The sequence below is a fragment of the Medicago truncatula genome, chromosome 2, assembly GCF_003473485.1.
Source record: "Medicago truncatula cultivar Jemalong A17 chromosome 2, MtrunA17r5.0-ANR, whole genome shotgun sequence".
Lineage (NCBI taxonomy): Eukaryota > Viridiplantae > Streptophyta > Magnoliopsida > Fabales > Fabaceae > Medicago > Medicago truncatula.
Window position 1 is genome coordinate 5,422,103 of NC_053043.1, and position 69,880 is coordinate 5,491,982.

At 32.6% G+C, this 69,880-nt stretch overlaps 10 protein-coding genes and 1 long non-coding RNA gene across 13 annotated transcripts in view; 8 read left to right on the plus strand and 3 right to left on the minus strand.

Annotated features, from left to right (window-relative positions):
- The first annotated feature begins 8,620 nt into the window (after positions 1 to 8,620).
- LOC11441300 (nodulin-26) lies at positions 8,621 to 12,070 on the plus strand. Its single transcript, XM_003593738.4, has 5 exons — positions 8,621 to 9,008; positions 9,332 to 9,556; positions 10,601 to 10,798; positions 11,212 to 11,273; positions 11,632 to 12,070. Exons 1-5 carry the CDS (start codon positions 8,892 to 8,894, stop codon positions 11,849 to 11,851), a joined length of 822 nt encoding a protein of 273 aa, XP_003593786.1. The 5' UTR covers positions 8,621 to 8,891; the 3' UTR covers positions 11,852 to 12,070.
- Positions 12,071 to 17,076: 5,006 nt separating this feature from the next.
- LOC11446090 (aquaporin NIP1-2) lies at positions 17,077 to 19,596 on the plus strand. Its single transcript, XM_003593739.4, has 5 exons — positions 17,077 to 17,335; positions 17,440 to 17,664; positions 18,327 to 18,524; positions 19,027 to 19,088; positions 19,235 to 19,596. The coding sequence occupies exons 1-5, from the start codon at positions 17,225 to 17,227 to the stop codon at positions 19,449 to 19,451; spliced, it is 813 nt and encodes a 270-aa protein (XP_003593787.2). The 5' UTR covers positions 17,077 to 17,224; the 3' UTR covers positions 19,452 to 19,596.
- A 3,061-nt stretch (positions 19,597 to 22,657) lies between these two features.
- On the plus strand, positions 22,658 to 25,354 carry LOC11446091 (aquaporin NIP1-2). Its single transcript, XM_003593740.3, has 5 exons — positions 22,658 to 22,817; positions 23,140 to 23,364; positions 23,946 to 24,143; positions 24,758 to 24,819; positions 24,933 to 25,354. Exons 1-5 carry the CDS (start codon positions 22,701 to 22,703, stop codon positions 25,150 to 25,152), a joined length of 822 nt encoding a protein of 273 aa, XP_003593788.1. The 5' UTR covers positions 22,658 to 22,700; the 3' UTR covers positions 25,153 to 25,354.
- A 1,718-nt stretch (positions 25,355 to 27,072) lies between these two features.
- On the minus strand, positions 27,073 to 29,802 carry LOC11446092 (aquaporin NIP1-2). Of its 3 annotated transcripts, none has more exons than XM_024776705.2 (6): positions 29,348 to 29,802; positions 28,982 to 29,078; positions 28,654 to 28,878; positions 27,905 to 28,102; positions 27,571 to 27,632; positions 27,073 to 27,429 (listed from the first exon to the last, which is right to left on the minus strand). In XM_024776705.2, exons 1-6 carry the CDS (start codon positions 29,440 to 29,442, stop codon positions 27,219 to 27,221), a joined length of 888 nt encoding a protein of 295 aa, XP_024632473.1. In that variant the 5' UTR covers positions 29,443 to 29,802; the 3' UTR covers positions 27,073 to 27,218. The 3 variants fall into 3 exon arrangements, with proteins under 3 accessions (XP_024632473.1, XP_013462615.1, XP_024632474.1); XM_013607161.3 differs by having other exon boundaries at positions 29,599 to 29,800; XM_024776706.2 differs by having other exon boundaries at positions 29,174 to 29,800.
- LOC120578123 (uncharacterized) lies at positions 28,098 to 28,687 on the plus strand. The gene is made up of 2 exons (XR_005644057.1): positions 28,098 to 28,447; positions 28,522 to 28,687. It is a non-coding gene; the product is annotated as an uncharacterized lncRNA (long non-coding RNA).
- Positions 29,803 to 30,138: 336 nt separating the features above from the next.
- LOC11446093 (protein HIGH ARSENIC CONTENT 1, mitochondrial) lies at positions 30,139 to 31,417 on the plus strand. Its single transcript, XM_003593742.4, has 6 exons — positions 30,139 to 30,270; positions 30,364 to 30,444; positions 30,547 to 30,620; positions 30,768 to 30,838; positions 30,929 to 30,982; positions 31,129 to 31,417. Exons 1-6 carry the CDS (start codon positions 30,254 to 30,256, stop codon positions 31,243 to 31,245), a joined length of 414 nt encoding a protein of 137 aa, XP_003593790.1. The 5' UTR covers positions 30,139 to 30,253; the 3' UTR covers positions 31,246 to 31,417.
- A 4,009-nt stretch (positions 31,418 to 35,426) lies between these two features.
- LOC11445855 (nodulin-26) lies at positions 35,427 to 37,641 on the plus strand. The gene is made up of 5 exons (XM_003593744.4): positions 35,427 to 35,732; positions 35,873 to 36,097; positions 36,286 to 36,483; positions 37,018 to 37,079; positions 37,209 to 37,641. The coding sequence occupies exons 1-5, from the start codon at positions 35,457 to 35,459 to the stop codon at positions 37,432 to 37,434; spliced, it is 987 nt and encodes a 328-aa protein (XP_003593792.2). The 5' UTR covers positions 35,427 to 35,456; the 3' UTR covers positions 37,435 to 37,641.
- Positions 37,642 to 38,216: 575 nt separating this feature from the next.
- Positions 38,217 to 40,881, minus strand: LOC11438306 (seipin-2). Its single transcript, XM_003593745.4, has 2 exons — positions 39,800 to 40,881; positions 38,217 to 38,920 (listed from the first exon to the last, which is right to left on the minus strand). Exons 1-2 carry the CDS (start codon positions 40,838 to 40,840, stop codon positions 38,435 to 38,437), a joined length of 1,527 nt encoding a protein of 508 aa, XP_003593793.2. The 5' UTR covers positions 40,841 to 40,881; the 3' UTR covers positions 38,217 to 38,434.
- Positions 40,882 to 43,731: 2,850 nt separating this feature from the next.
- Positions 43,732 to 47,645, minus strand: LOC11440331 (26S proteasome non-ATPase regulatory subunit 14 homolog). Its single transcript, XM_003593746.4, has 6 exons — positions 47,361 to 47,645; positions 46,997 to 47,174; positions 46,342 to 46,423; positions 44,764 to 44,940; positions 44,487 to 44,654; positions 43,732 to 44,194 (listed from the first exon to the last, which is right to left on the minus strand). Exons 1-6 carry the CDS (start codon positions 47,491 to 47,493, stop codon positions 44,003 to 44,005), a joined length of 930 nt encoding a protein of 309 aa, XP_003593794.1. The 5' UTR covers positions 47,494 to 47,645; the 3' UTR covers positions 43,732 to 44,002.
- Positions 47,646 to 65,847: 18,202 nt separating this feature from the next.
- Positions 65,848 to 67,797, plus strand: LOC11442919 (heat shock 70 kDa protein). Its single transcript, XM_003593751.3, has one exon. The coding sequence runs from the start codon at positions 65,879 to 65,881 to the stop codon at positions 67,688 to 67,690; it is 1,812 nt and encodes a 603-aa protein (XP_003593799.2). The 5' UTR covers positions 65,848 to 65,878; the 3' UTR covers positions 67,691 to 67,797.
- A 1,429-nt stretch (positions 67,798 to 69,226) lies between these two features.
- The window catches only part of LOC11438307 (MACPF domain-containing protein CAD1), a 6,480-nt gene continuing 5,826 nt past the window's right edge, over positions 69,227 to 69,880 (plus strand). The window contains exon 1 of the mRNA XM_003593752.4: positions 69,227 to 69,690. Within this exon, the coding sequence (XP_003593800.1) occupies positions 69,409 to 69,690 (282 nt within the window). The 5' untranslated portion in view covers positions 69,227 to 69,408. The remainder of the gene's footprint in view (positions 69,691 to 69,880) is intronic.

Consider the following 69,880-nt stretch of genomic DNA (forward strand, 5'->3'; position numbering starts at 1 on the left):
TGGAACATTACAATCAAACCTAAACATACAATTCCTATAACAAGTTTGTTGTTCGAATTCTGCAGTAAATCGTTTTTCTTCAGCAGAGCATTGATAAGCTTCTTCTCTCTCTCAGAACATGCTTCATCGTACCATTTGAAGAAGTTACAGACCTTGCCCATACTTTTTGTATACAGCCCGCAACCAAAAAACCTTCTACCTGGGTTCTCTACAGTCCATGCTGTACAAAGAGGAGAATCAACACCGCATCTACACTTGAATTGTGGCCTCTTCCAACTTGATGCAGATGAAGAACTGGATTTGGAACCAAAGGAGAACGACGAACTGGGTTTTCTATGTTCCATGATTTTGCGATGCCAACCAAAAACGATGAAATCAAACGGTTTAAATTCAGGAGAAACCGGTTCAAAAGGAAGAAGAAAGCAGATAAGAGGAATAAGGAAGAAGGAAGCGGAAAAGAGGAAGAAGGAAGAAGATTGATGGAAAAAGATCGAAGGAATGAGGAATGAGGATGGAAATTAGGGATTTTAGATTTTTATCCCTTTTTGCAACGGTCACGTGCCAACTTTTCTAAAAATGTGAAAATTCTTTTTTTTTTTTTTTTTTTAAATTGACTTACACAAGTGGCAAACACGTGGCACATTAAAACAGACACATCAGCGCCAGATGTCAGGGGGACCATCAAATCAGAAAGGGGGTAAAATATAGGGGGCAAAATCGCACGTTTTAAACTACGGGGTGCAAAATCGCACAATTGGTAAACTATAGGGGGGAAAAGTGCAATTAAGCCTATTTTTTATTGCACACCCTCAGGTTAACGCAGATCCACCTTTGCCATATAATAAAAAGATATCATAAAGATGACCATTATAAGCAAATTTTCTTTGAATGTTCTTTTGCTATACATGTTTGGATCTCAGCTGGGATATGGTACGAAGTTCAGAATGCAACTGTTCATAGTAATTTTTTCGTCGAATCTATCTTTTATCTACTGCAACATTTGTCAATGAGTTATCAACAACGTTTTGTTGCACTTTGTTGGAGTTTATGGAAGCACCGTAATCTGAAAGTATGGGAAGATACTGATGAGGTTAGCGCTACTGTTGTGGATAGAGCTTGCACACTGATTGCAGACTGGGAGGACGCAGATTCCCCCCCTTCAAGCATACTACTGCACGCGCATGGACAACAGGTGCAATCTTCCACACACCGGAAGCAATCCTTGCACCAGCACCATCCTCACACATGTGCTGTCACGCATCAGTGGATGCCACCAAGTCTTGGGAGATACAAATGCAATATTGATGCGGCCTTTTCGAATCAATTTCAGTGGACAAGTATTGGCGTCTGCCTTCGGGATGATTCTGGAACCTTCGTGTTGGCTAAGACGTTACAGTTCCATCATCTTTATCTCGTAGTCGTTGGTGAAGCTTTGGGTCTGTTTCATGCTCTCCGGTGGCCGCAAGACATACACTTTGATTATATTCAGCGGCAAAGCTAGCAATAATTCTATGAGGTGACCACATATAAAGATTTTTTTTTAAACTAAACTAACCGAGTAGGCAACAAAAATTCACATTAACTATTACTTATATAAAATGTTCTTCATAAAATATACACTTGATTCAACAAGTACGGATTATACCAAAAAATGCGGCAATAAACTATTTTGTACCAAAAAAGCCACAGTAGAATAGCGGATTGTACCAAAAAAGCTACAACAAAAGAAATAAAAACTAATAGTGGCTATTTATGAAAATTGAACTCGTCGGCCCTTCAAAGACTCAAATTCATCCATAATTGCATCTGAGCTAAATTGACTTGCAATGTTCTTTTCAATGTAGATAACCAAGTTGTTTGAAAGAAAATCATCACTCATTTTGTTTCTTTGTTTTGTCTTGAGATTTTTCATTGATGAGAAAGCTCTCTCTGTCGTTGCTGTCGAGACTGGGTTATAAGAATAGGTTGGCATGGCCCACGTCTAAGATAGGCACGACGAATTTCATCTCTTTGATTTAGAGGAAAGTCCCAAATCATCGATCGCAATCCTGGATCTACTTCAATTTGAGAACAACTCAATTCTTCATGATAAAGTCTTTGGTGTTTTGACTCAGATTGTTTTTGTTCTTGTTCTTGAGGTGAAACATCGAGGTTGGATGCTTCAATTGGAGAGGAACTACTTGCAGCATTTGTATCCACTCTTTTAAAGAATGTGTCAATGGTTTTCATTTTACTCATACCTAAAATAATAAATCAAATAAACATAAGAATTTTTGTTGTTTAAGTCAAATGTTACAAAAAAAAAAAAAAAAGGCTTAAATGCTCTTTTGGTCCCTTAAGTATTTAATTGGTATCGCTTTGGTCCCTTAACTAAAAAAAAGATTGTTTGAGTACTTTAAATTTTTTTTAGTCTCGTTTTGGTCCCTTCTGTTAGGTTTCCGTTAGTTTTAATAAAAAACGTTAAGTGTGGACACGTGTCACCTTGTCATTGGCTCTGAGATTTTTTTTTTACAAAAAAAAATATATTAATTTTTTTTAATATATATATTTTATTTTTTTGTAAAAAATTCCCAGAACCAATGACAAGGTGACACTTGTCACTTTGTCATTGGCTTTGGGATTTTTTTTTAAAAATAATAATATTTTTTTTGTAAAAAAAAAACTCAGAGCCAATGACAAGGTGACACGTGTCCAGGAGTTAACCTTTTTTTAAAACCCTAACGGAAACCTAACAGAAGAGACCAAAACGAGACTAAAAAAAAACTTAAAATAATCAAACAATCTTTTTTTTAGTTAAGGGACCAAAACGATACCAATTAAATAGTTAAGAGACCAAAAAAATATTTAAGCCAAAAAAAAAAGAACTAGAACTATACGGTATTATTGTTAACCTAATTTGTTTTTCCTAACCCAAAACTAATTTTTTATGAAATTGCTTAACTAAAACATAAAAAGGTATAAAAACCTAACTATAAAAATATAGTAACCATAAAAACTAACCAAAATTTTAACAGCTTGTAGTGCTATCTCATATCATATATGCTAAATTCTAAAGCAAAACATTAAAAATTGGTTTCAAATTAAATGAGATTACTGTGAATTGAGATCAATCGAATCTAATTATGTTGTTTGATGTTAGTTGTTGCTGTTTAGGTCACCATGTCGTTTGTGACTCTTCTCTTCTATTCCATCGTATTGTGTAATTGTATTGTGATTGTGAAAAATGAAAAGTTAAAAAGTCATCCTTGTTTTATTAATTGTGTGATGCTGGTGGGCTGAGAGTGTGTGAGCCTACAATTGTATTACTTTATTTGTTAAATAAACCAAATATTGTTATTATTTATTATTTATCTCTTTTGGGTGTTAATCTTTCGGTTCTTATACGACATTATCAAATAATTTGAAGTTCGACCGGAAGTTAAATAAAGATAGAAAAAATTATTTCACTTAAAATTAAATTTGGGGTAGCTAAATATATATATTATTAGGGGTAGCTAAATATAAAAATATACCTACTTGCTCAGAAAAATATTTTTTTTTTGGGGTAGCAAGGGCTACCTCTCCCTTGTACTACCATCCGCCCCTGATTATATTGATTTTGAGCTTGATTCAAAGGTTACACGGGATGCTTTCCATTTTCGCCATAGCGATGCTACAACATTTGGAAGTATCAGTACTGCTTGTAGAGAGATGTTCTCTCTTTCTTTTCCTAACTCTCGGATAGAGTTTATTGGACGATAAGCGAATTCGGGTGCTCATACTCTCGCAAGAGAAGCCGTTTTCCTAGCTAGTCCTGCTACTTATTATGTTATCCTAAACTGTATTGAAACACTATAATTCATTACAATAAAAAAATATCTACATGAAAATTCGTTGCAATAAAAAATAGAATAAAACGATATAGTTCTAGCTCGTGTACGATACACACAGCTAGATTATCTTAATTTAAAGTTTAAGTTAACTTCATCACTCTATAGTTAGTGGACGATGTTTTTAACCCTTTATTTATTAGGTGATTATGCTAGTTATCGTTGTAGGCGGTTATTTTCCATGATTTTCTTTAAAGTTGTAATCTCCATTTCGGTAATAAAAAAGTTGAATTCTCCAATTTTTTAAAGAAAAAAAAGTTATAATGAGAGAGGAAAACAGATTCAATTTCTGTATAAAGAAATAAACGCAGGGGTCTTTGTCTGCCACTTAAATATTAGGATATACAAATATAAGAAATTGCTTAATACCTAACTTAGTAAGTTTTCTCTCCACAATGCATGGCAAGACTGAAGTCTTTCCGAAACTTTCCACTCTGAAATGACCAACTTACTGGACCAGGTTTTCCTGCTCTAAGGTTTTCGTGCCGTTTCACGCCGGAAGAGATAATGACCATTGATTTATGATTGGAGGATTCAGATTTTAAACTGAGTTTACACGGTAAAACAATTTCGACTGTTCATTCCAATCAGACTAAATTATTGTAATTTTTTAACATTAACACCTTTTTTAGCAAAGCATTGACATCTTAATAATATGTACTTTGTGTAAAAATATAAGTATGGACTAAATTGACTGATTCATATATTTTAGATCCCACTTATTATATATATTGTCATAATCTAGAGAAATAATTGAAGAAGAAATAAAAATTTAGGAACTAAATTGATCGAAGTATATAACTTATTCAGCTAATTAAGAAGTCTAGCTCCTTCCATTAAATCTTTCTTGACATTTTTATATAGAAAGTGATGTAATTATGATATTTTTAAGACAATTTTTTATTTTATGCATTTCTTAAACAATGCATTCAAGACATTTGTCATCAACAAGACCCTGTTTATTTTAATTACAAAAACCATATTTTTGTTGTTGACATAAATCAGATATCAACCATGCGCAATTAAATAGACTAATTGCTCGATCGATCATTATGAAACCCAAACATGTAGCAAACTCTTGTAAATGTTTTAACATATTACATCTTAAAGGCTGGTGTAACACAAAAACAAATGTTTGAGTCATATTAGTTCGGAAACCATCCCTGACCGTTACCAATAAAAAGACACATGATGATGAGAGAATTGAATTGAAGGGAGTAATTAACTGCGAATATAATTGCGGGTCCATCCCATCCCATCAACCTGATATGGAGTTGGTGAAAGTAAGTCAATGCACAATTAAAAGCTAAATGAAGAAAAATAGTAAAAAACAGTTAAATTCCTACTCAATACTATATTAAGCCTGGTGTTGAAATGGTCGTGCGTGCGTACAGTGGGAGGTTGGAAAAAAATGTATGCGCATTGTGAATGCTAATAGTCATCGGTATTTCTTCAACACTCGGACTTGTTCTTCTAGATTAGTTGAAAAATTACATAATGCACCGATGATTGATGCTAACTTTTCTTCAGTGTTGTGTAAATTGTATTTCCTCTATTCCTTTTTAAGTGTTTCTTTTAGAGAAAATTTTCGTTCCTTTTTAACAGTATTAACTGCGCAAGTTTTCCCTAAAAAATAAAAACTGTAAGTTTAAAATTTTAATCATACTATGGCTGAGTCAAACTTGCTGACTTCATGAGATCACGCATTCCTCTAATTTAAGACTTTGGAGTCAACTGTGATATCATATTTCGGTCATGGCAACGTAGGTGGACATTCTTGATCATTGACATGATGATGTGAGAAAGAATTAGGGTTCATATGTCAAGAAAGAAGATGAACTTGTAGTTGTTAAAAATGAATGATTTAAGGTTTTTATTTTGTTGTTTAAAACAATCTTGTCAAAATTATATATTGTAAATTAACCAGATAAAATATAATTTAGAGGTCATGTCATAACTGCCAAGTAGATAATCTAACAACAACATTTCCTTTCTTTACAACGAAAGTGAAACAAACTTATAAAGATAATGATGTTTGCATTTTTATTTTTAAATGCTCAAATGGAATCTATAGATCAAACCAAAAAGTTGACAAATTTGGTAACACAAGTTTGTGACATAAGTAGAGAAATTATGATGTTGGAAGGTCCTCTGCTGTGTGCAAAAAAAAGGAAAAACAAAGAGGTAAACAAATTTAGGTAATAACAGAAAAGAAATGAAAATGATTAAACCTCCAAAAATAGTAATCAAAGTCGAATGTAACATATTTCGATTAGAACTACAAAAAGATTGATGCTTAATTTTCTCACATAAGTTTTGCAATTGCTCATCCTTTTGCTGAAAAATTCGCCCCTTTCTTTCTTTCCGAATTATCCGAACTGTCAAAATCCAAATAATGCTCAAAGCCAATCGAATATGTTTCGAAAAACTACCTATATCACCAAAATGTACGAGAAAGATAACCACAAGACAGTTTCAAAGTCTAACCAATTTGTAACCAATGACCATAATCTTCCATAAAAATAAAATTTGACAAATAAATTATGATTTGTCTTCATTCATACTGCACCCTCCTACACAAGTTTGATCGTCATAATTAATCCCCCCATTACCACTTCCACGCTTAACCATTAACCCCCAAACCTAAAAAATGCATCTCCACTACCGTTGCCAGTTTATTCTCACTCAAACAACATACTGAACCTAACGCGAAACGGAACCCCACCTCCCCTCAACCAAGAATCCTTCTAGAACAAAGTATTGGACACCATCACCCACCACCCTCACAAATCCTAATAAGATTTTGCTACCAAACGAATCTTGTTCCTCCTCCATAACAAAGGCGCCTCCTTCCTTCCTATAACAAGCAATTTAAACTCTATACCATGAGTCCATGACTGTCCCTTCCATCTAACTCCAGAAAAAAGAATGTGTTGATTTATATTTCTCATGGATAATAATTAAATTTTGCTGCTGCATCCCTAAATATAAGACTCTCATGAGATTTTTTTTATCCCATTTTATAATATTCCCTTCAAGTTTTCGACAGTAAGTATTTTTAAGGGAAATTTTCAACTACATGAGTTCTATATTTACAATAGGTTTAATTATTTTGTTGGTCCCTAAACTATTTAGAAGTTTTTAAATAAATCTCAAAACTAAAAAATAATATAGTATAATCAAGTTCCTGACCTCGTGAGCTTAATTTAGTACATAATATAGTACATAATATATTTAATATCAAGGGTTCAAACCCTAGGCACCACAAAAGAAAAGTTCCTGAAATAATATATTTTAATTCTAAAAATTGATTTTTTGTGGTACATTTTATAAAATATGATCATTTTACATTTATTATATAAATACGAAGAAGAACATTTTACATTTAAAATAATAGAAAACACATTCTTCTTGATACTAATTATACATTGACATCACCACCAAAAAAACTCATTTAGAGCACCACCAAAAAAATTATACATTGACATGTATATCTTTATTTAAGTTTAAACATTTTACAAGGAATTAAAAAATCATAATTTAATTTATTTTATTAAAATATTCAATAACTTCTACTTATGTATAAATAAAATTTTCAAAAGAAAAATATTAATTTTTGTCAAAATATTACAAAAACTAAAATAGTATATTAAATCTATTTAGAATTAAATTTTAATAATAATTCAATATATGTTTTCCCTAAAAAATAATCAATATTTGTTTGAATTTTTTTCATCAAAATTATCAAATAAATGCTAAGAAAGTTTTACCAAATAAAACCGCGAACATTGAAAAATAATTGTGTACTTATCACGTAGTTTAACGATGTTTCTACTCTGAACATTCTTATTAGTTAAAAAAATCCCGTGGGATTTGATCTATCAAAGGAAACTATCGCAACCAATAAATGAGAGTTAATAATCTTTATCCATAGATCAATGTATTAAAAGTTGATTTCAATGTCATTCAATGTACTAAAATTTGAGTTCTTATCTATTCACGTCATCTCATTCTCATCCAATTTTTACCTTGAATATAACTATTCAAAGTTTAATCTTTCACCAATCTAAAAATCCATAATACTGTGTCAACCTCACATCATAAAAGTTCAAACGTTTGACTGAGAGAGACAAATGGACAAAGAAGGAGGCTATATTATGGTAAGTGCCATTTATGTTCCATTCTGCATTTCCGGTGGGTAGTTGGACAAGCTTTCAATATCCTCCAGGATCACAACTCACAAGCTACAAATATAATACTACTTTAATGATTTTAAAGGTTTGTTTAATCAGTTTTTTTTTTTTTTTTTTTTTTTTTTTTTTTTTTTTTTTTTAAGATGAATCGTTTAAAAGAACATAAGTTTAATTTTTAGGTAAAATAATTATCGATAAATTTTACCTATCACGATTCAATTAATTGAATTTATTTTTATGAGACTATTCAAAGTTGTTTATGGAAATAATTTATGTACATTATTAACAAACAAACTTTTATAGAAAAAGTTATATATGACAAGAAATTCGTCTAAAATTGTTATTATTATTAATTTTTGTATTAAGTCTAAAATCATTATTAATTATTATTATTTTAGTTTTTTGATCGATTTAATTGTTTGTAGTTATCATTTTTGACACATGAGACACTAAATATGATTAGTCAAGTTTCCAACTTTTGTTTGTCACGTAAGAGTTTGTTTGATCCAACACCGTTGTTTTTTCTTTGTAAAGTTATTTTATTTTATCAAGCAAATCATGTGATTAAAAGTGGCATGTCCACAAAATACGTTGACACAAAAAATCGGTAATTTAATCCAATTTATTTTCCATCTGTGGAAATTGTGAAGAAGTCAAATTCTGAATCTCTCTATTCTCCTATCCCATCCTTCTTCTTTATAAGACTTTTGAGTGCCCATAAATTGGGGCAGGTCTCTTAACTAAATACTTCATTTCTTAGTTTCTTTGACAAAGTTTAGCATTCATTTCACTTCATTTCTTTGCTTCATCCTAATTATTTGTCGGTGATATGGCTGATCATTCATCAAGCAATGGAAACCATGAAACGGTTTTGAATGTAAATGGTGATGCCTCCCAAAATTGTGATGAGTCATGCATCCAAGACTATGTGCCCCTTTTGCAGAAGGTATGTATCTCCTAAACCACTCTACATAGAACTTATTTTGTTGATAATAACTATGAATATGAATTTACTCTCTAAAATATCAGTCATTAATTTTATTTTTAAAGCATTAATCTCTAAAGTTTATTATATTAATTCCTATTATTTTAATAACAAAGATTAAAGTGACGAATTTCATATACTTTAAAAATGTTTATTACTTTTATATGCTTTAAAGATTTAATTAGAGAGAAAAAATACTTTAGAGATTAAATTAATTATTGTGAATTTAAATATGGAATCAATGTTAAAATAAATTGGTTTGATTTGTATTATGTTGAATGTAGTTGGTAGCAGAGGTGGTAGGGACGTACTTCTTGATATTTGCAGGGTGTGCTGCTGTTGTGGTGAATCTTGACAATGACAAAGTAGTAACACATCCTGGGATCTCAATTGTTTGGGGCCTCACTGTTATGGTTTTGGTTTACTCTGTTGGTCACATCTCTGGTGCTCATTTCAACCCTGCTGTCACCATTGCTCATGCTTCCACCAAAAGGTTCCCGGTTAAGCAGGTGATCCGAGTTCTAAAGTTATATTCCGTCATGTTCTTTATATGAGAAAAAGCTGGGTCAACAAAAATTAATGTATTTGATTCAAAATTTGGATCAAGTACATAAATTTTGACTGACCAAACTTTAAAGCATACAAATTATTTTATTTTGAAAACGATGTTATGTTTGACTATGGTGGTAAACATTTATTCAATAATTTCTTAGATGATTTGGTAAATGAAAATATAATTATTACACTTGAATTTTCTTGAAAATTACTCGTGTTAACTCCTTAAAACAACAATATTTTCTTTAAAAAAATGCTAACAAATGCCCTAAAAAGCATTTGATAAGAAGTTTAAAGTAGAATTTTTAATTTTTAGTTTTTGTAAATTTTTGAGATAACATTGATTTTACATATGAAAAAGTAAAGTTTAGGGAACTTCTACGGTACACCCGCAAATTAAGGTGTACCGGCACTCTCGCTTACATTTTTATAAATTAACTATCATTTTTTATGAAAGAAATATGTGTTTGTTGACATATATATTTTAGAAAATATCATTTTATAAGAAAAAACATCATTTCATTTTTTAGAAAAATCATACTAAATTTTTCTACATTTTATTGTAAAAAATAATCAAACTTCTCTATTATGAGTAATAGGAATTCAGAAAAATCAAATTTTATTGTGTTGACGTTTTTGGTAAATAAGATTTAGTTATTATAATTATAGGTGATAGAAAATATTTTTTTCCTACAAAAAATAACTCATTTAACTATTAATTTAAGTATTTGGTGTACCAATACACTCAAATTGGTGGATGTACCATAGAATTTGTCAAAATGGGTTTAACCATGTGCTCTATATTGTGTCATTTTCCGTATGTGTATGCAACCGTTTTTGCATTCATAATATGGTTGAATTGACCTTCAATTGAAATTTCTCTTCCTAAACTTTTCACATTGCTTTTAAAATTTTGCATATTATCCAAAGAGTATACTTAACTGTACTAGTTTGTCTAAAAAAATTGTTGAGTTTTTCTTCAATCTATAATCTTGCAGGTACCGGCTTATATACTATCTCAAGTTCTTGGATCAACCCTTGCAAGTGGAACTCTTAGGCTTATATTCAATGGCAAAGAAAACCATTTTTCAGGAACACTTCCAACTGGTTCTGATCTCCAGGCATTTGTGGTCGAATTCATAATCACTTTTTATCTTATGTTCGTCATTTCTGGAGTGGCCACTGACAATAGAGCGGTAATCTCCTTTGCCCTTGTATTGAAAACTGTTAAAATATTGTATATTCAACCATTGAAAAATTGTGTATTCAACTTTTTGAAAATAAAAAATTTGTTATTTTCAATGAATAGTTTTATTACTTTCTTATTTTCTTAACTAGTTAGCATGATTGTAACCAAAAAAAACTAGTTAGCATGATTCTTAAAATACATATAAATTACAAATATGTCACAAGTGGACATGGGCAACAAATTCTACATTTCAATGTCCATCAATCTTCAACACAATTGTATAAATTTTGTTATTTTAGTGAAATGCTAACATGTGCCTTAAAAACTCATGTTAATGAATATAATATGGATATTTTTTTTGAAAATTGTGCATTTAACGACACATGTTAATATGAATTATTTGATTTGTCAATACTGCAGATTGGTGAGTTGGCCGGACTTGCAGTTGGATCTACTGTGCTTCTAAATGTTATGTTTGCCGGGTATGAACCTAACTATACATCAAACCTCAAACTAAACATATTGAGAAATGCTAGAAACATTCGCTGTTTAACATTCTCTTTAACACTCACTCTCTTATCGGGGAACTCATGTGAATCACACCACTTTAGGTGATACTCAATTCTAAAGTGTGAGACCCATATGAGTTTGATCCAATGAGAGAGTAAATGTTAGAGATGACATTAGAAAAAAGGTGCTCAGATCATTCCTCAAATATAGTTAGTGGATACTTTTACGTCGAGAGTTCTTCAATACGATTACATTCATGTCGTCACAATTCAGTTTGGTCAAATAACTTGGAACTTAATCATGCATGTAATCCTATATGTTTGATAACAGGCCAATTACTGGAGCATCAATGAATCCTGCAAGGAGCTTAGGGCCTGCTATTGTGCACCATGAATATAGAGGAATATGGATATATTTGGTATCAACAACTCTTGGTGCCATAGCTGGTACATGGGCATATACTTTCATCCGCTACACAAACAAGCCAGTGCGTGAAATTAGTAAGAGTGCCTCTTTCCTTAAAGGAGTACAAAATGGTGGAGCTAAGTGATTTATTGAAGCTTTGCATATCTTCAATTTCAATTTTTGAAGATCATTATTTGTTTCAGTTTTGTAAGCAGAATATCTCTAGTTAATTTACATTGGCAAATAACTATGTATGTAGTATACATAACTAGAGGAAATGGTACAACTTTTATCTACTCATCTACCATGATATTTACTTTATGTTACGGTATAAGTTTTATGCAAAATCGATTTTTTCATCGAATGATACCGCTAATTATATATTTTTTTTGACTGATACCGCTAAATTACCCGTATATGACTGAGCGTATGTTAAATAAGCGCTTTGTTATCGCGATTTTCGGGTGTCAAGTCATTAATTTGGCTTGAACCTTTCAATCTTTGATATTCTCTATTTTTTCTTGGGAAGGGCAAAATTGAGAAAAAACCCTTAGATTCTAAGTTCGGGGGTCGTTTTCGCTACGGGAAGGTGTTAGGCACCCGGAGCGATTATGGTACTCCATAAGAACCGTTCTCCTAAGCTTATTTCTACGCTTTATTTTTTATTGCCTACTTATTGAAAGAAAAGAAGTTTTATTTGAGTGAAGAATGGGGGAGAGAAGATGATTGAGATCTTATTTTTATTTGGAAAATGATTTTTGAAAAGGAGGAGAGAAGCCGTAAGGCATAGAAGAAAAATGTCGAATTTGATCTTTATTTTTATTTCACAAAAGGGCATTGGAGTATTGACTCCAAAGTTTGTTTGAAAAATTTAGCCTATTTCGAAGAAGAAATTTCACTAGGCGTCGAATTCCTAAACATACACCTAAATCGATAATCATGCAACGTGTGTGCGAGTGTCGGTGCTTGTGTCGGTGTACATTATTAGAGATAGTCCATAGTCCTTTACATTGTCCTAGATACATGCTATGGTCTTTGTGAAGAATTTTAAAAGGAACTAATCTATCTAAGATTATTACAAACCCAATTGATATAGAAATGAATAGAAAAAATGATGCCAAAACTATAGGATGAATGAAATGTGAGATGAGATGGTTAGTATCATAAAGCATAAAAATAGTAGAAAGGTAAACAAAATTGAATAGAATAGCAAGAGAGAAAAAAAAAGTAATGAAATGAAATAAAGTGGTAAAAATACACCTAGAATTTAGGTATAACACTCATACATGCATATGACCTATAATTCCCTCATTATAGCCATTTTTGAAAGGTTTGAATTTAAGCTACAATGTGAGGATCATAAGAGCACACACAAGCAAAGCATTATATCATATTCCTAGAGATATTTTCACACATTATTTCACATGCCAAAATATCACAATATGAAAAAATGCATCAAGAACATATATGGAATTTAATGAGCAAGAATTAAAAGAACAAAGTAAAGAAAATAAATGCAAAAATAAGCAAATAAATTCTAAAACTTAGGGGAAAAATCAAAATGATAGGGAAATATTTTTAGAAAATTTTTTCGAAGCATAAAATGCCAAGAAAGTGTAAAAAAGGTATTTAAAACACAATTAAAAAGCAATAAAAAAAAGGCTCAGCAGGATTTAATCTGGTCCGCTGGATGAATCCAGAGGTCCAGATCTAACTCCCAAGATCTCATCACAGCCATTGGATCAAAGATCCAAGGGTCCAAAAAAAAGCACAAAAGATAGTGTAAAAATGCAGGAAGCACAGTGACCGTTAGATCAAAGATCTAACGGTTCAAACAGAAGATATACCATATTCCACACAAAAAATCACACACAGGATTCAAAATCAAACACACAGCAGCCATCAGATCTTAGAAGAATCCAGATCTGATGGTTCACAGAGCGAGGGAACACAACAAGAGCACGCACGCGCGCGCGTGGGAACGGAGGGAGTATAAAAAGGATTTTTCACACAAAAAACACATAAACTTCTTCCTCTTCTCTCTCTAAGTTAAACTTAGAGAGAGAAGCTCTCCCTTCTCTCTAAGAACTCGCCGCCGGCGAGCATGAGGTGGTGGTGGTTCCGGCGCGGCGGCGCCACCGCGCCGGAAAATTCAAACTACTTTTTTTTTCAAAATTTTTACATCAAAAGTTCCGTTACCACCTCCTCTACACAAATCCGGCGTTAGTTTTAGCGAGAACGGTTCGGTTCGGACTAGATCTACATTTTTCTTTGAAAAAATTTTCACACTTTTTTTGGACTTAAGGACTAATCTGCAAAAAAGTTAATATGAGGACTAATCTGCAATAATAAAAAAAAGACTAAAAAAAATGCAATTAAAAAAAGTATTGGACAAAAATGCAATTTTGGGACTCTTTTGGGGGACCGAAATGTAAATAAAAAATAAAATGAATTAAAATTGGTAATTGGTAAAAAGGTAAAGTGAAACGAAAAATAAAATCAACAAACGGACTAAAACGAACAAATTACCGACATGAGGTATTTTAAAATACCTCCCTGTCGGAATTTTGACAGGAAAAGACCAAAATGCTCCTAGGGACTAAACTGACCCAAACTGACTCAAATGCAATTTTTGAAATGATTTTAAAAAGAGATTCAACAATGATTTGTATAGACAAGTTGAAAAGACTCAGAGACAAACACAGGGACTAAAATGGGTTCCACTGCAGGAAATGACCAAAATACCCTTTTGTATGATTTTTTGAAATAAAATGCAAGAAAAGTAATGCGACGTTTCAGAGAGTTCTTAAATGACTTGTAATGCAAGGAAAACACTTTGGATAGCTTTATGCAAGAAAATCATGATTGAACATACTTTGAGACAGAGACATTAAAATATGCAGATAAAAAAAAAAGTAAAGGTTCGGAGTAAAACCACAGTAAATTGACAATTATCAGTGTTGAAAAAGAAATTTAAACGAGTATTTTTAGGTCCAAAATCAGGGTATAACACGCTTCAATCAACAAATTTGTGTTCCAATCAAATTATTACTATGATTTTTTGAAGCTCCTAACATACAATGAACCAATCCATTTGGGGTTGGCTTGAGATCTTGGAGTTTGCTCCTCCAAAGGTCTCAGGTTCGATTCCCTCTGGTGTCAATTTCGATGGGCTAAGTCCATACAGAGTTTGCTCTGACTTTAAATGGGGCCGCCGCAAGTGGGCGGTGGGATTGGTCCGTTCGGATTAGTCGGTCCTTAGATCGGATACCGAATTTTCAAAAATAAAAATAAAAATACAATGAACCAAGTTTTATATAAAATAAATTGTTTTTTTATTGTCGATCTAAGTTAGTCCGTACCTTGAGTCGGATACCGATTTTTTTTATTTTTAAATAAAAAAAAAGCCTCAACTTCTGTTTAAAGAGAAGAGAGATACTACCAAAGAGCGCTTAGATGAGATGGAACGAGTCTCTTCTAGCTTAACCAAGGTCCTGGGTTCGAATCCAGCCTTGGGCATGCAGCATGTTAAAACTCTTAGGGAGAGCCTGCCGCCCATTTGGGTCCCACAATGCTCGTGGGATTAGTCTCCGCAGTTGCACGCGGAGGATACTCGATTTACACCCAAAAAAAGAGAAGAGACCCCAAAATCTTATTGTTTCTATAGTTGTTGTAACATATAGTAGTAGTAGAAGATCCAGATAAATGATATCTCACACCCTAAAACTATCTACTTAACTACCGATCGAACTCTGAATTACATTTGTCATTTGCTCTAAAAATCAGAAGATTAAGACAAAATAAAAACCTAAATCTCAAATAGTTTTTTAGAAATGTTGAATCAAAAGGAGGGTTTACTTGCCTATTATATAGGTGTCTCAACTTATATAAGTGACAAGTGGACCTTTCATTCTTAGTGTGTATGTGTATTTCCCCCCTTAAATTCTTTGAAAAGAAATGTCTACCATTTTTCTTAAGATCAGAGAATACAAGTATCTGTAAAATTGATTACATATTAATTAACAAAAACGCATTATCAGTTGAGTATGAAAATGAAAAAGTTGATTTTGAATGGTAAAGCATGCAGGGGAAACACGGGGTAAACTCTTTTGGTCATGAGTTGATGAGAAAAGCTAAATTCAACAATAATAAGATCAGAGATAAGGCTGAAATGTAGACAAAGCCTACGTTAGAATATTATCAGAATCACATGAATGCTATGTATTAATACACGAGATGCATTGACTTTGTAGGTGTGCATGTGTTTGGTTTCTACTTTAGAGATAAGTTTTGTATACAACGACGGTGTAATTCTTTTACACAGATATTGGTTGATGTATATATTTTAAGGACAAATTTAAATAAGTGGTATCCAACCAAATCATGACAAATAAATATTTGTTGAATTATTTTAAGAGCTAACTTAAATAAGTGGTATCATAAATTACTTTACTCAATTACTTTTTAGAATCGATATAAGAAATCTTAAAATTACAATCAAAATCGAAAGATTTTACCAAAACAAAAATAATGTTCAAAATATGTTATAAATTGTATATAGTCATAAATGACCCAATTTAAAGTCCACCAAATACTTTATACATAAATGACTAAAAAATGGACAAAATCATTTAAGACCCTTTAAAATCCTGCAATTTTGTTTCTTAAAAAAAAAAAAAATCCTGCAATTTTGTTTGAATTTCATGATTTTGTGAGATTTTGATGCATTTTTACTAAGATTTTGCCTATTTTGAGATTCTGCTATGGATTTGAGTCATTTAAGATGAATAAAGTCGCAAAATCCTATATTTTATGATTTAGGTCAAAATTTTGACAACAATGGTAAAACACGACACCCATGTCACATATTTGGAAAAAGGATAACAACATTTTGTTAAAACAAAGAATTTGAAAAGGAAACGTCTACAGTACACCTTACAAATTGAGATGCACCGGTACTACTACTCCAACTACAAGTCTCTTTTCTTCCATGCATGTATTCGTGTTGAAACTCTTCAAATGTCTTGATTTCGTGTAGAAATGATAAGTTGTTACCCTTATTTCCTTTTTTAGTTGTTATATGTGTTTTAAAGGGTACATTTTTTTTTTTCATTTGTTGTTATATTAACCGTCTTTTTGAGGAAAAAGTTGTATGTGGTGTTTTTTGAATTTGTGTTTGATTTTTTTGTTAATGTACTGTCTATGTTTGAACTTGTTTAGATTGATTGATAACTGTACGAGTATATCCTAAATATGATGAAGTTTTATCTACAAGTTAGGTTCCCACGTCATGTATCCAAAAATAAATATACACGTAAGCCAACAAAAAGGTTGTTTAGTCAAATATCTAACATGTTCTTGCTGTACTTTATAGTTTAAGACATTTTTGGTTTTCTATAAATGTGTTGTGCTCTCTCAACTCCTCATTCATTACTTCTGCTGCAACAAACAAAAGCATACCAATATTCTTTGATATAATCCATTTCTTAGCTTTATCCTTACATATTCATTATTAAACATGGGTGATATTAGCAATGGAAATCTTGATGTGGTTATGAATATAAACGATGATGCTACCAAAAAATGTGACGACACAACCATTGATGATCATGTTCCTCTTTTGCAAAAGGTGATTTTGTTTATCTTCCAAAAAAATTAATTGTTGTTTATGGTTAATTAATTAGATGTTCTCACTAAAAAAAATGGATGTTTTGCTTTGATTGTTGAATATAGTTGGTAGCAGAAGTGGTGGGAACATTCTTCTTGATATTTGCTGGATGTGCTGCTGTGGTGGTGAACCTTAACAATGATAAAGTTGTGACACTTCCTGGAATATCAATTGTTTGGGGACTTGCTGTTATGGTATTAGTCTATTCTATAGGTCATATCTCTGGTGCTCATTTCAATCCCGCTGTCACCATTGCTCACACCACCACCGGAAGGTTTCCATTGAAGCAGGTGAATTACAAAACACAAGCACTATAATTCATATTAAGACAAACATAGTTTTTACACCGTCTCTTAAGTTATTTGATCGGAGGTGATCAGAAGAACTGCACTCAGACGCTCAAATCTGTATGAGAGCCAAGAGTTTTGAATTTTTGGAGTTAGAAGATTGTACCTTGGAGGACATGGGATGTACTCTTTTATAGTTGACTCAGAGTAATGGTTGGAGAGCCATTTGCTGAAGATTATAGACGATGGGGTCTGTAACAATCGAACATTGCATTTTGAATGCATGCGGAGGAGGCGTTACAGACTTACGAAATCTAAACATTTGCTCGATGTAGTAGCAAAATGGGAGGTGTGAAGAGTAAGGGCCAAAGCGAGTTTGGGCGTATGTGAAGAAGATGAAAATAGTTGGAAGACCATTATTTAGGCCTATGTTCCAAGTATATGTTGACCGAATTAGATCATTTTCTTCCACTCACCTTCTCCCATCCACAATTTATGTCCATATCTCTCTCTCTCTCTCTTGATATTTTCTCTAAATTTTAGAGAAAGATAGACACATATTGTGAAATGAGGGAGAGAGCAAGAGTGAGTGAAATGAGAGATCCTACAATGAGAACAACCTTTTTAGGAACATTATTAACTTTGAATTTAATTTTTTCTTGCAGTTGCCAGCTTATATAATTGCTCAGGTCGTTGGCTCAACACTTGCAAGTGGAGTTCTCAAACTTATATTCAGTGGCAAGGAAAATCAATTTGCAGGAACACTTCCAGCTGGTTCTGATCTTCAAGCTTTTGTGGTCGAATTTATTATCACTTTCTTCCTTATGTTCATCATTTCTGGAGTTGCCACTGATAATAGAGCGGTAATCATTTTTTAAAAAAAAAAAATGCTTGGTTGATAATATTAATTGATAATTATACTTCTATTATCCCTCAAAAAAAAAAAATTATACTTCTATTAAGCATTTTGGATTAAGATTTTTTTTTTTGTGGCGGCCGGAGTTTAAACTCGAATCTTACATATATTATGCATTGTCCATAGCAGCTGAGCTAAGTTTTTTTATTAAGATTTAAGATATGCTAGTAAATTATATGTGATGAAAAATCACCTTGCCAAAATAAAATTGACTTTTTCTTTCAACATCAATAAAAAGTTCATTGACTAGATGTATATATATATATATACAATTTAATTGTGGATAAGTAGGGTTGGGGTGTCTGGGGTTCGAACCCCAGCCTCTGCATATAAAATGTAATATCCCTACCAACTGAGCTAAGTTCACAGGGATGTATAAATATATTCTATGCTTACATAAATATATTCAAAAAAAATATTATTTAACCTTGTCTGATTCATTGCTTTAGATTGGTGAATTGGCTGGACTTGCAGTTGGATCTACCGTTATACTAAATGTGCTGTTTGCGGGGTATTGATCTCAAAAACTTACCACATATTATATCATAAATTAAAATGCATGCTTTGCACCAAGAATATATAAAAATAATACGTGACATGTTATTATGAGAAAGGTTAAAATAAAATCTAACTTGTGAGTGAAAATATATTTGACAGACCCATCACAGGAGCATCAATGAATCCAGCAAGAAGCTTAGGACCAGCTATTGTGCACCATGAATATAGAGGAATATGGATATATATGGTGTCACCTATTCTAGGAGCTTTGGCTGGTACATGGACCTACACTTTCCTCAGAATCACAAATAAGCCAGTTCGTGAGCTCACCAAGAGTTCTTCATTCCTCAAAGCAGTAAGCAAGGGAGCTGAGTGATTATAAATGTGTCGCATGAATGTCAACACAATTTAATTTAAAATATTAAATGTTTAAGAAACTATATATAACAATGATCGTGTAGTGACACTTCTTGGAATTGCATTTACATGGGGACTTATATTGATTTACTCTGTTGGTCACATTTCTGGTCCCAATTTCCCCCCTACTGCTAAATACAGCTTCAACCATCCAATCTCATTGTCTGTTAAAGACTCAAAGGTGTTTAAACTGACTGCTTCAAGCCAGCTAAATTAATAAAAACCAATCAATAAGAAGCAAAATAGGTTTAAACAGAGAACAGAATATGAGAAAATCAAAGAATGAATTGCAATATCCATGTACATGTACACCCACGTGAGAAAATTATATAGAATAATCATCAAGAAAGTACCAAAAAGAAGAAAGAAGACTGTCATATATAGCTACTATTCAAAACCAAATGAAAAAAATAAAAGGCGTTTCTTGCAAACGAAAATAATAAACACCAATGACACTCCATAACTTTAACATGATGTATGGAGGGCTAAGATTCATTATTGACCAACATAATTTCAAGAAAAGAGACAAATGTTTCCATCTCATTCTCATGTTAAGTGTCTTTGAAGGTGGTTAGGCACACTTGTTAAGAAAATCATTGAGTGTGCAAATTTCTATGATAAAATGTGTTTCATTTACTAAAGTACCCTTATTAATATAGTAGTTGGTGAAATAGTTAAACGTGTTCAGATAGAGTGACAAGTAGGTAGCTATTTCAAACATCACACTTAATGTAAGTCGGAAGAGTATGCAAAGGAAATGTAAAGGAGATAAAATAGACCGGAAGCAAAGACAATACTAATTTCAAAAACATCAATCGAACCCCCATAGACAAATGACAACTCTTCCACCTAGACAATTTTTATATGCGGTCAAGCAAAGGATACCAGAACGGTAAACGACGTGAACCTCCACGGATTGGTAAACAACGGTACAAAAAGGAATATTGTAACATCCCAGACTGCTTTTAGGATTGTCGACTGACCCCACAAACCAACACAAGTCTTTCCAGCGTGTTTTGTTCTCACTCGCACGCTTACCGGAAAACTTCCTGGTAGGTCACCCATCCCAAAATTTCTCCAAGTCAAGCACGCTTAACTATGAAGTTCTTATGGAATGAGCTACCGAAAAGAAGATGCATCTTGTTGATATAGGTAGTACCAAACAATTCTTATAAGCCTCCCTTAAACCATACACTCCCATACTTGCACGACCTCAAGATCCCTCTCATTCCGATGTGATTCAATTTTGCCTAGAAGCATGCCAGGAGCCGGACCACTCCCTGCCCTCATCAGCCTCAGGCATTACATGCTCACCAAGCGGAGGCGTTACAAATATTGTTAGTATGACAATTCAAAATCACAGATGATTCAGTCAACCACGATTTAGAACATTTACCCCCACCAACAAACTCTTATGAAAATTTACGTCAAACATAATAAGAACCACTTCTAATGCATGAACATTAGTATAACCTTTCCTTGTAAAAAGAATAGTATCATCCCACTGCAAATGAGAAATGCTTACATTTGCGTCTACATTTGTGTTACTCCCCACACGGTACAGTTAACAAACCAGCTTCTACTGTCGATTTCAGAATAACATTCAGCCCTTCCCCCGCAATCAAAAAAAGAAAAGGGGAGAGAAGATCATCTTGTCGTAACCCCCTCTATAAAGGGAATTCATCTGGTGGGCTTCGATTGTCAAGCAAGGAAACCATAAGTAGAATCAAATCCTTTTTTGTTAACTTTCTCGCTTCATCAATCACCTTATTGCTATATTAATATTAATGGGGATCATAATAGGATTTAAAAATTTAAGGTTATAGCTGCTCTATTTTTTTCTTGCTTTCGAGTATAATTGCTCTTTTTTTTTTTTGTCAAGTAGCCTAGTGGCTAGAACTCACAGAATTTAATTGCTCTTTTTTTTCAAGGTAAAGAGTATAATTGATCATTTGGTTACACTGAAATAAAATGAATAAAAATCAAGTGTTTAATGAACTTAACTAAATGACTCGGAGGACTCGAGTTTGATTTATAAATTAAACAATTTTTTTGTTAGTCTTTAGTTACTTTTTAACCGAACTTCAGATTAATATGACTTATTTTCTGCTAAAAATCGGAGAGTTAAAAAAAAGAATAAATGTGCAACTAAGCTAATTCATTTTATAACAGCACTATAATATAAGTAATAAATGCTATGCAAGTTTCTTTAGAACAAAAATGCTATGGAAGTTTTTTTTTATGGTAATAATGATATGAAAGTTTTACCAGATAAAATTCTCGAACATTGTTGAAAAATTGCTTATCACATACGTAGTATGAAGATGTTTCTTCTCTTAACGTTCTTATTTAGTTTTTTTTTTTTTTTGACAAAACGTTCTTATTTAGTTAAAAAAAAACAAATCTCGTGGGATTTAATTTATCAAAGGAAAAATAACTATGTGCTTTTTTTTTTAGGGAAAAATTTATTATGTGCTTATCACATTGTTGAAAATAATTATGTGCTTATCACATAGCATTATAGCAACCAATGAATGAGTGTTAATAATCTACTAAATCTACAATTCATTCCATGTCCTATAATTTGAGTTCTTATAATAATTTTTTGGGTAAGAATTTTGAGTTCTTATCCCTTCATGTCATCTCATTCTCATCCGATTTTTATGGGTGTATTGGTAAAAAGAAAAAAAAGAAGAAAAAGAAGTTAATGCGTTTTGAAATTTGAAAAGAGGTTTGTAAAAATAGACAAATAAAAAACTCAAAAAAGTCTTATATTTAAGAACGGAAGTAATATTTTAATTTTTCATAAGTTTATTTATTCGAAGTAATCATATTTAAGGTGTGTCGTAATCATATTTAAAGTTTGTCGAACACTAAATATACATATCCCTTTGAAATTCCAACTTTTGTTAGTTAAGTGAGGGTGAAACATCTTTGCTTGACCCAACCCGGTTGTTTTAGGTAAAGTTATTATGTTCACAAAATACGACAGAAAAGATCGGTAATTAAATCCAATTTATTTTCCATATGTGGAAATTCTGAATCTCTCATATTCTCCCATCACTCCTTCCTCTTTATAAGACTTTTGAGTGCCAATAAATTGGGGAAGCTCTCTTAATTGAATACTTCATTTCTTAGCTAATTTAACAAAGTAGAGCATTTCTTTTCACTTCATTTCTTTGTTTCATCCTTATTCTTTGTCGGTGATATGGCTGATCCTTCATCAAGCAATGGAAACCATGAAATGGTTTTGAATGTAAATGGTGATGTTTCCCAAAAGTGTGATGAGTCATGCATCCAAGACTATGTGCCTCTTTTGCAGAAGGTGTGTATCTCCTAAACCACTCTGCATATAACTTTTTTTTGTTGATAATAACTATGAATATGAATTTAATCTCTAAAATATCGGTCTTTAATTTTATTTTTGAAGTAAATAAAATTCGTTGTCATAGTCTCTATGGTATATGAAAGTTATTATATTAATTCCTAATACTTTAATAACAAAGATTAAAGTGACGAATTTCATATACTTTAAAAATGTTTATTACTTTTATATGCTTTAGAGATTGAATTAGAGAGAAAAATACTTTAGAGATTAAATTAACTGTCTATCCTGATATATGTGATTTGTATTATGTTGGATGTAGTTGGTAGCAGAGGTGGTAGGGACGTACTTCTTGATATTTGCAGGGTGTGCTGCTGTTGTGGTGAATCTTGACAATGACAAAGTAGTAACACATCCTGGGATCTCAATTGTTTGGGGCCTCACTGTTATGGTTTTGGTTTACTCTGTTGGTCACATCTCTGGTGCTCATTTCAACCCTGCTGTCACCATTGCTCATGCTTCCACCAAAAGGTTCCCGGTTAAGCAGGTGATCCGAGTTCTTTATATGGGAAAAAGTTGGGTCAACAAAAATTAATGTATCTCATTCAAAATTTGGACCAAGTACATAAATTTTTACTGACCCAACTTTGAAGCATTCAAATTTTTTTATCTTGAAAACGATGTTAGGTGTGACTATAATGGTACACATTTATTCAATAATTTCTTAGATGATATGGTAAATGAAAATATTAATATTACACTTGAATTTTCTCGAAAATTTCTTGTGTTAGCTCCTTAAAGTAATAATTTTTTTTTTAAAAAGAAAATGCTAACAAATGTCCTAAAAATATTTGATAAGAAGTTTAAAGTAGAAATTTTTGAGATAAGATTGATTTTACATATAAAAAAGTAAAAGTTAAACAATGCTCTATATTGTGTCATTTTCCGTATGTGTATGCAACCGTTTTTGCATTCATGATATGGTTGAATTGACCTTCAATTGAAATTTCTCTTCCTAAACTTTTTCCTTTGCTTTTAAATTTTTGCATATTATCTAAATAGTATACTTAATTGTACTAGCTTGTCTAAAAAAATTGTTGTGTTTTTCTTCAATATATAATCTTGCAGGTACCGGCTTATATAATATCTCAAGTTCTTGGATCAACCCTTGCAAGTGGAACACTTAGGCTTATATTCAATGGCAAAGAAAACCATTTTTCAGGAACACTTCCAACTGGTTCTGATCTCCAGGCATTTGTGGTCGAATTCATAATCACTTTTTATCTTATGTTCGTCATATCTGGAGTGGCCACCGATGATAGAGCGGTAATCTCCTTTGCCCTTGTATATAAACAAATACTCTACGGTATTGGGAAGTGTTAGAAAGTTGTATATTCAACTTTTTGAAAATAAATTTTTTATTTTAGATGAAAAGTTTGTACTTTCTTATTTTCTTAAGGGTCTTGTTAACGAGTGCCCTTAGGGAACTCTTTAAGGATTTCAAAAAAAGAAATTTCTCAAATGTATTTATTTAAAAAGTTAAACATTTCAATTTTCAATGCATTGAATGCACATATTTCCATAAAATATTACTATTTTAAACCCATAAAGAGTATCCTAAGGACACTCGTTAACATTTCCTTTTCAACATGACTCTTAAAATATGTATAAATTGCAAATGTCAGAAGTGGACATGGGCAACAAATTCTACATTTCAATGTCATTCAATCTTCAACACTTAATATAGATTGTTATTTTAGTGAAATACTAATATGTGTCTTAAGAGCACATGTTAATGAATCTAATTTAAAAAATTTATCTTGAAAATTATATATTCAATTTTTTAAATATTTAAAACTTGTTTTTTTCAATGTAAAAGTTCTATATGCCTTAAGAACACATACTAACATGATCATTTATTTTGTTTGTCAATACCACAGATTGGTGAGTTGGCTGGACTTGCAGTTGGATCTACCGTGCTTCTAAATGTTATGTTTGCTGGGTATGAACCTAACTATAATTCAAACCGTAAAATTACTCCAATGCAATACAAAGACAATAGACTATTCAGTTTGGTCAAATTACTTAGAACTTAATTATGCATGTAAATTACAGGCCAATTACTGGAGCATCAATGAATCCTGCAAGGAGCTTAGGGCCTGCTATTGTGCACCATGAATATAGAGGAATATGGATATATTTGGTATCAACAACTCTTGGTGCCATAGCTGGTACATGGGCATATACTTTCATCCGCTACACAAACAAGCCAGTGCGTGAAATTAGTAAGAGTGCCTCTTTCCTTAAAGGAGTACAAAATGGTGGAGCTAAGTGATTTATTGAAGCTTTGCATATCTTCAATTTAAATTTTTGAAGATCATTATTTGTTTCAGTTTTGTAAGCAGAATATCTCTAGTTAATTTACATTGGCAAATAACTATGTATGTAGTATACATAACTAGAGGAAATGGTACAACTTTTATCTACTCATCTACCATGATATTTACTTTATGTTACGGTATAAGTTTTATGCAAAATCGATTTTTTCATCAAATGATACCGCCAAATTATCCATATACGACTGAGCGTATGTTAGCTAGATAGTTCCAATACAATTCTTACTGTGATTTGTTGCTTTAATGTGACCGTGCGGTCACAATATGTGATTACTTAAAATTCCCAACAGTGAACCAAATTTCATCTAACAAATATATTGTTTTTCTTGTTTGCTAGCTATCTAAACATACTAATCTACTATATTGTAGAAAGTTAAAATAACAACATAGGCTAGAAACCAAAAATGGTTTGGTCGCTAAATTTCGTGTATTTAACACTTTCACAAAATAGACAATAACATTGTTATGCGTGACATTTTGAACTCTTTGTAAAAGATGCATAGCCTTTAATGCTAGAAAGCAAAAATGTCAAATGTAAATGGTATAAAAACATGCTCCCTCCGTTTCAAAATACATGTCCAATTTTTGCAATGTGCACTATTCACTTGACTTACTTTGACCATACTTTTTAACTAATATATAAATACAAATATTAGCATGTAAGATGTTGTTTGATTTGTCTCGACAAATATTTTCAAAATATTAAATTTTTATAATTTTTTACTTTAGAAAATTAAAGATATTAACAGTCAAAATTATGCATTGGCATATGTGAAGTGGTTGACTTGGACATGTATTTTGAAACGGAGGGAGTATTATTTTCATAATGCTATCTCATATTTGACCACTTTGTTAGAAGCGATTTTGAGGGTTATTAGTCCCACGCTAAAAGCCCTTGTCCCTAATCCCACAAGTGTGGAAATTATAGTTAAGTCCGCACATGCATGTTTCACTTTTATCCACCCGTACACCAGAACACTGCTAGCCTAAGCGTCAATCTTCCTTTCTGTGGGTCGGTCAAGAAGTTTACATGCGCCTCATTCTTCACATATACTCATGTTTGTCTAAATGTGTCAAAGCGGACATCCCTAGCAATGCCATGCTTGCATTTGAAGCATGGAAGTTCCTTACAATGAGTTGCATGCTACTCAAATGTACCGAGACACACCTTGCGACAAATAGGGTAAACCTTATCACTAAGAAATAAGGTAATCATGAGGCGATGCATGATGATATTTTGTTAATGTAAAAAGTAATAGAAATTGATTCTCCTTTTGCCTCAAGTTTCTTGTTTAAAGAGAACCGATTCAAAGTAAGTTGAGTCAAACACACCCTAAAATTAAAATGCTATAAAAAATAAATTTTACGATAGGCCAGGTAGTAAAAGCTTCATTGTAAAATCTGATGTGGAATGCTTTTTACCATGTGGCCAATTAAAAAAATAAAAAAGGTCATCTCAGCGCGCCACATATTAGATTCTGATGAGTTGGATGAAGGAAATAGGTCTTCCGGAAAAAACATAAATTAAAAGGACGAATTTTAAACTGAAAGTTTCTTAGGGGTAAACCGGAAATGACAAATTTATAGGGGAAAAAACACTATTAACCCTTATTTTTATGATGTACTATAACGGGTTTTTTTTCTCATACTTCCGTAAAACGCTATGGCCGATCCTGACATGTATATATAGACACACACACAAATGAAGTGTAAATTATGTCATTTTCTCAATATTTATCCATGTATTAAATTATATCATTTTCTCAAGTTATTATATTCGTGTCACAGTTTCAATGTCTTTGTCATGTCCCATGTTTATATGTGTTTTATAACTACTCTAGGTTAATTGAAAACAAATATCAAAGGTAATTGAGACAAAATAAGAAGAAACTTTGCATCCCATTTCCCTTGCAACACCAAAAGTAGTGACTCTTTCTTGTACACTTGGACCCCAATACAAGTTGATATTAAAAAGAACAATTAAGAATTTGCTTTCATTTATAAATCACTCAGCTCCCTTGCCTCTAAGGAATGAAGAACTCTTGGTGAGCTCACGAACTGACTTATTTGTGATTCTGAGGAAAGTGTAGGTCCATGTACTAGCCAAAGCTCCTAGAATAGGTGACACCATATATATCCATATTCCTCTATATTCATGGTGCACAATAGCTGGTCCTAAGCTTCTTGCTGGATTCATTGATGCTCCTGTGATGGGTCTGTCAAATATATTTTCACTCACAAGTTAGATTTTATTTTAACCTTTCTCATAATAACATGTCACGTATTATTTTTATATATTCTTGGTGCAAAGCATGCATTTTATGATATAATATTTGGTAAGGTTTTGAGATCTATACCCTGCAAACAACACATTTAGCATGACTGTAGATCCAACTGCAAGTCCAGCCAATTCACCAATCTGAAGCAATAAATAAAAACTATCAGACAAAGGTTAAATGATATTTAAGTAATTATGGAATGGGCCTCATGACTGATTTAAAGCTAACATTTATTGAAGTGATTTTAACATTATAAATATGTTTATACATCTTGTCAATGACCTTTTTATTGTTGTTGAAAGAAATAGTCAATTAACTTGAGTCACAATTATATCTTAATCAAAATGATCAATAGAAATATAATTATCAATTACTATTATCAACCAAGCATTTAAAAAAGAAAAAAAATTACCGCTCTATTATCGGTGGCAACTCCAGAAATGACGAACATAAGGTAGAAAGTGATAATAAATTCGACCACAAAAGCTTGATGGTCCAAACCAGCCGGAAGTGTTCCTGCAAATTGATTTTCCTTGCCACTGAATATGAGTTTGAGAGCTTCACTTGCAAGTGTTGAGCCAGCGACCTGAGCAATTATATAAGCTGGTACCTACAGGAAAGAATTAAATAAAAATTAATAATATTTTGGACTGCACAAACGGTTGTCCTCGCCAACTAATGCTTCGAACATAGGCCCAAATAACGGTGTACCAACTATTTCCTTCTTCACATAGGTAATAGGTTGAAACTTGCTTTGGTCCATACTCTTCACACCGCCCATTTTGTTACTACATCGAGCAAACGTTCATCTCTCCTAAGTCTGTAACGCCTCCTTGCATGCAATAAAGGCTCGATGTTAGAAGGTTACAAACACCGCCATCTGTAACCGTCGGCCAACAGCTCTCCAAATATTACTCTAAGCATTTATATAAGAGGACTTCTAGTGTCGTCCTAGGTACGTTCTTCTAACCCCAAAACTTTAAACTCTTAGCTCTCATGCTGACTTGAACGCCAATGTGTCTTTTGCAGGTACCTCTGCCGTTTCAACAACCTACATTCTCGTAGGACGCCGTTCTTCTAACCACCTCCGCTCAAATAACTTAAGAGAGAAACTTATGTTTGTCTTAATATGAATTATAGTGCTTGTGTTTTGTAATTTACCTGCTTCAATGGAAACCTTCCGGTTGTAGTGTGAGCAATGGTGACCGCGGGATTGAAATGGGCACCAGAGATATGACCTATAGAATAGACTAATACCATAACAACAAGTCCCCAAACAATTGCAATTCCAGGAAGTGTCACAACTTTATCATTGTTAAGGTTCACCACCACAGAACCACATCCAGCAAATATCAAGAAGAATGTTCGCACCACTTCTGCTACCAACTATACTCAACAATCAACGCAACACATCCATGTTTTTAGTCAGAAGATCTAATTAATTAACCATAAACAACAATTAATTTTTTGAAAGGATAAATAAAGTCACCTTTTGCAAAAAAGGAACATGATCATCAATGGTTGTGGCATCACATTTTTTGTTTGCGCCATCGTTTACATTCATAACCACATCAAGACTTCCATTGCTAGATGAAAAATCACCCATGTTTAATAATGAATATGTGAAGATAAAGCTAAGAAATCGATTATATCAAAGAATATTGGTATGCTTTTATCTTACGTGTATATTTATTTATTTTTGGATACATGACGTGGGAACAGAACTTTTAGATAAATTTTCATCTTATGTTGGATATATATCAACACTACAGGAACTTTTCACCAATAAAAAGGTCAACAAAAACTATAAAGTAACAAAAGCATTGAAAGCTTGTAAAAGCGTCTGTTTGGATACCCGGTAGAAACCTTTAAACGTGGTTTTGGAGTGGTCAAACGCAGTTTGACAGCAAACTTTCTTGTTTGGCTTGCATCCATGTAAATCGATTCCATCACCAAAACCACGGTAGACCTGAAGCTACAATTTGGAGCTTCTGCTTTTGATTGAATCGCGTTTGCTTTTTAATTTTGTTTTCCAATGTTATCTTCCCTTATTGCCCTTTATAATTGTTTGCCATAGCTGGGAAAAAACGTTGTTATTTAACTCACCGAGGAAGAAGCAGAAAGAGTTGGACTATTTCTGGTGAAAAATCTTGGCTCGCAGGAAAGAAATTGATTGCTGTAAATTCTCGTTTGCGTTTTGCTGATGGTATCCCAATTCATTTTTCAAAGCGAGTGACTCACTAAGTTGCTTAATTTCTTTCGCTGATACCCTTTCCTTTTCCAGTTCTTAATAAATTTATCCTCCTTTTAATTTTTTACAATATATAAACTTTAGATCTCCCTTCCAAAAAAAAAACTTTAGATTTAAAATGATTTTCTAAACTAATAATTTTTTTTTGCCCGTCATAGTCAACTTATATTTTCCTTCCGATAAGGATAGGAGGAATCAAATGCTAGAACATTATAAGTAATTTTATAATCATTTGTTCAACACAAGATAAACAAAAAAATATGTGCATACTATTTCCCCATTATATTTATTACTTCATATGCTTGGCTTGCACAATAAAAGTTGACCTTTTATATATAATAATCAACAACTTGCAAAAAAAAAAAAAACACATATTTTAGAAGGTCGACCCTATATAGAGACCCCAAAAACCTTAGCAACTATGCCAATCTTTCACATCATAAATACCCTTCATACAATTATTGATTTTGCATTGATAACTTTCTGGAGTGCTAAACTTCAAAGAAAAGAATGGACACCACAAAGGAGTAAGTGTTTAAAATATATTGCATTCTATATAATGTTATATATGGATGTAATTAAGTCTCATTTAAACTCTAATTTATCTCTAATATTTACAGTCATCAAAATGTTGTTACCTTAGATGTCCATGCTGCCAAAGATCTATTACATTCATCTGGTTACAATTATCTTGATGTGAGGTAATTAACAAAGGAATGAGATTCTCCAATTTCCTTCTTCATTTTTAATTTTCAATGGAATCCTAACTGAAGTCATTTTCTTTCTTTTGCCCCTTTGAATAGGTCAGTTGAGGAATTCAATAAAAGCCATGTTGAGAATGCTATTAATGTCCCCTATATGTTCAAAACAGAAGAAGGTACTGTGTATATCGTCTCGTCTTTGTTATATAATTAATATTACATTATGTATATATATATATATATATATATATATATATATATAGTAAATTCTTAATCATATAGCTTATGTATATGTAATGTGATGTATTCCAAATGATCAACAGGAAGGGTGAAAAATCCTGATTTTGTTAACCAAGTTGCAGCAATATGTAAGAGTGAGGATCACTTGATTGTGGTAAGAACCTTTTAGCTCTCTAAATCATAAAACAACCTGTACGTATCATAAAATAGGTTGATGTGTGACTATAATGGATTACAAATTCAGGCTTGCAATAGTGGAGGAAGATCGATTCGAGCCTGCGTTGATCTCCATAATTCAGTAAGTCTATGACAATTATCAACCTAAAATTCTCAATCTTGAGCATTACTCGTTACTTTATTTTTAATTCCTCTAAAAGAATTAGGATTATTTCTATCATCTTGACTAAAATCTAAGGCATATGTGATATGATGTGGTAAACGCAGGGATTTCAACATATCGTCAACATGGGGGGAGGCTATTCTGCGTGGGTGGACGCTGGTTTTGCAGGTGATGACAAGCCTGCAAACGAGCTCAAAACTGCTTGCAAGTTTCGTCCATAATTTCTGCAAGTGAACAATGTGTTTTATGTACTATCTGAGTGCCTATCTTCCTCTTTTTTAATTTTATGAATATTGCCTAATTTAATTTTAAGTGAGGTCTAAGCTATCTTTGAAAAATTGTGAATAATTTGCTCAATAATCAACCAAATTTGGTCATATAAGTACATTTGTATCTTGTATCGCTAATTTTTACTTCACTTGCAAATTTATTTACGTCGCTAATTTTTATGATTGTTGGATAAATTCTTTGAAGAGAGAAACGTGTTTCAAAGTATTCAATAATTGGAACCACAACAATCGTTGTCGTCCTCAAAAACGGATCCTTTGGTACCATTAATGTATATGATACCATTCATAATCGTTGGATTAATTTAAAGTGAAAACAGATCTATATCTAACCAAATTAGACCAAGAGGGACACAATCAACTAAGAGTTATGAATGAAAATTGCAGCGATGCAACTTGCTTTGTAACGGCGACGACAATTGTCTTTGGTGACGGGACGACGAAAGAGTTGCAGCGGCGATGGCAGCAAGCATGCTGTTTATATATACATTCACGAGCATTAAAGAATTTATAAATAACTGGTTTTACAATTTTTAATAGTGTTATTTAATAAACATTCACTCTGTCTCTCTCACTTATAAGAAACTACACTAGAAACATCATTAGTGTTAGCCAATTTCCTTTTTCACCATACTCTCTTCTCACGTGTCTTACCGAATTCTCAAAACACTCATGTTTAGATTATATAATCCAAACGTCTTTTTAAAGATTTTTGAATAATATGATTCGAAAACCCTAAAATTTCAAGGAAAATTTCCGGATTATTTATAACATTCCAAAACGTATTACAATGTATCAATTGACACATTTTTAATTATATAATCCGAACAGTGTCAACATAGAAACGAAACCTATATTGTTTAGATGACGCCTTTTTTTGGTAAATTGGGAAATCGAGATTGACTTAAACATACATCAAAACAAATCATCAAAAAAATATTTAATGCAAGCATAGGAAAAACATAATGGAAGCATAGATTAAAAAGTAGTTGACCTTTGTTGTTTTGCCTCGCATACATAGTAATCAAACAACTATACCAACAATTATTAGTCAGGTGCATTATAAAGATTAAAACTAAGAAAGCAAAAATATTTACAAGTTGTGTCTAGTTCCGCTAGGCAAGCAAATTTTGCAGAACAAGAAAAGTATTTATAACAGGTTCATAAAAAACTATAAACAAGCGAAACCAATCTAATTTGACGTAGTCCTCGACGACGGCACCATTTGATAAAGAGAATTTAGTTTACCCTCGCACATCAGTGAGTATTATGCCAATTTCATCAAAAATATATTGTCGAACCACTTAGACCACACTTAGCTCAATTTTTCCTGTTTTGACATAATTTCTAAACAGGTTTTGTAAAAGTGTTTTGTTGATGTGATCAAATGTAAACTAGCCAAGATAGAGAAAGTTGTGCTGGGATCAATAGTTTTTTTTTAAGAAATATTTCAACAGTTATTCCTGGTATTTTTCCTCTTAATCAATCGTTTACTTTTTATTCTTCAGATATAACTCCGCCTATCCCTCAGCATATGTCCATCTTTGGTTAACGATGCGAGATCCATTGAACCAACTGACTTCCAACACGTCAGTGGCAAAATAGTTCATTGTTTCAATGAAGTACACGAGGATAGTTATACAAGAATATATACCTACCCGCCAACACATAATGAGATACAGATGAACCGGGAACAAGTTGGTGGGCGTCGCACTCTTTACCGACAAGACCACCACCTCTGTCAATGTGATATACCTCAATTTCTTATGTGGCCTTGAGCTGGCCAACGATTATGCATGGGGAGTAGCTTCCCTTGCTCACTTGTATAAGGAGCTTAACAATGGATGTCGTTATCAGACGAAGAACTTAGCTGGATACGCGACCTTGTTTCATGTTAATAATGAAATTATTATTTAGTTAATAGTTAAACATATTTTTGTATGTGTTGTCTAATGATACATATATGTCGATGTTTATGCATGTTTGGATATTTCAGCACTTTCAGGAAGTTAGGGGTAGGGAATTTTGGGGTGGATACAAAGACGATCACCATCCACGTGCCACAATGTTTGCTCCTACGAAGGAAATGATCGTAACAGATACAACATGATCAAACCTGAATCGGATCATAGTTAGAGGCGTTTTCTTCTACTCGTACCATGTGATCTGCAACACACATCCATTCAAGCGAATCAGTCTTCTACTCGTACCATGAACCTTGCTTGTTTCATTTTCTTCCGTAGCGCGTGTTGCGCTAGTTTTTGTAATGTTTTTGTAATGTCATTTTAGTTGGTCCTTGTTGTCATTAAAGAAAGATTTGCTAAAGATAGTTCAATTATAAAAAGAAGACATCTGATACATAATTTGAACTACTTGTCAGTTAGTGATTCTTATATAATATATGATTTATTTTTAGGTGGAAGACTTCGAATCACCAAACGGAGTGCAACGTTCTTTTGAGTCTATTCATTTACATTAGGTTGATCAAGAAAAATTCTCAAGAAGGACCATCTATAATTTTTATGTTTGGAACTCAAGAAACTCTTTGTATATATTTTTTTTGTTAAACTTTGTATCATTTGTTTGTTTTTATTGAATCATTTTATATGAATGTAAAATTCATATTTTAGTTTGTGTGTTAAATCATATTTTAATAAAGAATAAAATTAGTTTTGTCACAAGTCACAACAACATAATTCCACAAAAACATGCTAAAAATTCATTAAAAAACATATTCATTATTTTTCTTAAAGAAATTCCACTGATTGTGACGGTTCCAAACCGTTGCAACATCCCTTTCAAACAAATAAAATTGTGTAATTTGCTACAGTTCAAACAATCGCAGTACCCTTTGAGGAAGTTGTAACTACGGTTCTCAGAACCGTCACAAAAAGGCCTAGCAATACCCATTTCGTCGACCGTTGGGGAACCATCGCAAAAGACAATTTGCGACGGTTTGAACAGTCGCGTATTCACTTTTTAACCGTCACAAAGGGCATTTTTTGTTGTAGTAAAAGAGGAACATCAAAGTCCATGAGGCGGTCCTCGACTGGGAGATGCATCAGACATGACACATTATCCAGTGTTATTGTAATCTCCCCAATCGAAAGATGGAAACTGGAAATCTACTCGTGCCAGCTCTTAACAAATTCAGACAACGAGCTATGGTTAATAATGTTATAGCTAACATGCTTGAGCTAGTAAAAACCACTGACTTGTACGACATCTCTGAACCATGTCTGACACGTCCACACCTTATTTGAATCACGTATAGCCTTCAACTTCTTCTCGTTGTTCACACATTTTAAATTGTTACGCCATTGATACAAACAAAAAAATATCGGTTTACATAAATAAGTAAAACACAGTACAAAAAATATAAGTTGAAGAATCTTACTACTCCAGCAAACATGCACCTGGGCCACCAGGATTGGTATTCAGCAGTTGTGACTCCTTCTCCACATATTGTGGGTGCTCATCATCGTCATTCGCCTCTTCCTCTGAATTATCTGAATCATCATCCTCCTCCTCAACATGGTGTTGTTGGGGTTGGAGCTCATACTCGTGCACCTGAGATGGTTCAGATCTATCAGTACTACGGTCTCTGCCCCTACCCCTGCCCACTCTCCCTTCTGCTACAACCTTCTGCATCCGCTATCACTTAATGGATGCAGTCATGACTGGTTATGTAGTTTCTAATGCGGTATATGATGTCTATACCTAAAACATGCAAAATCACATATACATAGTTTCTGATGCGGTATATGATGTCCATGCCTAAAACATGCAAAATCACATACACATGCGACTTACAATAATCCACAAAATAATCAAATTACATCATATAGTGAAGCAGTTCGGTTTATATAATGGAAACCAAAAACAATCATTAAGTGCAACTAAGAATGTTAGTTATTCAATAAAATTGAGGTGTTACATGTTTTTTTGAGAAATGTTAAACTTAAAACTTGTGAGTGAAAATATATTTGAGAGGCCAATCACAGAAGTATCATATTTGAATTTTAGACATTATGGAACCATGACTTCGAGTTGTTGTCATAATATTGTCAAATTCATGATATAAGGGGGGTTAATTAACTATATATTTTATTCCAACAAAGGAATTGTGTTGAAATATCAAATTAATGTTTAAGAAACTATATATCTACTCAAACTATAACTACTTCTCAAATAGTTTTTCTCATCAATTGTTTGTCAATAGCAGAGCCACATTCATTTCTTGCGCCATTTTTCAGCTTCATATAAAAAATATATGTAGTATATATTTATTTTTGTCAACCATGACTGATAATTCAGAAAGCAACGAAATTCATCATGAGGTAGTTTTAGATGTAAATAGTCATGCCTCACAAAATTGTGAAGAATCAGGCATCAAAGACTCTGTGCCCCTTCTCAAGAAGGTAACTTTTATTTCATTCTCTAGAAGGCATTCATTAAGTTTTTAGTCTTCTTTTGGATCATTTTAATTTCATTTATATAGAGCTTGAAAATTTGATTTGAAATGACAAAAAAATTTACTTTTGTTGGATATTGAAAATAGCTGGTAGCAGAAGTGGTGGGAACATACATGATGATATTTGCGGGTTGTGCTGCTGTTATTGTGAATCTTAACAATGATCATGTAGTAACACTTCCTGGAATTGCATTTGCTTGGGGATTCACTGTTATGGTTTTGATTTACTCTGTTGGTCACATTTCTGGTGCTCATTTCAACCCTGCTGTTACCATTGCTTTTGCTTCTACGAGAAGATTTCCCTTCAAGCAAGTGAGTTTAAATACATCTTATGCATTTGATTATATATATATCTAAAATAAAATTGGAAAAAATCTTAATAATCAAAACATGCATGTTGATAATAAGTTGGTAATACTATAACTACTAACTCTAAAAGACTTCATTGCCTCAATTTGTCTTATATTATTGAATTTTCATTCATTTTAACTTTGTTGAAGGTACCAACTTATATGATAGCTCAGGTCCTTGGATCCACATTAGCAAGTGGAAGCCTCAGACTAATATTTAATGGTGAAGATGATCATTTTATTGGAACACTTCCAGCTGGTTCTAATTTGCAAGCTTTTGTAATCGAGTTCATATGCACTTTCTTCCTTATGTTTGTTATTACTGCAGTAGCCACCGATAACAGAGCGGTAATGTTTCCTACTCTTATTTTTTACATTTTGATTAAATTTGTTTAACAAATTGGGTTGAACATTTTGATTAAATATTTTTTTATTGGTTACTTAAATTGACCAACTTATAATTAAACTTATATAAAGATATCTTTTGGAATAAGAGTTCTTCAAAATAGTAGTGGTATGCATTTCATATTGTCGTCAAATACTTAATGGATATTCTGAATACTTATTCGTATTTAAATATACTTTTTTCCTTTTACTTTTTGAATCTCTATATCAAATTTTGTCATGTTGTACTCTGGAGAATGTCATCTATATAGTCTGTTATTTTATTTTTTTTTGAAATATATATAGTCTGTTATTTGTTCCAACGACTTAATAATATTAGAAGTTTACATTGTAACACCTACGCAATCACATGCCATGCGCATCAAAACATATAATAATCCAAATAATTTTTTATTTTTTCATGGATTTTGTTTATATATTTTTGTGAAATTATTTTGTTTTAAATTGCTGATTATTATTATTTTATTTTTTTTGCAGATTGGTGAATTAGCCGGACTTGCGATTGGGTCTACAATAATAATAGATATATTGTTTGCGGGGTATTAACTAATCTTAAAACCTAATTGAATATATTTTTTAGTGAAGTTTGTACACATAATATATAACTCTTTTGGAAGCAAAAGCAGATTTATAACTTGTGTGTGTGTGTGTGAAATTATATTTTACAGACCAATGACGGGAGCATCGATGAATCCAGCAAGGAGTTTAGGACCTGCTTTTTTATACGACAATTATACAGGATTATGGATATATTTGATTGCACCAATTCTAGGAGCTTTGGTAGGTACATGGACTTACAATTTCATCAGGCACACAAACAAGCCAACGTGTGATGAGCTCCCTAAGATTGAGCTCACCAAGATTGTCCCTTTCCTTAGGAGGAGCAGGTCGTAACGGAGTCAAATGCTTCCACAAGTCCAAAAGTGACCACAATTCCATCATGTATTAGGGTTGAATGTTTTGATCTGGTTTGGATTGTCATATATATATATATAACACTGAAGTATACTTAGGAAAATGAAATGAGCATATTCTTCTTATCATTCATCAATTTGTAAGAAATGTAGGACCTTTGTCCAGGAATAAAAGCATGTGTGTCCATATCAAACCCCCTCTTAGGTCACAAATTCTGAAATTCACAACTAACATTTTTAGAGAAAGAAAAGTGAGAGATGAGTCTTCTAAATTCTAATTTTTGTTTGCTGAAGTGTGTGAAATCAACGGAACACCACGAGCCTTTTATTGTTTGCAAGGCCAGAGACCCTTTCCTACAATAGCCCCTACATTGACTCCTAAGGGTTTTGAAAATCATATGAAGGGCAAATGAAAGGATATGCAAATCACAGGTTGGAACGCTTTAGAAGAACCTAAAAGTAAAGCATAATTTAAAATGGTGAAATAAACATTGTTTTAGAGAGTTTGATAGAAATATTGATAAGCTCTCAACTCTCAAGGAGATAAGATCAAATAGTTTTGAAAGTACAAAAAACTAGTTTGGGTGAAAGGAAAAGTTCGATTGCGATAAAAAGCTGTGGATCACTGACGAGAGTGATACTAACTCCAAATATTTCCATGTTGTCACTAGCATTAAGAAACAATTTGTCGCACATCATAGACTAAAATAATTTCTTCATTGGCAAAGCAACAGTTTATCTATATTTCATTTTCTCACAATATTACAATATAAATTAGTAAATCACATTATACATCTCGTGGCATTAAAATTTACATTGTGATTACAAATGAAATTTAAGAGAGAAAGAGGGGGGGGAAAGAATGAGACGTTAGGATTACTCACTATATATATATATATATGTTACATGTCAGACATACAAGGTTAAACTGTCGGACAAAAACTTCAATCATTGCAACAAAGCCTGGGAAATCAGAAATCTCAAATTTGTGCCAGAAGACTGTTCGAAGTTGCAGGACTACGAGCAGATGCTACCCTTTGCCTTGTACTTGGAATTATTATAGGCCTACAAAATACTAGAACAAAAATTAACTCTGTCAAGAATGTCATCATTGTGATCCATATAAATATGCTAAGCTTCCAATGCCAAATGATCTTTTTGAAAAAGGGAAGTTCGGACTCAACAACAAGAGATGCATCATATATTTCAGGAATGCCAGCACCAGGTTGATATTCTGGTCGTTGCTCAAGTGTCACTTTCAAGCACGAAGTAGGTATATTCCCTTCAACAAAACCTCTCATCTTGACATTCAGAATCTGGGTTTCGGATGTATAGCCGGTAATGAGAGGAGCAATCTTGAGAAAAGTCATGATTAGGTGGATAGGTTCGCTTCTGTATCTTAACATGCAAGGTTGACTCAAGCTTGCAATAGTTTTACCATTAAACAATAGAAAATCCACCCTGGCCTATAAAAAACAAAGAAGCCAAAGAAGAAACACAAAGTAAGAAACATGAAACTCTGAACTGCAATTATCATTAGCAGTTTTAACTTCTCTAAGACTTAGAGTTGATGCAAAATTAAAAAGAAATGACAATTTCTACAGCGTGCAACAAGGGTATACTAGAAGAAATCATATCAACAGTTCTAATACAAACAATGCTCTTCTTTATCGAAAAATAAATAAAAATTTACCACGAAAAATATGTATCTCCTGTATAGATTAATGTGTGTAAGCATACAATTGATAAACCAACCTATGATAATGTGTATCACCCGAGTACCCTAAACATTTAAATTCGAGCGAATCACTGTTTCAGTCCTTGATATTGTAGTAGTCAGGCAAAATAGTCTTTCAAATTATTAAAATTTCAGAATAATCCCTAAAACTAAAACATTTCAATCACATTAGCTATTTGGGTCGGTTGATTAAGTTCCTAAAATTGTCTCGAATGAACTATTGTTACCAAAGATTGTCAATTTCAGAAATTCATTTTAGAATATCACTAATTTCATGGATCAAGCTGTCGACTCCTACAATTGATGAGACTAAGACTAAGTTGATGATTCACTCCTTGAATTTCAGAGAAGATGCTGAAGAAGTAAAACAACATAATGGCAAAGTAAATGAATCTTATAAAGAAATTCATGACAATTCAGGAATCCAAATTCTATTTAGTGTATGATTGAAATGACGGTGTTTCTGACGAAATTAGTGTGTGATTTTATCGAGGCTTAAAATTGTAGCTTTTGCCAAAATCATGGAAGCACACTGTGATTCCGCCAAACTCACCATCAATTCAACCATGAACACAACAAAATGAACCGGATAGAGATAAGCAATCACCTGAAAGACCCCAAGATTTCTGTTATATCCCGACTCCGGCACTCTCAACGAAACAGTAACTTGCACTTTATGTCTAGTAGGTATAACCCTTTCACCCATCATCATCCCCTTCCCAACTTCAAAACCACCCTCATAATCTTTTCCCTTAACAACACCATCACACGAAATAATCGGAACATAAGCCACAGGACTAAGCTTAGTATAATCGAAATTCAAAACTTCATTCATCCGAATCGGTTTCTCCACGAAATACTTGATCAAAATTCCACTAAACACAAATGAAGAAACCAATAAACCAACCAAAACACAACAAACATAAATTGACCACAATATTCCCCATACAAACCTAGACATTACACTCCAAATTGATTCATTCCCTTTATACAATTTCCTAACATATGGTTCAATATATCCAAACACAACACTCCAAATTCTCAACATAATCCCAAAGATGATATCTTTCCCCAATTTCCTTATCCCAAAAGGATCCATAAAGAATAAGCAACAGCGAAACATGAAAAACAATGGATAAGTTATAAACATGAAAATTAACTTAATTTGAAACTCTAATGCGTTAATTATCAATCCTGCTATCAATTCGAGAAAACTCGAAGATGAATCATGGAGTCGTGACACCGAGTCAATAGAATCGGAAGCTAAATCATCATTTGTAGCTGTAGTTATTGTAGATTCTTCGTTGTTCTCTTCAATTGCGTGAATTGAAGGTGGTGAAGTGCTAGGTTGTTTCTCGGTGTAATTTTCATCTTGTTTGAGATGCCTCCACCTTGGCTTATGCCGGAAGCTTATTCTTGTGGAATTAGGCGAATCAATATCGGTGCCGGAATCGGAGGGTTGGTTGTCTCTGAGGCGAATTGATCGGCGGCGGAGTGTGGTAGCCGGAGAGGGTGATGGTGGAGTGGAATGTGAAAGTGTGGGATCGGAGGTGGAAGTTTCCGGTGAGTCATCGGCGGAGCATTGGTGGAGTGCGTCGGAGAAAATGTCATCGTCTTCTTGTTCGTGAATTGATGGTAACGAGTCCATTTAGATTCTGAGTTTTGGAATAGATCTTTTTTCTAAAAAAATAATATGAAAAATTGAAAAACAAGACGAGAAAAAAATTACTTATATCTGTCATAAAAAAATACCTATACACGTGGAATGCATGGTTTTTTTTCCTTAAAATAATAAATTAAAAATAGGCAAATGGTACACCTAAAGATTTGAGTGTATTGGTACACCAAATCATTAAATTAATAGTTAAATGTGCTATTTTTTGAAGAGAAAAATTATTTTCTATCACCTATAATTATAATAATTAAATCTTATTTATCAACGGCGGAGAACCTCAGAGATTGAAGGTTTGATGCCTTGGTGTATCGTTAAGAGGTCTCAAGGATGAACTGACTGAATTCAACCAATGAGTCAACCCCGGAGACACAAGGAGGGTGGAACACGTTCGATATAAACGTCCAACGCTCGACGAGGGGAGAGTATCATTCACTTGAGTGGAATTAACGAACGACGAAAACGTGACGAACATGTTTTGTGAGCACAGCATGTTCCAATGGATCGATATGCGGGTGACGTTGCTGATATCAACTGAAGATATCATCAAAAGTTTGATTCCACCTGAAGATCGTCATTAGTTAGGGTAAGGTGCATTCCAACTGCAACAATTGTCTTACTCTGGATGGGGCAATTCAAACTTGTTAATAGGCAGGACTCCAACATTCGATAAACGTCTTGAACGTTGATATTCAAGTGTCAAGGAATGCACCTCATTCTTTTGACACTTGAATATCAGTGTTCAAGATGCTGATCGAATACTGGAGTCCTGCTGGTTAGCAAGTTTGAATTTGCCTCATTCAGAGGCAAGACAATTGTTGCAGTTGGAAGGTACATTCCGAAATGTAATGTAATGCAATGTAATGTGATAACATATATTTTGTTTTGAATGGAAAAATAATTATCTTATTTATTCACTTTTCAAATTTATTTATTCCTTACGCAATTTTAATTAGTTGAATTCACGTTAGATTTAATTAGTTTTTATTCGAATACGCAATTATTCAAAACGCGACTTTAATCGAAATTATTCAAAACACGATTTTAATTGAAATTATTTAAAACGCAAATTTATTCAAAGTACCAATATGTCAAGCAAAATGTCCCATTAAAAAAAGATCCAAAACAATTGGATATTAAAACCCATTACATTCAATCATCTTCCTCATCACACAAGTCAATTGGGTTGTCCTCGAGAGTCCCTGGGGCACCTGCTTTTGGCTGAGGACCAAAATAGCATGTTCTGCCGCTCCTCCTCAACCTCAAATGATTATGCACCAGCACCTTCGAATCCTTCTTCTTATTCAACTCAACGTTTCCCTGATTCTGAGACATACTCCCTCCGTCCCAAATTGTATGTCATTTTAGAAAAAATATTTGTCCCAAATTGTATGTCGTTTTACAATACCAATGAAATATTAATGTTACTTTTCCTATTATATTTCTTAACTATTTATTACTCTCTCTCCTTTCAATTCCTTCCTTTATCTTTCCCATATCATTTATTAAGGACAATTTTGTAAAATAACTCATAATATCTCTTTCCCACGCAATATTAATTACATTTATTAATATGTGTGAAATGGCCAAAACGTCATACAATTTGGGACGGAAACAAATCGGCGATCAAAACCTACATCATTTCGTAACAATTCTACAATAATTCATCAAAAACCTAAACTAATCCTAAAAATTATACCGTAACTAATCGTAACAATTCTACCACAAATTCATAACAACAAAATTTCATAACAAACCTAAATTAATCGCAACGATTATACAACAATTCATCTAATCATAAAAATTCTACCATAATTTCATAACAATTCTACAATTCTAACAATCTAAACAATTTTAACCTAAACCTAACAATTCAAAGAACATAAACTATCATAACATCATAAAATCAATAAACCTCTAGAATCACAATTTAACCAAAAAAAAACTATCAAATCAATCACAAAATAGCAACGCAATAGAATTCAAAAAACTTACTTGATTTTGTGCTTGAAATTGGCTTGAAATGGCTTATGGTTTGTGAAATTCGCACCTATGGAAGCAAAAAACGTAACAATGGAGTTTTGAAAACTCCTATGTTGTTTTGTTCATATCACGAACACAACGGCAGTTAGCTGTCGCTGGCTTCCAGCGGTTGTTAACTATCGGCGCATTGCCTAACGGCAGTTTACTGCCGTTGGGGTAAAAGCGTCATTTACTTGTGTCAATAGAAAGTATTCGCTGTCAAAAAAGCAATTTTCTCATCCCTAACCTAAAAACCAATTACGGCTGCATCTTGAAACATGGACATACATAACTGCAAATGACAAACAAAGGGGCAAAGCTGAAAAATAAAGTTTATTTGATGCAGAATCGATTATGTAAGATGTAGAAGCTAGGAAAACCAGCTTCAAAACAACCGGCGCTTTGGACTCAAAACCGAGTTCACGGAATGCGCTTTTCATTCACCCAAACAAGCTGAAAATTCTAGAAACCACGTTTCAAAAAGTAAACACGCTTTGCGCACTGAAAACTTGTTGCCAAACAGACACGTCATTGGTTGACAAATAGAAATAATATAACCATCTTTGGTTGACAATTAGTAACAATGTAACCATATTTCTGTCATTTAAATTAACTGGTTTAGCATACATAACATCTATTAAACAAATCAAGCATGTAGTATGTTGAAAAATTGATCGAACAGTTTCAGTTAAACAGTTACACTGCCCCTGCTGCAGTTACTGTTCCGGTAACCTAATCCCGCATCCTAGTTTCAAAACCATAATTAGGATAAATGTAGCTTAGTTTAGACATTGCTTGCGTTCACATTCACAAGGGACTACAAATCTAGGGTGAGTCTGTTGGTATTCCTTTATGTAACGTGTTTTCTATGGTATTTTAAAAATACCTGAACATAAAATCCTGCAATATAATAATACAATTAAAGTATACCAAGTAATATCAATGGAGACACCAAATAAACTAAGTGCTAGTTATACTTTCTTGACCTTTTCAGCTCGTCCAAAGAATACATCTGTATTCAAAATATAGTCTGAGAATAATCAGGAAACCTGAATTGTACATAACAACTTGTCTCCTTAAAGTGCTAGATTAACCATAAGTTCCAAAAAGACAACTCTAGAAGACAACAGTATCAAGCATCATTCCAAGAGTTTGAACGATGTTAGAAGACATCAAATTTGAGACATGCTCTTCGAGGTGCTTCTTGGCATCTTGTCTTCCAACATTTGCTATTGCAAGTTTCTCAGGTGTCAGCTCATCTTCCTCTTGAACAGCCTTGTTGTATTTGGTAGCTAAGCTTAGCATTTCCTACATTTCAAATTAATTGAGATCTATTAGAATCTAGGGACTGTTTTCAGCTTTATTTCCTTAAGTTTTCCCTGAAAGCTTATGAAACTTAATATGAAAATGGTTACTTTATTTTATATTTTGTTATAGAAATACTGAAATAGCTTATACATATTCACTTATATTATAAGTGTTGAATGTTATAAGCGTCAGTTTTTAAATCTAAAAATCGGCATAAGAAACTTATGCAGCAAGTTTATTTGATTAATCAGATAGGCAACAACCCACATTACACGCTGCATCTTAAAATTACCTGAACAGTCTGTTCATTAGTTTTGGAATGTGTATCAAATCGCCTAAGTGTCAAGCCATCAGTCCATTTCTTTTTGTGAAGATTAAGCAGCATCTTCTCCTCGAGTTCATTCTTCCTGTAATTGATGGCTATGGAATAATAATGCCGGTTCAACCCATGGATCAACGCCTAAAGAGAGGCAATATGATATGTCAGAATTAGTAAAAAGAAGTCCAAAATAATGCATCCAAAAAAATAGTATGAATATCGAAAAAGAAAAGTGTTTTGAGTTACGCACCTGAATGGATGGTTTATTCAGATGTCCCAGATTGGAAGTTGTCTGCCTTGGTTCTTGTCCAAGCATCATTGTCTGTGGATTGATCAATCGAAAAGCATCAATCACCACCTTTCCTTTAACACTTTGAATTGGATCCACAACTACAGCCACGGCTCGCTGATTCAAAGCCTCAAAACTCTGCAGGACACGAGCAATTTACTTGTATTAACCATTAGCACCAACCAATAAATAATTAGAAACAAGTCATTCCAACCACTAGACCTAGCTGAAAACTTCGACCAACGTAATTCAAATTTTTGGTTTATAAAATAGCCATTAGTTGGCACTTGGCAGTGCATTTCATGACACTAATTTCAATTAGCAAGACAATGGTTTGCTTCCACTGATAACGGAAAATATTTTATATTCAGATTAAGAGCTCCTTATTTGAGGGATCAGAGCAGGCTTCCATGTTTAACAAATATTGACTTTCTAAGAAATCAGGATGAAATCTAAGATTTTCATTCATTAAATGGCCCCAACAAAATCTAACAATTATGAACCTAAAATACCTTTAAAAACAAGATTACAACTGCAATGGACCGGCATAACTTGCATGGGTAATTTATTCCTTAAATTAATCAAACTCATTTAACAGTACTGTTTCAGATAAGCTGGCACAGAGAATACTTTGCACGCTGTTTGGATTTGGATTGTCTGCAGTGTGACTGCATATGCAGTCAACCACACCTTGACGATCCAAATTTCAATGCTGATTTTATTTTTTTAAAAGCTGTTGAAATTTGGGGTCTAACTCATCCTTACAAAACCGGCTTGTAAGGTGAGGAGTGTGTCCTATCTATCCGATGTGGGACTAAACCCACCCTCTCAAAGGCAACACAATGAAGGTGTTGGAGGCTGCAATGAAGGAAAACCAAAGGCCGCAATTTAGGCGACTAGGGAAGGACAGCAATTAAGGTGGAATTTCCAACAAAAGCCAAAATACCAAGTTTGAAATCTGGACTGTCTGATCTTGATTGGACGGTACATATGTGGTTGGCTGCATGCAGCCACAAGGTTGTGACTGCACGCAGCCCAGATCCGATCTTCTTGGGGAAACTAAGCATACAGTGCATACTATAGGCAGCAGTATATACCATAAACGAGCAAACAACCTAAGTCACAATGGCAATTATGATGAGACTGATAATAGGTTCATAAGTCAGAGTTGTTACGATATGAGGATTGGTAGAGTGGGTTGGCAAAGTTGGGATGCTATATTGTTCTCTTTAATTTTCAGAAAGAAATCCATCAACTAATGTCCTTTCCACAAAACTTTTCCAAAACAGAGTAAATTAGGAACCAAAAAGAGTGTTCAGCAAAATAAGAAACTTAAATAGAAAAACAGAAACATTTAGAAGTTTATTCACGTCAAAGATTCACGGAAAGAAACTAATGAAAGTAAATCAATAACTTCCAAACCATGTCGTCAAATAATAATCATTAATATCAAAACTATCTAGGTTCAAGCAACCCATAAATACTTTGGATTGGGCAATAATAGATACAGAAACAAGACATAAAGGACCATAGTAGAACCTGTTGTGTATTGATGTCAACACCAGACAACCAACAGCCAAATCCAGGATGTGAATGGTACCAACCAACAACCATCTCAGGTCTGCAACACAATCAAACAACAACAAATATGAATAAGGCAATGTTTTGATAAACAACTTTAAGCCCTTATCATATACAAGTGTGTATGTATAAGCTACTCCCTCCGTCCCATAATAAGTGAGCCATTTGCAAAAAAATATTGTCCCAAGAAAACTGTCTCATTTCACTTTTCAATACAATATTAATAACTTTTTTCCAATTATAAATCTAACTAATACTAATTTCATCATTCCCAATTCAATATATTCTGCTTCGCATTTATGACAGGGAGAAATACACCAATACTTGACAATACACTCAAAACTATTATTCTCTCTCTCTTTCACTTATACACTTTTTCTTAATACGTGTGAAATGAACAAAAGGATCAGTTAAGATAGGACAGAGGAGGTCTTCTTTAACAAAAGTTAAAATAAATTCAAACTGTTTTCACAAGCTATTCTGGAGGACTTGTGAAAATAAGCTGAAAACTGTTTACGAACATGTCATAAATAAGTTCACTATACCAACCCTACATTCACAAGTCTAAGCAAAAAACAAAGAACACGTAATAAAATTCTGAAAAACAAAATACCTTCCAGTTTGTTTGAGCATATCAAGCATATTAGTCTGAAAAACATGATCAACAGCTTCAACACTAACACCAGTTCCACTTTGTGGCATTGCAAACACGTCAACAACACGAACTGTATACTCATCCACAAATTCTCCAAGCATCAAACCCATAACCTCCATAGGAACCCCAGCCCTTCCTATTATATTCACAATATAACAATAAAAAAGAATTTGATGAAACCCTAATTTTGAAATTGAAATACCCATGATTTGATTAAGTTAAAAATTGAAACTTTATAATTAAAAAAACCAACAATTGATGAAAACCTAATTATGAAATCGGATAGGCCATGATTTGATTAGGTCAAAGATCGAAACTTTACCGTGTTTAAGCATCTTGAGAAGAGCGAGGGAGGAGATGTAGACTTGTTCGGATGAATCTAGGGTTGGGGAATCTGGTGGTGGATGACCTAGGGCTCCACCTGCACCTGCGAACATTCGTTGAAGCCTTTCCATGATGAATCGAGGAATCTGCGTTGGGGTTTTGTTTTGGATTTGAAATTTGAAGTGAGATTTTTGAAGTTGAAGTGGGAGTCGATGGTGAAGTAAAGAGGGATTGAGAAATAAGAACTTTTGATACACTTTAATATTTCTAGCTCTGGTTCGGATTTTAATCGAAGTAAAATGTTTCCCAACCTTCCTATGACTTATTTGGTTAATTACTTTTTACTCTTTATTGATTTTTGAGATTTTTTTTTTTTTTACCATGTCTCGTTTTATAGCAATAAAATCTATATTTTTATGTACCAAAAAAAAAAAATTATTTAAACATTTTGGTGTCTGGTATTTTTAAAAAGATATAGAATCCTTAAAAAATTTTATATCTAATTTAAATAAAGAATTGTGTTATTCAAACAACCATTTAGATGACACCTTTTACGACTACCATAAATTTATAAGGAAAAAGAGATATTGACAAAAAAACCAACACAATAGAGAGAAAAAGTAAAAACATAATGTGAATATAAGAGAGGAAGTTGTCACAAAAATTATCAAAAATTAATTGTACAATTATCATTTCTCTTAAATAAAATATTGTTTATACCTATATATAAAGGGAATACATAATTTTGTGTTAGCTTTTTATTTTTCAATTATACTCATCATTTAAACTATTTTAGTTTCAATTTTAACCCTTTTACTTAATTATTTAGATTATTATTTAAAAAATGTTAAATCCTTTAAAATAGGAACAAAATCACTTCAATAAGAATTTTAAATTATTAATTAAAAAATAAGTAAATCCCATTAAAATAAAGAAGGAACAATATTTGACATTCTTAAAAGAATTTATTTTAATTTTAAATATATTTTATCATAGTATTTGTTAATATTGATTAAACACATTATACAATACAAGCATATAAAGAGACTTTTTTTTTTTTTTTGACAAAAACAAAACGATATTCATTCATTCAAATCGATAGAGTACATCAGATACAAACATCGCTAAAAGCGTAAAGGGTGAATCTGCGAACAAACTCACAGCACCCAAGTTAATAGCATACAACGATAAAATGCTTGCAAATAATATGATAAAACCTAAGTCACTGAAATACACATACTTCCGGATCTGCAACGTTGACGCACAAGTCATTGGTTGAATTTGTATTGACTGATGTAGATCTTCCAATATGAACTAAACAAACACCGCGACAAGACGCGAAATCAAACGCCACACAAGACGACGAACAACAAAACGCCGCACTTGGACGACGAAATCACAAAAACACAAAAGAAAAAACTTGATAGATGTGAAAAAACTTATTTAGATTGAAAGAAAAAGGGGAAAAAAGATGTAGAACGATGACTCTAGGTCAAAAATTAACCTAAAACCACCCCTCCTCGATGAACGAAGGAGAAAGAAAATTTAGAGAGAAGTTGGAGTTTCTCTCTCTAAAGACCTAAGAGAATCAGTAGTAAAATTGTTGTGTTGTGAATGACATAGTCATGGTTTGATGATGATGGAGTTGATGGAGGGTTTAGGGTTTACGGTGGAATGGAATTTAAGCAATAAAGAGACATGTTAGTTTTCATCTTTTCTTTAGTTTTGATAAAGGGAGAGATGCATTTTAAATGTAAATTAAGGGTAAATGGTCACTTTGGTCCTTGACTTTGCACCGATTACAAAATCTTTGACTTACGATTAAATACAAAGTAGCCACTGGATGTGCACTTCCCTTCAAGGTTTTAAAAAACGGTCTCTTTACAGAGAAAATGGTCGCGATAAAAAAGATATAGGTAGCCGACGTTACCGTTTTTACAGAGTGAACAAAAATCACGACGAAACACCGTTACAATTATGACGAAATACTATTACGCCCACAAAAAATACAATTCATGACAATAGACACAAAATTTGGATATTATTTCAATTGAGATAGATGAAAATCATATTATTAGTACATAATTGATCATAAATTACATAATATTAGACCATCCACAATGCAGCACCTCATCTGGGTGCTTAAACGGGTCCCAACGGTGCACATGATTCGTTTTGTAATTAATACTTAATAAACATCTAATCTCTCTAGTCCAGCACCTCAAAACAATTATTAATTGGGTCCCTACAATAACTCTATATCATTAAATTTTAACAATAATTTATATATATATATATATATATATATATATATATATATATTCATAATTATATAATTTTAAAATATTGAAGTAGTTTAATTATAAAATCTAAACAAATGAACATTTTTTTTAAAAGTTTATTCATAATTCAAAAAAAAAAGTTAAAACTTGAAAAAACAATATAAAATAGGCTTAAATATGAAAATTGTCCCTGTAATTTGGTTCAGTTTTGATTTTCGTCCCTGTAAAAAAAAATTGAATTACATCCCTCCAAAACTTTTTTTGTTTGAAAAAGGTCCCTGGCCCTACTTCATGTCTGACTTGGCATGATATTCGCTACGTGGCAGTTGCTAACTGTGCAACTTTTGCCACATTGTGCTGACGTGGCAGTCCACGTAATTAAAAAAAATTCTGAAAATTATTTTTAAAATTTAAAAAATCATAAAATATTTCCGAAAAAAATCTGAAAATTAAATTTTCGAAAACTTAATTTTTTGACATAAAAACTGTTAAAATTAAAAATTTTAAAAAAATATGTGAAAATTTAATTTTCGAAAAAATAGATTTTTTTAATTTGAAAAAATATGTGAAAATTTAATTTGAAAGTTATAAATTTAAAATGTTTTATAATAAATTACTATAATTTTAAAAAAATTTCTAATTTCTTGTTCTTTTACGAAAATTTTAATTTAAAAAAAAAATCATTATTTTCAGAAATTTCAGAATATATAATATTCAAAAAAATTAATTTTATTTTGAAAATTATACAAAAAAATAAATCAGAAAATTATTTTAATATTTTAAAATTTATTTTCAGAATTTTTAAATTGTTTTTAATATTATGTGGCATGCCACGTGGCCAAATCAGCTGAATAGTGGGGTCAGAGACCTTTTTCAAACAAACTTTTTTTTGCAGTGATGTAATTCAATTTTTTTTATTACTGGGACGAAAATCAAAATTGGACCAAATTATAGGGACGATTATCATATTTAAGCTTATAAAATGAATGATGATAAATTATTTGTTGTTTCGATTAAATCCAATCATCATATTTTTTTTTTCCCATGTAAATTATTTGTTGTTGTAAACAATTGTTTTTGTTGAAAATCCAATGTTGATCTATTAAAATATTATTACTCTTGCAACTATTATATAACTTACTTTTTAAAATTAAATAAAATAATACAAAAATAGAATTAATTGTACATGAGGGATGCATGGGTAATAGGTGAGAGATTGTGCGTATACAAACACTCATCTTTATAAGCACCATATTAATTGATGTTACAATGGGGGTTCCTTTTTAACATGGTGCTAAATAGGGGAAGGACCTCCCATTCTAGATGGTCTTATCTCCTTATCTACTTTAGAAATCCAACTCTATCTCTAGTTTAAGTTATTTATGTTACTATCATTATTTAAGAGTTGTGCAATATTGTGATTAATTCACACCGCGACAACCACAATCTGTAATGCAACATCCGTAACAACCGAAATCGTAAAATCATATACGCGACCGCGACATTGTTCGCGACCATTATTTAAAATCTTGCTTCCATTATTTAGTCTCTAACGTTAAGAACTTCTGTTAACTGACGAGGTGACAAATGTTTTGTCATGACAAAATACTCTGTCACTGGTATTAAAATGAAAGTAGAGAATCGAACTGAAGGACAAAAACAGGGAGTTAAAAATCCCTAAATCCTTAAATCTCTGAATTCATGTGACAATAGTTGGAACTGGTATAGATGTCGGGGTAAAGCAAGTTTACTCACACTTTTTTTTTTTTTTTTTTTAAGGAATATATTTATTTCATTCAAGATAATGTTTGTATTTGTAATATAAGTTGGAACAAAATCAAAACTTGAGAACTAGTATACAACCCTGACTCTCTTGTAAGAGTATGAGCAGCAAGGTCAGCTTGTCTCATGAAAAAATCTAACCTGTAGTTTTGATTATCGCTCAAGAAAGCAATACAAACACTGCAAACTCGGTAACATCAGAGAGATTTACATTGATGCGAGCAACAGCAGTTTGCAGTCGAGCTCGATGGTAACAAGCTCAAATCCTTCAAGTAGCCAAATTAAAGCTTCTATAAGTCCCATAGCTTCCGCCTCTTTCGGAGAAAGGAGTTAATGCTTGTGTAAAATTTTTGCTCGGGTGAATTCACCTGTCATTGCAGATGCATATCCCAATTCCATATCTATGTTGATAAAATAGAGCTGCGAACATCTGACTTATTTCAAGAGATTGTTGCAGATCGGCCCAATTCCAACTACTCAGCAGGTCCCTTGCAGCTTTGATAAAACGCTGTACGGGTTTCTCAACACTGTCCCAAACCTTCTTGTTTCTCCGCATCAAAATCGTCCAAATCTACTTCGCGACATCACATCACTTCTGTTCCTGCAAGCCTGACAGCAGACCAAAGAAATTCTACATCGCGACAGACATTATTTCTTTATGATTTTGTTTTTACTACATCGTTCTAGAACGATCTAAAAAATTGTCACTACAATAAAAGTGTTTATCTACCACACCACATAGGACTATTGTCAACTGTTTGAGGATTTAGATCTTCTACGGTCACTGCATTGTACAATTGTAGTAACGGATATTTGTATCCCAGTTTTAGAGTCGTGGCCTTAGGAATTTGTTAAGTGGAAAAGCAATAATAACATTTGTTTACCAAACATGGAATTATCTCTCAATAAGAGTACCTATTTGATATCAAGAGGAATGCTAGCAACACACTTTCTTTGTAAGTAATATTATAAGGGAAATGTTAACCGGTGCCCCCGGGGCACTGATTAGGGAAGCAAATGTAAAAGCTTCTGCATAGCAAGAGTATATTTGTACCAATATCTTCTTATTAATGAACTTATAGACACATCCTCATATCAAATATGTACATCTAAGCAACTCAATTTTCTTAACTATTGATCAAAATCATAGAAAACTTCTTTGAATTTGATACATTGTGAATTTGTGATTGTGACTGTAATAGTAATTAATTGATTGCATTGCACAAACATCATCTCAAAGTAATAAATCCAACATTTCTTGCATATAACATATATAATTTCACTTACACGACAAAATCTAACCATATACTAAACCAGAGAAACTCATAGACACTAATTGAGTAATGAAGCTCAAACTATTTTACATTGCTTCAGACTCTCAAGTATAAACTTGTTCATAAATTTTTTTGCCTTCACCTTCTTCCTCAATTCCTCATCCTCTACCTTATTCCTCTCTCCATCTCCCTCACCATCCTCCTGATCTCTTATGAGCTCAACCTTCAGTCTTTGTTGGTGATAGTCATATTTTCCAACCTTTTTTTTTTCTTCTTATCTTTAGCAGTAGCCTCCAAAACAGCATCAACATCAAAACAAACATTGATATTTGGAACCTTTCTAGGTGTTGAAGAGAATCCATAGAGCTCAAATTTACCAAGCAAAAAGTTATCATCAGTCTTAACTCCTCCTCCATACATTTTGATCAAAACGCTATCTTGACTATGATAGAACCTTTCTCTTTCAAAAGTTGAATCTTTGGAATTCTAGCAAGACCCTCCTACCTTAACCCTCCTAAAGCTTTATAATTCTCACCAATGTTCAAGTCTTTCTTGTACATTCTCTTTAACAATTCAACAAGACAGTTCACCAAATTGTTATCAAAATTGAAAGCACCCAAATGAGTATCCCTAACGTGTCTTTAACACTACCAAGATCGAACACAAGTACATTCGTCTCACCTTCTCTCCACATTTTCCTATCCAAAGTATTAGCAATAACAGCTACAGTAGGCTTAGTGTCGATACTCATCGCATTAAAACTGGTTTCAGTGGAGTCGACGTAATATAAGGGATCATGCTGTTTCCTTGGTCGTTTGGAATGATCTCAACAGGCTGTTTCCTATGACTTTGCTTTTTGTAGTTGCCATGGCAATTGATATTTGGAACCTTTCTAGGTGCTGGAGAGATTCCAGAGAGTTCAAATTTCCCAAGCAAAAAGTTATCCTAGTCTTAGCATGTTCTCCTTCATACACTTATCAAAACACTATTTTGATTATCAGAGACTGTAGCGAAAACACTTTTTTTTTTGGTCGGGATCAATGTGTTCTTTCGAATCAAAACAAACATGACACCACCATCAGTTTCAACACCAAGACTGTGAGGTATAACATCTAACAACAACAAGTCTTGAATTTTCTTGTCTCCTTCAACACTCAATATCGCTGCTTGAACCGAGGCATCATACACCACAACTTCATAAGGATTAATGCTTTTGCATGGCTCTTTGATTTCTCCATTGACTCTAATAATTTCCTTGATTTTTACTTATTTTTGCCTCATCCTAAAATTTTTCCAGTGTCTCCATGCATTGTTTAAACAAGTCCTGGTTTATTCCCTCAAACAAAGCTCTAGTAACAAACAAAGCTCTAGTAACAGTGAAAAGTAGACAGAGCTCTTTACTTTATCACATGCTGACCTTAATCTCCACAAAGCTTTGGAATTCTCACTGATGTTCAAATCTTTCTTGTACTTTCTATGAAACAATTCAACAAGACGGTTCACCAAATTGTTATCAAAGTCAACACCACTTAAATGAGTATCTCTCAATGAGGCTTTAACCGATAACCAAGGAAACATCAAAAATTCTGCGACCAAGTTCGAACACAAAGACATTTTTCTCACCTTCTCTTTACCTTTTCTTATCCAAGCAATAGCTGAAGACTTTTTTTTTTCTCTGATTTTTTTTTTATTTTTAATTCAGGTTTACAATAACAGACTGGACCACCTCTATGTACAATAACCTTCGAGAAAATGAGAAAACCCTAACCTTATCAGGGTTTCAATCGACTTCGTCATCTGGGTTTCCATTTCATGTCAAGCTCGGTTTCAATCAACTTTGTCACCTGTCATCGTCTTTGTCAAGCTCCTATTTCGTTCAGTGTGAAACCTTATTTTGCTTATTTCGTTTCCATTTCCATACTCCTGGTTTGCAAGTGGTGATGATGATGTAGGAAATGATGAGATTGATCAAGATGAACCTGTTGATATGATGGAGGATGACTTATTAATTCAGTTTAATGTACTTATGATTTCTAAGTTGTATTATAATTTTTATATTTGTGTGTGTATATGTATGTGAAGTTACAATTTTGTATATATATGTGTGTGTATATATGTGAATTAACTAACTAAAGTAATTGAATAAAATCCTTCGATTTCGATTGCAATTTTGCTATCCCGTATCAATCGTACAAAAGCCAGTTGAGTAAAATCCTCGATTTTGATTTTGCTGTCCCCTTTCGATTTGAAGCAAAATCTTGATTTTGTCAACCTTCTGAAATTGTATCATATCCCAAGTGAAGAAAGTCCTTACACAAGTCCTTATTCAATGTCGAAACATGTTAGAAGAGCTCCTTAGAAAAACTAAGAAACAAGTCAAGAATCATCAATAGTGAAGGACATTGAATTTCGACATTTAAATATAGATGAAAATGTTAAAACCCTTGATAGAAATATACACACCGCAAGAAGATCTCCTTAGAAAAAAGCTACGAAGCAGGTCCAGGATGATCTATTGTGAAGGACAATGAATTTCCAAACTTGAATATGGATGAAAAATGTCAAAACCCTTTTGTAGAACAACATTAAAGCACATGAAAAGAACAGCCTGTCTTCCTTCATGGAAAGCAAAATCAGAAACAATCAACAATGAAAGCAAATATAGAAAATAGCCTAAAACTTAATTCTTTTTAATGCAGAAAAACCACAACACCATTGACAGCTCATAGTCTAAATTTTCCAGGGAGAAAACTAAACATATCATTAAAGCTTACAACAGCTTAAGCATAAGATCATAATCTAGCAAGGATGTGTTCTTAAGAGCCATATCCAAAATAAGAATCAAACAAAAGAAACCATGAATAATACAATAAAACTTTTTCCAAACCTCTTATTCTTTTGAAGAATCTAGCCTCCTGTTGTTTCCACAGGTTCAAGAAAAATTACTATCTTTTGTAACCATATTCAATGTTAACTTGGAAGATTGACACGCGCATCATAAACATGTGCATCGTAAATGAGTAAAAATCAGACTATTTGACAAAGAAACGAGGAAAAGAAAAGGAAAAATAAAGAACATCCAATCCAACCATAAAGAGCTGAAGTTCAAAATAAAGAGCCAAGTATATCCTTTGAGCGACAATAAAATTCTTATTACATCGAAACAGTCCTACAAAACTGCATATATAAAGAGCTAAACTTCAAAATAGAGTAGAGTTGTAAAATATATGCTTTGGTCCCTTAACTTATATTTGAATTTCATTTTGGTCCCTTAACTTTAAACTGTCTCAATTTGGTCCCATAACTTTACCTCCGTTTACCTAAGTGGTCCCTTCTGTTAAAAAAAACTAACAGAAGAGACCAAAGCATGTATTAATTAATTAGCTTTGAAATTTTAATATACTTATGATAAGAATAAGTAACTAGAAATAAAGAAAATAAAAAAGAGATAAGTCATGGAATTATAAGAAGCTTGTCTGGATTTTTAGGGAGGTTTCTTTTCCTCTTTAAAATAGGAGGATTTTCATTTGATAAACTTGTTGTATTTTCATGAGTGTGCTTTCCAATCCGATTGAACAACATAAAATTTTGAGCACTTCTTCTCACCGTGCTTCCTACAAAAGTGCTTCTTTATCCCTGTTAAATCTCCCAAAGCCCTTGAAGGATGATTATGAACACGGATTTTCTCTGGACACACATACACTCTCTTCCTTATTTTTTTACTTGTTCTTTGTTTCAGCTTCCAAGGTAGGTTATGTCCACGTCGATGAAGTTGAAGATTTTGATCCCTTTGAAAATCCTTTAGACAAATTTCACACACGAATCTGTTTGTTGCCATCAATGGTTTTGGTGATAAAGATATCACTTCTGCTTCAGGATCTGCATGTGCATATAATATAATCTATGAAACACTAACATAAACACAAAATATTGATGCGGACACATATCAACACGATTAATAACTCGAGAAAAAAATTAATTTATTGAATAGAAACATATGTTTTGATTTGTTGGAAACTGAACAACCTTTCAATCTAAAGTGTTATATGTTACATAGTATATAACAAATCATTTACTTCTTAATTATTATATAAAAAAAAGGCTTAATACATGCTTTGGAAAGATTGCAAATCCTTCCACTTTCTATCCTTTCCTCAATCTTTCCTTCAACTATCACCCAAAACAAACAGGACCTTAAAGTGTAGAGTGAAATACCATAACACAAATAATACAAAGACAACCAAGTTCTAAACATTGCAATAAGATCCCTTAGTTTATTCAACAAATTATATACAACAAAGTTTTGAACTACATAAAATGTGTTATCCTCCGAAATGAAACGCTATTTCATACTTAAGTTTTGTTTTAAATCTTTTGAAGACTAACCCATAAAAGAATATCAAGAGATAATGATTTTCTTTATGAGAGAATACCTTATACCTCAAACAATTTCATCTTATCGCTTACAATAAAATATAAAAGCAAAACAAAGTCATTTGATTCTAGGATTGTCAAACCGTTAAAGATGACCAATATAGATAAATGTTCAACCGTACAATTAAATCAAAATCACCAAAAGAAAACAATCGCATAACATAACTATATAACATACATGAATTAACACTAACACAAATTCAAACAAGTAACTTGTTGAAGAGGAACTTACTTTTAACGATACCAAACCAAGCTTTCAACATAATCCCGGGCATATAACCACATCGATTTTTTAAGTTTGATTTTAGTTCTCTCTACTGCATTATTCCTCCAAATATAGAGAATTGCTTGGTCTTCTAATTTGTTAGCAAATATCAGTATATAATCACATGTCTCAGAAAAGTATAGTGGTACCCAATAAGGATGAGGATGTATACTTGGAAGATTCTGATGACTAATTTTTAATAATTGATTCCAAGACTCCTCAACTCCATATTTTGTCATCTGCCATATAATAAGATGGGTTCCCTTAAATTCATGAGAAAAACATAGGTGGTTGTTTAGCACACGAAGAATTGGCACTTCACGTGTCACTTCATTGAAACCCCTAGGTAGCAGCAACTTATTGTATGTCTCCGTACTCAGATTAAGTGAAATAATAATCGCAAATTGGTCAATAGTAATACCCGCCCATTCATAAAGAGAATGAGAGTAATTGTAAAGTGCCAACCAATGAATACTACCACTGAAATACACACCCTCATTTATCTCAAAATAAGGAATGACGGGTAAACTTTGAATATCTCTCCGAATGTTATCACCCAAATTGAAAACTTTCACTTCCAAACCCCCTGGGCGAAAGGCCACCACTTTATGAGTGTCTGTTGAATCATCATAACCAAAAGTGAACTATATGCTGAAGATTCATTTAAAAGATCCTAATATTATTGAAACTTTCCTAGTGGCAGGGTTAGATATGCGGAAATAAGTCTTTCGAATCTTAACCCCGTTGGGGTAAAGACGTGTACTTTGGGGTTCTCTAAAATGCAGCAATCCATTGTAGGAACCAATTAAAAAACCCGAACGGGGATGGTAACCAAGAAGGGGGGATTGGTTGATTCTCGAGTAAATGAGATACTGGTATGGTATGGGTACAACACCGCAAAACCAAGGAGTTGTATATTTCTGCCTTTTTCGGATTGGTAATGCGAGGTTTGGATTTCTTGCAGAACGCTTCATGACTTGGTAATTAAGGTGCATTTTGACGGTGTTGTATTCTTTAAGGTGCATTTTGACGAAAAATGGTTCGGAGATGAGGGTGTTCCATGACTTGCAAACACACTTCATTTGCATAAGATATTTAACAGGAAGAAGGATATCACTTCGACTATAAGTTCCAAGAAGAGAATTACACGCATTGTCATTGTGTTGGGATAACACTGCGATTTGGATGGAGATGCGAGATGCATGATAGTGAGGGCATTGCTTCTAGGGTTTGCGTTGAACATTGCCTCCGTTAAATAAGAGTGATGAAACCCTAGTAAATGAAACGCGAGAAAACCAAACGAATTGTTACTCTTTGTTCAAAAGCAAGCACTTTTTTTTGGCCGTGAACAAAAAAAAAGACAAGACAAATATTTCTTTTGGAGTAAATAGTCAATTTCCCCCTGAAATGGTAGGTTTCATCTATTACCCCCATGAAATTAACAAAACTTCTATTACCCTCTGAAATTGCATAACGTTAATCAATTTACCCCCTCCGTCAAATTTTTATGTTAAGTTTACGATTATGATCAAATACCCCATGAAATTTTGCATTTATGTGCAAAATGCACCCTAAACTTGATTTTTTTTTTTTTTTTTTTTTATCCTTGACTCAAAAGATATTAAAGGCAAACAATTAACAATTATTGATCAAATAAATCTTTATGGAATGTATGTTTATGCAGCTATTGGTCATATAAATCATTATGGAAGGTATGTTACTCTCATGTGTTTTAAATATATACATATATAGAAGATTTTTTTTTTACACAAGTTGGTAATTATGTTAGAGTATGCAGTCATAAAGTACACAAGTCTTTGATAATTTTGTGTCCATAAAGAAAATTCATAGGTTAATATCTGCAGAATGAAGAAGAAACAAGGCTTAGGTTTGTGAATTTGCAACTTAATTAATGATATAATTTTTATAATGCAGGAAATGACATATCTATTAGCTGCAACATGTTAAATAGATTATGTCATAGACCTTCTGCATGAAGCCGGTAGATCACATTGTACTACAAAGTTATGTGATAGATATCAATTTCCTGCTGCTATGACATTCTTGTCTTAGTTTATTTCAACAACTTGATATCTTTTTAATGTTTGGATTTTAGTTTTACCTTCTTTGTAAAAAATTTATCTTGCTCCTTGTTGATAAATATGAATGAAAAGGCTGCACATGACAAAACCATGATTTCTTTGGCATATAATCATTCATTTTCTTATGAATAGAATTTTTATGACAATAGGTACAATATACTACTTGAAGAACTAAATGTATGATTTTTGGTAAGAAAAAAAATCTAAATTTTTAAGTTTAGGGGGCATTTTGCACATAAGTGCAAAATTTCAGGGGGGTATTTGATCATAACCGTAAACAGTTAACAGAAAAATTTGACGGAGGGGTAAATTGATTAACGTTATGCAATTTCAAGGGGGTAATTGAAGTTTTGTTAATTTCAGGGAGGTAATTGACGAAACTTACAATTTCAGGGGGGAAATTGACTATTTACTCATTTCTTTTGTTTAAAAAGGAGGGCAAAAAAAGGACTCCAACTCCCTTAAAAAAAAGACTCCAACTATTTATTAATTAACTCAAGTTAGTCGAGCTCTTCAACCATTTGAGGCTTTTTATTGATGGAGGATATAATTAGAGATGGAAATACGAGCCATCTAGCCCCGTTTAGGCCCAGCCTGCTATTAGTTTGCAAAAAATGAGGTGGGTGGGGCGGGCCAACTTGAGGTAGTGGGTTTAAACACACCCCACCAAGAGACGGATTGGCGGGATGGTTCGGCCAACAATATTTTTTTCCAAAATCCTTTTTTACAAATGGTATTAAAAAATATGGTAACATTGTAAAAAGTCGTTTTTATTTTCTCATAATCATTTAATTTATTCTCATTCTAATCCTACCTAAAGAGAAAAACAATTGTCTAATTAAGAATTGTTCAAATATTTTTAGGAAAAAAAACTTGAAAATCTAATTACTTACTATTGATTAGTACAATAAAAATTAAATAAATATTTTTTAATGACCCTGTAGGCCAACCCAGCCCATCCCGCCATGACCCACTTTTTCAGTAGGCTTAGTAGGGCGGATCAATTATAGGGGGTGAACTCAAAACTTCGGTGCAGTCTCTCTGAAATGGCAGGTTAAACGGGTTGGCCTGATGAATCAAACCCGTTTTGTCACCCTTGGATATTCTAACACATTGAATTTGCATTGTCTAGTAAAATTATTGATTGAATTAGATAATAAATATGAAATCACATAATTTTTGTAAGTAATAAGTAATTTGTTTGGTAGAAAAAATTGTTACGAAACATATCTATTTTGATCAATATAATTTTAATCAAAATTTCATAAAAAAGTATTATTCGTAATTTGCATGTGTTAGCGCAGTATAGAGTGGATAGACGAACACAAAAGTACCCGTTTTCCACTATTAATTTATGAGTAAATAGACAATTATTCCCCTGAAATTGTAAGTTTCATCAATTACCCCCCTGAAATTAACAAAACTTCAATTACCCCCTGAAATTTCACATCTTTAATCAATTTACCCCCTCCGTCAAATTTTTCTGTTAGTAAACATGACGTTTTGCGAATACTCCCTTGAAGTTTTGCACTTATGTGCAAAATGCCCCTCAAACTTTAAAATTTATATTATTTTTTTCTTAAAGACAAACAATTAACGACTAACTATTAATGTTGGTCTATTTGATTTCAGTTCTAAAGTGATGACAACTTTAGACATGCATATTGATGTTTCTTTAAGTGATATATATATATATATATATATATATATATATATATATATATATATATAATGAAACTTGCTCAGTGCTGTTTTATTTACCCACAAGAATATCTAGATTCAATGATATATATATATATATATAATGAAACTTGCTCAGTGCTGTTTTATTTACCCACAAGAATATCTAGATTCAATGTTATAGGATTGTCGGAGGGAGTTTAAAGAACTTTGATCAGAAGAAAACAATACAAAGTAAGAACTTTATCAATTAGTAGTACAATGTTACTGAATAATTGTTTAAGTTGAAGAAGGTAACCTCTTTGCTTTCTCACATGCTGACCTTAACTAACCTCCCCAAAGCTTTGGAATTCTCACTGATCTTCAAATCCTTCTTGTACTTTCTATAAAATAATTCAACAAGAAGGTTCACCAAATTGTTATCAAACTCAACATCACCCAAACATTAACGTATGTCTCAATGTTGCTTTAACTTTGAATATTCCTTCGTCAATGATGGACTAAGGAAACATCAAAAGTTCCACCACCAAGGTCGAACACGGGTGCATTTTTCTCACCTTCTCTCTACATTTTCTTGGTCGTTTGGAATGATCTCAACATGATTGTGTTGCCACTCTCAAATGCAGCTGTAGGTTGTGCCAATGTCGATGCCAATGGCTTTTCTTTTTGTTATTGCCACGACAAACGAGAGTTTGAGAGGAGAGAACAAAAGAAAATGATGTTTTGGGTAGTAAACTGAAAATCTGGATGTGATTGATAAAAAAGAACTCGTATTTATAGGCAAAGAAAACAGGGGTATTTCTTCTATATCAAAAGTCTTATTGAAGAAAAATTGGGGAATGGGGAAATGTATGGAAAATACACAAATAATTGGGCAGAGGAAGCTAAGATTTTGCAATTTCCAAAGAACTTGAATTGGGGTCCTTAGCTTGATCAAGTTTTGGAATCGTGTATTTCAATATTCATTGATCCTTGATCAACTCATTATTTCTACACATTGGAATTCATGTCAGCTTGAATGTCCTCTTGACTTTCTTATTTTGTATCTTTGGATCATCCAACTAATAGGAGTTCTTGTGTAGTGTTAGAGATATGATTTATGAATGATGGTTTAGAAGGTAGCAGGCTTGTAGCAATTTCAAGGGATTATCCATTCATAGAGGGAGTGGAAATTAGTATTTTAGGTGGATGTAGCTATTATCCATTCATATGAATATGTTGTTAAAAATTAATGTGTTGACTTGTTTCTGGTTTTTCAATTTACCCATATGCATTGCTCCCAATTCCTTTGGTATTTGAAGGAGAACCCTTATTAATAATTGAACTACAAATTGATTCATTTTGGTAAAGGTGTTGTTACAACTATGTGAACCATTTGATACAAGAAAATATTATGTCTCTCATTTGGTTCATGAATATTTTTTATACATCGGCGGCTATTTATACACAAATGTCTTCTTAATTTGCAAAAACTTACTTAGGAATTGGTTCTGCTACAACTATATGAACCATTTGATACATAAATAATTCTGCTTCTGCAGCAGGTCTTTTACTTTAGAGACTAATAAATGTGTGTAAAATACTCAAGCAGCCGTGCGGCGTTGGTTATCATATATTTATTACGAAATAATATTAGTCATTAAATTGCACAAGATATGTTTTTTTATTAGAAATTTCACAATATATGCTGATTCACATCTGCTCTCACGAAAACATGTATTTTTTTATCCATAAATAATTTTAATTTGTACAATATGAAAAACGCCTAAGCTTTGAGATGAGTGAACACATATTGATGTGGGAAAGGGAAAGAGAAAAAGTGAGGAGGTCGCTTATATTTCTAAAAAATGGAGGAGAGGTGGCTGCTTACCATGTTGCTGTGGTAAAGGAAAGGAAAGAGAAGTGAAAGATTAATGGTATGATAAAATTACAATAACCCGTGAATATAAGCCCCACATCGCTCACAGCAAGTAAGTATGCCGAAGTCTTTGAAAAATTATAAATAAAGAGGAAGTGTTGCATCATATTCATAAGATAAACATTTGTTATTTTAACAATTGTCTGAGTTCAATTTTTATTTAAAATATTTTTAAATAGGAATTAAAATTAGTTAATTGTTATATTGGCCAATGTTTATCTACATTATAATAGTGAAACGCTTTTAAGATAAAAGTAAAATTTGGGAGAAAAATGTTACAAAATCTTGTAATTGGGCGGGACCTCCCCCAATTCAATTATAATGGTGAAGATTAAAGATATACTAATCAACCAAATTGAATTCAACAAGCCAATATTGTATTGGTTCTCAAGTAGGGATGAGAAAAGGTTAGGTCGAGATTGGTTCTCAAGTAGGGGTGAGAAAAGGTTAGGTTGAGGTAGGGTTTGTAAGACTTAAGTTTGACATGTCAAAAATTTGAAGGATTAAGTCTGATTTGCGGTCTGTCATAGACTTAATTTTTAGGTATGAGTTTGGTCCTCTAAAAATCTAATACAGCCTACTAGCATGTTTAAAAGTCTATATTATATGCACATATTTAAATAAGCAATGCGATCTAAGTTTAAATAGACTAACGAACTAATAGATCAATTAGATTAAACTCTCTTTTGATAATCAACTTGAGTTTAGGGAATTTGACTATATATTATATCATATTTCAATTCTAATTTATAAGAATACATTTATATATGTGAAAAGTTAATGTATACTAACAAGCTTAAATTACCGAAAAAGTTTGCAAATTTATATTTTAATTCAAAGTACAAAATATAATATAATAATAAATAATATTATTCATATTTACTTAAATAGGTCAACCTAATAGGCTTAAGAGACTTTTTGAACGATATGTGGTCTAACCTTATAAGCTAAATAGGCTTATAAAAAATCCTAAGCCTCATCTATTTAAGAAATGCTAGGTCGTAGATAGATCGGTCTGACCTATTCTCATCCCTATTTCTAAGAGGACCTATCGCTCTTTGCAATTCAGGGTCATCTCAGCCATCAGGCAAGTAAAGCTTTTGTTTTAGATTCAAAATTTGATTTTTTTGAACTAGTAAATATTTATAGGAAAATGTTAACCAATGCCCCCGGGGCACTGGTTAAGGATGCTAAAAGAAGAAATTCTAAATCAAAATAGATACTTTTTAAGTTTTTAATTGATTACACAACTATCAATACAAATATTATTATACTATTTGCTTCCTTAACCAAGTGCCCTGGTTAACATGACCCATATTTATACTCCCTCCGTCCCAAATTATATGACGTTTTGAGCATTTTACATATATTAAGAAATGCAATTAATATTGTGTGGAAAAAAGATATTATGAGTTGTTTTACAAAATTGTCCTTAATAAATAATATGGAAAAGATAAATGAAAGAATTGAAAGAATAGATAGTAATAAATAGTTAAAGATATAATAGAAAAAATAACATTAATATTACATTGATATTGTAAAACGACATATAATTTAAAACAAATATTTTTCCCTAAAACGACATACAATTGGGACGGAGGAAGTATTATAGTTACCAGTAATGAGACAACAATTATTTTTTACATTCATAGTTTCTAGGACAATTTGAATTTTGTGATTCAAAATCTTTAATCATCATTAATATTGAATTAATATCTACGTGTTTGTTGAGATACATTGCAATTTTCTATGACTAATTAATGTTGTAGTTTTCTTTATTAATTTTGTGATTCACACTCTTTTTTTAACGTTTGTGCACCGTATCTATCTCTATCTCTTACTCCTGGTCTCAATTACTCCCTTTTTAAACATAAGCAAAATTGACATAAGTTTTAATCAGTTTTTGAAGTAGTAAAAGAGCTGGTGCAGAATTATTTATGTATCAAATGGTTTATAAAGTTGTAACATAAACAATTCCTAAGTAAGTGTTTACAAACTAGCAAGGAAGATATTTGTGTGTAAAACATCTGCTTATGTAAATAACTTATTCATGTATCGAATGAGAGTGATAATATTATGTTGTATCAAATTGTTGTCACATAGTTGTAATAATTATAAATAAGGGTCTTATTAACCAGTGTTCTTGGGGCAATGATTAAAGAAACTATAAATAAAAATTTTGTCTTGAAAATATAAGTTTTGACTTTTAATTAAGTAATAAATACACAACTTTTTATAATAAGTTGCTTAACCCCAAGAATACTGTTTAGCATTCTCCTATAAATAAAGGTTCAAGTATTGAATTGAAATTGGCTAATAGGAATAGTGATATCTCTCCCGATCCTTCAAATACCAAAGGAAAAATTGGAAGCAAGAAAATTTGAAAAAACAGAAACATGTCTCTACATATGCAACAAATGTTATTAGTTGGATGATTCAATTCCAAAGATACTCCTACAAAATAAGAAAGTCAATAGGACATTCAAGCTGACATGAATTCCTATGTGTAGAAATAATGAGTTGATCAAGGATCAATGAATATGGGAAATTGCCAAATCCCTCAACCTCAGTCCAAGTTCTTTGGAAATTGCCAATCCCTCAACACTTGCCCAATTATTCTCCGTGTATATTTTCCATACTCCTTCCTCATTCCCCAACTTTTCTGAAAAATGTTCTCTTATGCCTATAAAAACTACCTTTTGATCAATCAGATCCATATTCTCGGTTCACTAACCAAAACACCATTCTTCTTTTGTTCTCTCCTCTCAAATTAAGTGCAATGGCAACAAGAAAAAGCAAAGCCATAGGCATTGACCTTGGTACAAGCTACAGCTGCATTGCAGTGTGGCGAAACAATCGTGTTGAGATCATTCCAAACGACCAAGGGAACCGTGTCACCCCTTCTTACGTTGCCTTCACTGACACTGAAAGATTAATAGGCGATGCTGCCAAAAACCAATTAGCCAAATATCCCCACAACACTGTTTTTGATGCCAAACGTCTGATTGGCCGTCGATTCTCTGACCAAACAGTCCAACAAGACATAAAGCTTTGGCCTTTTAAAGTTGTTCCGAACCACAAAGACAAACCCATGATTGTTGTCAATTACAAAGGCCAAGAGAAACATTTTTCACCTCAAGAGATATCTTCCATGGTGTTGTCTAAGTTAAAGGAAGTTGCTGAAACTTATTTGGGTCATGAAGTGAACAATGCTGTTATCACTGTTCCTGCCTACTTCAACAACTCACAGAGACAAGCTACAAATGATGCAGGAAAAATTGCCGGTTTTAATGTGATGAGGATCATCAACGAGCCTACTGCAGCTGCTATTGCTTATGGTTTGGACAAGAAAATGTGGAGAGAAGGTGAGAAGAATGTGCTTGTGTTTGATCTTGGTGGTGGAACATTCGATGTTTCCTTAGTGACCATTGATGAAGGAATGTTCCAGGTTAAGGCCACATTGGGAGATACTCATTTGGGTGGTATTGATTTCGATAACAATTTGGTGAACCGTCTTGTTGAATTATTTCATAGAAAGTACAAGAAGGATTTGAAGATCAGTGAGAATTTCAAAGCTTTGGGGAGGTTAAGATCAGCATGTGAGAAAGCAAAGAGGTTACTTTCTTCATCTTCACAAACAGTTATTGAGCTTGATTCTCTATGTGGAGGGATTGATCTACATTTCACTGTTACTAGAGCTTTCTTTGAGGAAATAAACAAGGATTTGTTCAAAAAGTGCATGGAGACTGTGGAGAAGTGTTTGGTTGAGGTAAAAATTAGTAAAAGCCAAGTTCATGAGTTTGTTCTTGTAGGAGGGTCTACTAGAATTCCGAAGATTCAACAACTATTGAAGAATATGTTTAGAGTCAACGATGAAGTCAAAGAGCCTTGCAAAAGCATTAATCCTGATGAAGCTGTGGCTTATGGCGCCGCTGTTCAAGCAGCAATATTGAATACTGAAGGAGACAAGAAAATCGAAGACTTGTTACTGTTGGATGTTATGCCTTTTAGTCTTGGTGTTGAAACTAAAGGTGGTGTCATGTCTGTTTTGATTCCAAAGAATACTATGATCCCTACGAAAAAGGAAAATGTATTCTCTATAGCCTGTGATAATCAAGATAGTCTTTTGATCAAAGTGTATGAAGGAGAACATGCTAAGACTGAGGACAACTTTTTGCTTGGTAAATTTGAGCTCTCAGGATGCTCTTTAGTACCAAGAAAGGTTCCAAATATCAATGTTTGTTTTGATGTTGATGTTAATGGAATTTTGGAGGTTACTGCTGAAGATAAGACAATAGGGTTGAAACAGAAGATCACTATCACCAACAAGGAGGGAAGGTTGAGTCCTGAAGAGATGAGAAGAATGATGAGGGATGCCGAGCGGTATAAGGCAGAGGATGAGGAGGTTAGGAAGAAGGTGAAAGCAAAGAACTTGTTTGAGAATTATGTTTATGAAATGAGGGAGAGAGTGAAGAAACTTGAGAAGGTAGTGGAGGAAAGTATAGAATGGTTTGAAAGAAACCAATTGGCAGAAATTGATGAGTTTGAATTCAAGAAGCAGGAGTTGGAAAATAGTATGAAGTTTCTCTAATTGTGATGCTAGGTAAAAGATTTAAGAACAAGTTTCTTGAGTGTGAAGCAATGTAAAATTGTTTGAACTTTGTTAATCAATTAGTGTCTATGAAATTCTCTTGTCTAGTTTATGCTTAATTTCTATCCTAGAGAAACTAATGGTTATGCAATAATGCAAGAATTGTTATAATTACGTTGTGATGATGTGTGTGCAATGCAATCGATTAATTACTTTGTTGAGTTTATTAAGTCTTCTATGACTTTGATCGGTATAGTTAGGAAAATTAAGTAGCTTAGAAGACCATAAACTCATTAAGATGGACCCAAATATACTCGTTGAACAGATAGAAATACCACTCCGGTTGACCCAAATTATATGCTTTTCTTTTTTGTAAAAAAACATTTTGGCAATTTAATACTACAATTTAAGAAATAAAGTCCAGTTTGTATAAAAAAGAGAAATATTGAATTACTTTACCAATTTATCATTCATTGATGGTATGGGAAAAAAAATATTAAATGCAAAATTGGTCTCCATATATTACTTACTAAACCCACAATTTTGGTCCCTTATTTCTTCCTGCAATTTTGATTCCTTTGTTTTTAGGAGGTCAATAGTTTGATCCCAACTCCACAATTTTGGTTCATTATTCTAAAACTAAGGAGTGAAATAATGAGGTCAATAGTTTGATCCCAACTCCAAAATAATACTGACATTGACCAAGTTTTAGAAAATAATCACTCTTTATAGAAATATTTTTTAATAGTTTTTTTTTTCATTTTCATTTTTAAATTAAATAATCAAATAATTAATAAATGTTAAATTTTTAAATTAAATAATCAAATAATTATTTTTAAGAGTAAAATAATATGCATGTTGCAGAGAATATTTCTCCATTATTAAATACTTTATTGATGTATGATGTTCGTGATTTCACTCCCCAACTTTTGTTTTAGTTAATGAAGGCATTTTCTACAAAAAAAAAATTGGATATAGATAAAGAGAGTTTACTTTTAAAATATGGAAAATCAACATTCAAAACTTCAAAAGATGTCTCTTAATGTAAATAAGGAGGAGCAAACTAATGAAAAAAAAATATATTTATAAGTTATAATTAACGAATGTCTCATTACACTTTTTAAAAAACTTTAAATGATAATTTTGTATGAAAATGAAAAATTATGTATTTAGTACAATGAAAAAATTATACTATTTATCATTTTTAAAGAATAACTTTTTAATTTAAAATCTATAAAAATGTCAAAGAAGTCACTCCTTAGACCCAAGTTTAAAAATCCAATTTAGAAACCAAAACCTCACATCCCAAAAAGGACCGGACCAGTCAACTCAAAAGAATTTCACAATTTGTCAAAAGTACAAAAAAAAAAACACAATCTCACAAATGAAAAAAAAAGTTATTCAAACATGCAAAAGAAGCCTCCTCTTTACTCAACCATGTGGTGGACCATGGTCCCTACAGCTTACAGAAAAAACGCGGTTTCAGACAAACACTATTATTATTGTTGTTACAGTCAAACACAACCTTAATAAATTATTATACTCCACCTTTTTAGAACACACAAGAGAAAGAAAAACAAGAACAATAATAACAACAACTTCACCAAACAGCTACTTCAACAAAGTCCAACCAATCCATTCAACAATTCAACTCAAACCCTTTTTCTTCTTCTCAATCTCTTCCACAAAAGATTGAACTTTTTGTTTTTCTATAACAAATGATTATGGAAAACACAACTTCAACAACTAGCTCTGATTCTCTTTCTGCAACAATTTGCAACTCAATCCAAGCTCTGGGTCGTGGTTTTGATGTTACATCAGATATTAGGCTTCTTTACTGTAAAGGGGCACCTGGGTCCAGGCTTGTTCATCTTGATGAGGAACATAATAGGGATCTTGCTCTTTCTCAAGAACTTGTTGTTCCTAATGTTTCTTTGGATATTGATTTTTCTCGTGGGAAAAGTGGTATTGAGAAGACCCCTGTTTGTAGTTTTGAAAAGGTGATTGTTTTTGTTTTTAGGTTTTTTATTTGTTTTGTTGATTGCTTGAGAAGTGAATATCTCACAGGAAGGAAGAGTAAAAATAAAATAAAAATCATATTTTTATTTATTTGTTCTTGTTTTTATTAGAAAATGTTAGTTGTTAGTATGTTATGTTAGATTTTGGAGTTGTTTATGTTGTTTTTGATTT

What these genes read in the sequence shown, in the direction of transcription:
- LOC11445855 (XM_003593744.4), top strand. Translation starts at nt 35,457, where the DNA reads ATGTTTAAGAAACTATATATCTACTCAAACTATAACTACTTCTCAAAT. An exon ending in CTGTGCCCCTTCTCAAGAAG is followed by an intron (nt 35,733 to 35,872) that starts GTAACTTTTATT and finishes TATTGAAAATAG; the next exon opens with CTGGTAGCAGAAGTGGTGGG. An exon ending in ATAGATATATTGTTTGCGGG is followed by an intron (nt 37,080 to 37,208) that starts GTATTAACTAAT and finishes TATATTTTACAG; the next exon opens with ACCAATGACGGGAGCATCGA.
- LOC11446093 (XM_003593742.4), top strand. An exon ending in TACAATTATCTTGATGTGAG is followed by an intron (nt 30,445 to 30,546) that starts GTAATTAACAAA and finishes CCCTTTGAATAG; the next exon opens with GTCAGTTGAGGAATTCAATA. An exon ending in TATGTTCAAAACAGAAGAAG is followed by an intron (nt 30,621 to 30,767) that starts GTACTGTGTATA and finishes AATGATCAACAG; the next exon opens with GAAGGGTGAAAAATCCTGAT.
- LOC11441300 (XM_003593738.4), top strand. Translation starts at nt 8,892, where the DNA reads ATGGCTGATCATTCATCAAGCAATGGAAACCATGAAACGGTTTTGAAT. An exon ending in ATGTGCCCCTTTTGCAGAAG is followed by an intron (nt 9,009 to 9,331) that starts GTATGTATCTCC and finishes TGTTGAATGTAG; the next exon opens with TTGGTAGCAGAGGTGGTAGG. An exon ending in AAAGGTTCCCGGTTAAGCAG is followed by an intron (nt 9,557 to 10,600) that starts GTGATCCGAGTT and finishes ATAATCTTGCAG; the next exon opens with GTACCGGCTTATATACTATC.
- LOC11438306 (XM_003593745.4), bottom strand. Translation starts at nt 40,840, where the DNA reads ATGGACTCGTTACCATCAATTCACGAACAAGAAGACGATGACATTTTC. An exon ending in GAAATCTTGGGGTCTTTCAG is followed by an intron (nt 38,921 to 39,799) that starts GTGATTGCTTAT and finishes TGTTTTTTATAG; the next exon opens with GCCAGGGTGGATTTTCTATT.
- LOC11446090 (XM_003593739.4), top strand. Translation starts at nt 17,225, where the DNA reads ATGGGTGATATTAGCAATGGAAATCTTGATGTGGTTATGAATATAAAC. An exon ending in ATGTTCCTCTTTTGCAAAAG is followed by an intron (nt 17,336 to 17,439) that starts GTGATTTTGTTT and finishes TGTTGAATATAG; the next exon opens with TTGGTAGCAGAAGTGGTGGG. An exon ending in GAAGGTTTCCATTGAAGCAG is followed by an intron (nt 17,665 to 18,326) that starts GTGAATTACAAA and finishes TTTTTCTTGCAG; the next exon opens with TTGCCAGCTTATATAATTGC.
- LOC11446091 (XM_003593740.3), top strand. Translation starts at nt 22,701, where the DNA reads ATGGCTGATCCTTCATCAAGCAATGGAAACCATGAAATGGTTTTGAAT. An exon ending in ATGTGCCTCTTTTGCAGAAG is followed by an intron (nt 22,818 to 23,139) that starts GTGTGTATCTCC and finishes TGTTGGATGTAG; the next exon opens with TTGGTAGCAGAGGTGGTAGG. An exon ending in TGGCCACCGATGATAGAGCG is followed by an intron (nt 24,144 to 24,757) that starts GTAATCTCCTTT and finishes TCAATACCACAG; the next exon opens with ATTGGTGAGTTGGCTGGACT.
- LOC11446092 (XM_024776705.2), bottom strand. Translation starts at nt 29,442, where the DNA reads ATGGAATCGATTTACATGGATGCAAGCCAAACAAGAAAGTTTGCTGTC. An exon ending in CGTTTAAAGGTTTCTACCGG is followed by an intron (nt 29,079 to 29,347) that starts GTATCCAAACAG and finishes TTTTTCATCTAG; the next exon opens with CAATGGAAGTCTTGATGTGG. An exon ending in TTGCCACCGATAATAGAGCG is followed by an intron (nt 27,633 to 27,904) that starts GTAATTTTTTTT and finishes TTATTGCTTCAG; the next exon opens with ATTGGTGAATTGGCTGGACT.
- LOC11442919 (XM_003593751.3), top strand. Translation starts at nt 65,879, where the DNA reads ATGGCAACAAGAAAAAGCAAAGCCATAGGCATTGACCTTGGTACAAGC.
- LOC11440331 (XM_003593746.4), bottom strand. Translation starts at nt 47,493, where the DNA reads ATGGAAAGGCTTCAACGAATGTTCGCAGGTGCAGGTGGAGCCCTAGGT. An exon ending in TTGACATCAATACACAACAG is followed by an intron (nt 44,941 to 46,341) that starts GTTCTACTATGG and finishes CGTGTCCTGCAG; the next exon opens with AGTTTTGAGGCTTTGAATCA. An exon ending in TGAATAAACCATCCATTCAG is followed by an intron (nt 44,655 to 44,763) that starts GTGCGTAACTCA and finishes GCCTCTCTTTAG; the next exon opens with GCGTTGATCCATGGGTTGAA.